Source organism: Myxocyprinus asiaticus, chromosome 26 (assembly GCF_019703515.2).
Source record: "Myxocyprinus asiaticus isolate MX2 ecotype Aquarium Trade chromosome 26, UBuf_Myxa_2, whole genome shotgun sequence".
Classification (NCBI taxonomy): Eukaryota; Metazoa; Chordata; class Actinopteri; order Cypriniformes; family Catostomidae; genus Myxocyprinus; species Myxocyprinus asiaticus.
The window spans coordinates 32,133,752-32,204,048 of NC_059369.1; the positions used below are offsets into that span (position 1 = coordinate 32,133,752).

Consider the following 70,297-nt stretch of genomic DNA (forward strand, 5'->3'; position numbering starts at 1 on the left):
GTTAAATTTACATCCAAAGCTTTAAGTGCCTAATGCCCTTTGACAGCAGGGTTTGCGTTTTAGGCCAGGGTTTTTAACCCTTTGGTCAGGGGACCCCCAGAGAGTGCTATGGGGTCCTTGGAAAATTTCAGTGAAAATTCTTTTTAATTTAAAAAAAGATTTAATTGTTTCATTCGCATCATAAATTCATGAATATTTCTATTGACTGCTGTAATTAAGCAGTAAGATATAAAAACAAATCTGAAAATGGTTGCAGATGCCATTAACCGGCTTCTCTCCACCCACATTCGCGGCCATATTCTCTCCATGAGAGTCACGTCCACCATTTTGTGTGCGTCACTCCTTAGGCACGCACACCCATTCTCACACACCTTCCTCTCGTGTATTCTAGGCTTACTTTGGTTACCATATCTAATCATGTCACCATTTAGTTTATAGTTGTAAGTTGGGAGTTTATTGACCGCATTGTATTGATTTAGTAATTGATATTACTGCATCAAACTTTCATATTTCAAAGAGAAGTGTTTTGGTTTGTTTTGCATACACCTGTGTCAAGGGCTGGCAGGGGATGTCAGTGCTCGGATTCAAGCTTTCATTGTTCTCTTAGGAAAAATCTAATATTGAGACAGTTATACTGTCTGGTTATTAGTCCCTGATTCTAGGGTGGTGCCCTGGCGATATTGACTTTAATAATTATCTTTGAATTTGAAGGATCAATAAGCTAGTGTTAATTCTAATCAATATTTCATTGATTTTAATAATGATTATCTTTTGGTAATTCTGTTGAATTTGATAATTGATGGTTATCTTTGATTTAAAGGATTAAAAAGCTAACATTGATTCTCATGAATGTTCTATTGATTTTAATTCTTTATTGCTAATAAACCTGATCTTGAACGTAGCGCACAACATTAATGGTGCCCCATGTGAGGCTTTAATGAGTTGGCTTCTGTTTAATTTAATAAGAAGTTATTTCTGATGGTAACATTGATCCAAACAACCAGTAGCACCTACAGCTCTTTTAAATTATAAAGAATGTAAGTATTAATCATTTTCCTCTACTGACACACAAATCATGGTGAGTGATAACAGTGATTGTATCTAAATGCACTTCTACCAGTTGATTTTGAAAATTCATTTATTGAACCCCCCCCCCCCCCCCCCCCCACCCATAATCAAAATTAGAAAGTGGTCAAAAGCATACCAAATCTGATGTTTTACTCCACCAGCCTGTTTTGAAGTGACTTAATCACTCAACAAAATGTGGAAAATGACTAGTAGGCTACAAATTAAATCATAACTACACTTGTAAATATACAATAATACAAACACAAAAATAACTGAGAATAAACCATGACCTCTAGAAAGTTTATCACAAATCTCAAAAGTGATTTGTCAGGGGCATTATTTTATGTTCCGTACTTTCAGAATTTTATTACCACCTACTGGTGGAATCTCCAAATGCAAGAACTGAATTTGAACTTGCTGCCGAGTTAAGAGGTGGTATTGAAATGTTTTAGTGCAATGAACAGTTTCTCAGGAAAATAGCAAATTGCGCTATGCGGCACTTAATTTACATAAAATACACCTACAGTTTGCGCGCCTACTCCCACAGTAGCGCAAACATTCCCTCCCACTTCTACTTGTGCTTTGCGCTGGCACAAATATTGCTTTTAGAATTAGCGCTCTCAAGAAAATTGGATAAGACATTGTGCACGGTCGTAGTGCTGCGCTTTGCACTCCCGAAAATAGAGCCCCTAGTCACTTAATGAACATTTACTATAACTAAATTTTTGCAAACTGACTTGCATGCCGGGTTCTACATTTCTTCGCAGTTTCCTGGTAATGTTAACACTAGAGGCGCTACAACAACTGTGTATTTTTTTGACACTCGCATAGATCACGAGTACAAAGCCTGACTATGGCTTTCTAAAATTATTTTGCGCACTCACACCCTGCAATGTTATGATATCGAAAAATGTTTACTATAACATTCATTTCATATTAAAAACTATATACATTTTGAAGCTTTTATTACAGACCCACCTACATTTACACACTTATTCCAATGTGATTGGCTTCCATGGTAGCTCACCTCAAAGTGTTGGATTTGGAAGTCCACAGCTCGAGCCCAGCCAAACACACAAGCTAACACTTGAGACAAAAGTGTCATAGTAGTGACACAATGACAGGATGACTATTCATTTAACATTTTGTTCTGGGACATTATCACGGTTTAGGTTAAAGTTTTAGGTTGGTTACGTTTTTCTTTTTGTATCATTCTACAGTTACTACTGTGTTTTGATGCAGTTTTGATGTCCTTTGTTTTAGAGCTGCAAGAATCCAAAGACGAGCATCACAGTTGCCTTTTTCTGAATGTATAAATTTTTTAGTTATGGCGAAGTTTTCCTCTTATTTCTTGATGTAATTTACAAAGCTGCATGAACTTGTGTTTAGTGCACAAGTTGATGGTATGTTAATCATTTTACATTTATTTAGTTTTTTCCCCCCAATAAAAATTACAAACCACTGCAATGTTAATATAGCTCTGTTTAATTTCTCAATAGGACTTAGAGGACATCTTTACCATCACATGTTTCTTTATTGTTCAGGATTAAACGGGATGATAACATTTTTGGTGCAAAAATGCAGAATAGTAAACCAAAGCTTGAGGCTAAAATGGCAGATATCTCCATGGCTACAGTAAAAATTTCCAGGAGAACTTGCATAAGCTGGAATAAATGTGATCCACACAGCACAGAATGAGCATACTGAATGCGATTAATTTGGCTTCGTTGAAGTTATCAGGCAGCATGCGAGCCAGAATGAAGCACAACAGAACCAGTAGGCCAAAATAACCAAGCACAGCAGAGAAACCTATAGAAGAACCCAGACTGCACTCAAGAATGAACTTTTCCTTTGTAGTATTTTAAAAAATGTAAATCGGGAAAAGGAGATATTAGCCAATGTCACGGTCCTGTCAGTCTGGGTTTTTGTCTGACAGGATTGTGGCATCATCGTCCCATGTCTGTCTTGTGTTTTGGTGTCTGTCTTTGTGTGAGCACACTGTTTCGGTTGTATTCCCTGCCGTGCGCTCTTCGGTCTGTCTTGTTTCATGTATGGTGTCTGGGTCCTGACTTCCTGTCTGGTTCAGTTTTGGTCTGTATCGGGATCCGGACACTCATGCTCCATGTCTGTCTGTTATTGACGTAGGTGCATTGCGCTTCTGTCATCTTGGCAGCATAGTTTGTCTGTCTCTCACGAACACAAATCACATAAGTAGGCATAAAAGTAATCAATAAGATTCCAGTGGTTAAATCAATATATTCAGAAGCGACTATTATAGGTGTGGGTGAGAAACAAATAACTTTTACATTCTTGTGTTTTGGTGATTAACATTTCATGTATACTGCCCCTACTAAGCATGGGAGAAGAATTTCAAGCAAAAATGGACTTAAATATTGATCTGTTTCTCATCCACTTGTCATATTACTTCTGAAGATATGAATTAAAGCATGAGTGGTATGGATTACTTATGATGCCTTTTGTGCTTTTTGGAGCATCAAAAATTTGGCACTCATTCACTTGCATTGTATAGACCTACAGAGCTGAGATTCTTTTAAAAATCACTTGTGTTCTGCAGAAAGAAAGTCATACACATCTGGGATGGCATGAGAGTGACTAAATGATGAGGTTTTTTTTTTTTTTTTTTTTTGTGAACTATCCCTTTTAATGCAGTATTTGGTTTCTGAATGCTTTACAGAGTTGACTATTCATGTTACATAAGAGATATATAATGTTAAGCCTTAATGAGGTTCTATTTGTAGATGAGCATTTGCAATACAAGAAGAATTTACTCATTTCTCACCTTGTTCTTTGCACTTGAAGATTTTGTAATGCAAAAGCTATAGCATACACCGCTTTGTAGATGGTGCTTGCATATCTTTGATCAGGCACATCTTCATTGTAATTGTTTAGCCAAAACAGATCCTGATATCTGCTGCAACTTAATGCATATTGCAAAACATTCTCTGCTCTCTCTGTGCATGGAATATCTGTATCCTAATATGTTTAACTACCCATAACATTCTATTTTCCACACTAAGATTTCAATATCACCATCTTTTAGTAGTAGCTTTTGGTGAAAACGAGAACACTGATACAACCGCACTGGCATATATTCAGGCAAGGGTCCACTACATGTGTATATAATGAAGAGATTTTATCCAAAGTAATTAAATGTTCTCAGGAAAAGGGTATATTTCATAAGTATCAGGATGAGGCAATTTGTCACACATTGTAAATTTCATAAATTTACCTTATTTTACACTTATCTTTAAAATCTTTATGCTTCATAACTGTTACTTTTTGAATTTTGCTGGAAATCCTTTAATAGGTTAACACCGGCGTAGATTTTGTTTTGAATTTTATTTTTTTTCCAAATAACATTGGAAGTGTTCAATAACTATTTTTGCAGCCAATACTGTAAAGTTTTTGCCTATACAGTAGTTGACTTTACCTTTCAAAAAGGTAAAAATGTGACCTAGCCCTGGTTTCCCCAACAGGATGTACAAGGCTCCACTTTCTTGCAAACACCTATACTTTAGATTGCATTTGACTTCAACCATAAATTCTGAATAGTCTGAAATAAGACTAAGTTCATAACATTTGACATTTGTTCTATTGTTACCTGCGGACCATTTATCAAATCCATTGCTGACCTCAAAGAGGCTGATTTTGAACAGCTAACAAATATTTGGAATACAACTGAAATTTTTGGTATGTTTCTTTTGCTGTTAATTTCTTCAGTGGCAAAGATCATGGTCTTGGAAAGTTGTTTTTCACAAATAAAACCAGATTGAGGGCAGAGTAATAGAGGTGACATTTTTCTGTTATGTAAAGGAAATACCATAGGAAACTTTTAATGCCATATTGAAGATATTGGAACATTTTCACACTTAAATGTGTGATAGTAGACAAACAAACCTGTTGGATGTTAAACAGTGTCATGTATTCCCTTTTTTAAATAAATTCTTTAGATCCCCGTTCCTGTTTCCTGTTAGTTTTGTAGTCCTTTTTTGTAGTTTTATTTCATGATTGGTTCTCCCTGATTGTTTCCCAAGGTGTTCCTTGTTTTCCCTTGTGTATTTAAGCCCTTGTTTGCCTGGTTAGTTTGTCTTCACATGTATTATCATGTTCTATACCTTATTCATCTTTTGTTTACATTAAAAGCCACATTTAGACATTCCTCGCCTGCCTTGTTACAAACAAACCTTTAGGTATTAATGGCTTTTCTGAATTTATTTAGCTGGATTGGGAAAAACTCCAGTGGTTTTTTTTTTTCTTCTACGACTCTCCTAACACCACAAATGCCATTTAAAGCTTTTATTTGCCAGAAATTCTTTTTGTTTTTGTTTTTGTTTTTCTGGATATAATTATGAAGTGTTATATTTGTCTAGTATAAAGTTTAATGGTTAGTTTTCAATCAGCTTATGTGAATGGTTTTTGTGAATTTGAAAAATTCAGTTTTGGAAACTCAATAGCCATTTTCTTTTTCATGAAGGCTTAGATGAAGTGACCCTTTATCTTGGATCATGAAGGTTTTTCCCATCACGTGTTGCTTTATTTTGTTCAGACTTAAACTGGATGAATTAATCTTTTGGTGCAAATATGCAGAAGAGTAAAACAAGTCTATAAATATATATATATATATATATATATATATATATATATATATATATAGTAAAAAGTAGGCTAAAATTGCAAGTATTTCCACAGCTACAGTACATTTTCCAGGAGAACTGACGTAAGATGGAATAAATGTGACCCCCAAACAGCACAGAATATGAATTTGTATTGAATGTGGTGATTTTTGGCTTCATTGAAGTGATCAGGCAGTGTGCGAGCCAGAATAAAGCACAAAGCCAGTAGGCCAATATAACCCAGCACAGCAGAAAAACCTATAGTAGAACCCAGACTGCACTCAAGTATGATCTTTTCCTTTTATAGTATTTCATCTTTTTATAGAGAAAAGGAGACATTGTTAGCCAAAGCACACGTGTATGAGTGTAAATGCAAGAACACTGAATCATTGTGCAGGTCCAAACCATTTAATGACATTACTTCCTGGAAGTGTAGCCTTGAAGGCCATTAACACCACAGTTTTCCCCAGAACATAGGAGATACAGAAGACAAAAGTGACCCCAAATGCTGTGTGACCCAACATACAGCACTACTAAGTGGGCCAACCAGTGAAAGTAATTGAACAGTCAGTGAGAGCAGCAGGAAGCATACATCGGAGTTGTTGGCTTTTAACAGGATGGCCACCAGCGCAGTTGATCCTACTCCAAACAGTGAGGAAAAATACAAGCATTATACCCATAACTTCTGTGAGTGAAAGAAACTCTACAGACTTTATTTGAATATGAAAAGGAAGTTGTGTTCACTATAGTTGGAAACAAAAAGTTCATTTATTTCATTTATGAACTCCTTTGATTAGAAACTGCATCTTGAACAGTAGGAGAACACAAAATGAGCAACTAAATTTTCTTTGGAACTTTGAGATGGGCTGAAGATTACCTGTCTCATTACTGATTTCTCCATCTGCACATGGAATGCAGTCATAACAGCAGACAGGTCTTCCTTTCTGGGCATATTTTCGTGTGCCTGGTGGACAGCTCTCACTGCACACAGACCTTGGCTTCTACATTAATAAATGCATTAAATATACAGTTATCTCTACTGACTTCAAAATAATGATGATGATATTATTGTGAAAGGGATATTTCAGCTCATCATGAAAAGATGTAAATGCTGAATGGTAGCTATTTCAGTGAGAAGTTTTTGGGAAAATGCTTGGGATGAAAACTCATTTTAAAGTGCTATCACAGAAACTGATCACCATCAATTATAGTGCTGCCCTTATGTACAAAAACCTCTCGGTAACACCTGCCATTGCTTTTTTCCACTGGATCAAAGTTCAATATCACTTAACCTTTTTGTTCTTTGTGTCATTAGCTTTTTTTTTTTTTAAACAAACAAGATGTCCATGGAAATGGTATTGACTTAAATGGTTTTGTCAGTGAATCAAGAACCACATTTTCTGTCCTGAACTTTGAACAGGTACACTGGTGGAGAGCACTGTTTGAGTTTTTGTACATTTACCCTTATAATGCAGTACCCTTGTATCCTAGAGGTCAATACGTGTGTGTGTGTGTGTGTGTGTGTGTGTGTAATATATATATATATATATTGTGGCAGCGGGGGCGTGGTCAAGCATCTCTCCGGAGAGAGAAAGTGGTAAGGGCGCTTACACCTGAGCTAAATTATGTTTAACACCTGTCTCTAATTTCAGTGAGCACGGGGAGAGCGGCATAAATAGAGTGACATAACACTCAGTGGAGGGAGACTGGATACGACAGAAACCCGGGTTTCGGCACCAGTGTAAAAAATGAGGCGAGGAGCAGTTTTTCCCTTCTTCAGGTCAGGTTTTATTTTCCCCTCTTGGCGACACCAATTTACAGTTTACCTTCACACTAAACTGACACTAACACACACAGCTTTCATAAATAAACTTTCACTACTAGAAAAATCTTTGCTCGGCTCTGTCGTATCCAGTCTCCCTCCACTGAGTGTTGTGTCGCTCTATTTATGCCGCTCTCCCCGTGCTCACTGAAATTAGAGACAGGTGTTAAACATAATTTAGCTCAGGTGTAAGCGCCCTTACCGCTTTCTCTCTCCGGAGAGATGCTTGACCACGCCCCCGCTGCCATATATATATATATATATATATATATCACATTACAGTCAAACTTTGCACAAGTTATTGGTAATTACCTCCAGCTGTCCTGCAGCCCAGATTATGTTTTCAGTGTTAAGATGCAAGCGCTGGTGAGGAGGCAGTGAGGAATCATAATAACCCACTGGTTTAAACTGGATAGATCCATTTGAGTCCTGCTGCCAGTTCACAACTTTATACTGAGCTATTGCAGAACCAGTGCTGTCAAACCACACTTGATCCCCCATCTTTATGCTGAAATTTACATTTTTAGAGCCTCAACCACCTAGTAAAAAAGATGTAATTTTAACACATTGTCAAACAGATATAGGGTTACTTTAGAGGTTTGCTTTTTTATTTTTTATTTTTTTGTTACCTGTTGTGGTTTTATCATCAGGCCTTTCTCACAACCTTCTTGTTCTTTGCACTTGAGGAGACTGTGTAGTGCATAAGCTAAAGCATACACCGCTTTGTAGACATTGCTTGAATATCTTTTGTTCAGGCACATCTTCGTTGTAAATTTCAAGACAAGTATATCCTGATATCTTCTGCAAGTCAGTTCAGCTTGAGAATTCCCATCTCTCTCTCTCTGAGCATTGAAAAGATGTTTCACAGAATTCTTTGACAACATAATCTGTAAACCCTTCAATATCAATTTTCCTACTGCAAACCCCAGTGACCCTCCCAGCACCTGAAATCTGTTTGGAGTGATCAAACTCTTTGCAGTTATCCATCCCTCCACTCCAATCATTTGGAGGCCTGTAATGTTCTGAATACTTAACAGCTCAAATAGATTGCCATGGGAAATCTCAACATGGGAAAGAAATGCAACAATCACTTTTGCAGTGCCTTGTTTTATTATGTCTACTACTTTTTGGAGTTTTTCAGTCTCTGTTCGGTAGAACTTCTTAGAGTACTTTAAACAAATGCTCTCCTCCTGAGCTGTTTTCAGAAATATGGCTATTCCATTGTTTCCGTAGAAACTGTCACCGTTCACACCTCCCACCCAGGACCAACCTAAGTGCTTGACTATGTATGCAAGTGCTCTGCTGTAGTGATGATCACTAGCTATGGTCCTGAAGAAAGAGGGGTACTCTTTTCTGTTGCTGAGACATTCACGTGGCTGAGGGACTTATCTGAAAAAGAAAGCATGGGTATCAGTGACAGTCATCAACATGGTAATTGTGTAAAACTGTTACTGTTATAGCCTTTTACCACTGTGTTGGGTGCTTCGTTCAGGAGCGGGTTTGGTTATTAGCAATAATTAATAATTATCAAGGATAATTATTAATTATTAAAATCAATAGAACATTGATTAGAATCAGCATTAACTTATTAATCCTTCAAATCAACAAAGACAACTATCAATTGTCAAAATAAATAGAATATGAATGGTTATTAATATTGTTGGGCCTCATGTATTCAGATAGAAGACAAAGGCAGGCCTAACACAGTCATAAAAACCTAACTCAGGCCCCCACATTCCAAGTCGTAAATTATACTGATAAAAATCGCGCCAAAATCGAACAAAGGGAGTCCAAAAAAGACTACAAATCCCATGAAGCCTTGCTCACTAAAGGATCGAACTCTCAACTCCTATTGGATGAGGCACACAACAGAACGTCCCTCAAACATGACATCATCAGGAGTTGAAATACCTCTAAAATGCTTTCGGGATTTGCTTCCAGCGACTTTGTTCACCGAATATAGATGTAGTTTATCGCTGCTCTCATGTGCAACCTTGTGGCACAAGGAAGTAACGTCCGACTTGAAACTGTGGCCATACAATCTCCATCTCGCTGGACTAGTTGAGATTACTCTGTGTTCAACCGAACACTCTAACGGATCCGAAGGAGACCGCCGAGCAATTCGCATCTTCATCCGTTTGCCTACAGAAGTGAAGAGATTAAAGATTTCTCTTCCATCTTCAATCAAGTCGACATTTCTGAGTTCTCCGCCAGCCCGCCAAGAATCAACAGCCGTACCACCCGCCGACAGAGCGAGGAAACGGCCTCACGTCATCACCCGAGCCTCAAGGAACCGGGTCAGAGTTAAAGGACGGAGGAAAACACATTCTACCTGTGTCCTCATGCGATTCAAGTAAGAGGTTTAAGTCTGGGCAGAGATAGAATATTATAGTGTTATTCTTGAGTTTCTAGGTTTTTTTTTTTTTTTTGCTTGTACAGTTTACGGACCACCATGTCCGCTCATTATTAATACTCAGGGTATTAATTATCACAAATTTGTTTTGCTGTATTGTGGTCCAACCAAATTGGATTGTTGTGCAATTTCGCCATCGCGGGTGAGACAGCAACTGAGTTCATCCATTAAAGAGTCAAATAACGCGGGACTTTTACGAGCCGGCCACCGCGTCTCTGAGTGATAAACTGACAGCTGCTTTCTCTCCCACTATCGCGAAATCGGCTTTAGGGCCATCATCTCTCTCTCTCTCTCTCTTGTACTAACCACACACACACATTTCCATATCTAATCATATCACTGTTTAGTTTGTAGTTGTAAGTCGGAAGTTTATTGACTGCATTGTATTAATTATTAATTGATATTACTGCATAAATAAACTGTTTATATTACAACGAGAAGTGTTTTGGTTTGTTTTGCATATGCCTGTGTCATGCTGACGGGATGTCAGTGCTCGGATTCAAACCTTCATTCATTTTTTTATTTTATTTTATTTTTTTTCGAAAATCGATATTCTTCGGATGTCTTTGTTTTCTTAGGAGGAAAAAAAAAATCTAATATTGAGACTGTTGTACTATCTGGTTATTAGTCCCTGATTTCAGGGTGGTGCCCCGTCAATGTTAATCCTTATTAATATTCTATTGATTTTTGATAATTGATAATTATCTTTGATGGTTGTTGAATTTGAATGATCAATAAGCTAGTGTTAATTTTAATGTTTCATAGATGTTAACAATTAACGATTATCTTTGATAATTGTTGATTTAAAGGATTAAAAAAAGCTAACATTGATTCTCAATGTTCTATTGATTTTAATAATTAATAATTATCTTTGATAATAATTATTGCTAATAACCAAACTTGCTCCTAAACATAGCACACTACATTTACTGGAGCCCCATATGAGGTTTTAATGAGTTAGATTCAATTAATTAATAACTAAAGAAATAATTATTAATTATTTCTGATAGTAACACTGATCTAAACAACCAGTAAAGCCCTACAATATTGCCGGGGCACCACCCTGGAATTAGTTCCTGGAATCAGGAACAAATAACCAGACAGTATAACAGCCTCAATATAGGATGGAACATAGACATTCAAAAATAAATCAGTGAAGGCTTGAATCTGAGCACTGACATCCCCTGCCAGCCCTTGACACAGGTGCATGCAGAACAATACGAAAACAAAACTTTAAAGTATAACAATTTATTGATGCAGTAATATCAATTAATAATCAATACAATGCAGTCGATAAACTTCCGACATCCAACTACAAACTAAACAGTAATATGGAGTGGTGGTGGCATAGTGGGCTAAAGCACTGAACTGGTAGGGTCGATCCCCACAGCCACCACCATTGTGTCCTTGAGCACGGCACTCCAGGTTGCTCCAGGGGGATTGTCCCTGTAATAAATGCACTGTAAGTCACTTTGGATAAAAGCATCTGCCAAATGCATAAATGTAAACGTGATTAAACCATGGGTGTGGAAGGCACAAAATGGTGGATGTGGCTCTTGTGGAGAGTACGTCACGCGAGGTTTCCGGCCAGTGAATGTGGGTGGAGAGACTAGTTAATGGTGTATGCCCATTTAACGCGTGTCTCTGCTGGTATGATAACGTAAAGCTGGGCTCTATCCCCAAGTTATCTGATTGCCAAACATGCAAGGTATGTTTGTGAGGGGTTGTGTGCGGTTAGTAGTGAGAGAACAGAGTGATGGTACTGGAGCTGGTTTTAGCAATCATGGGAGAGAAGGCAACCGTTAGTTTTATCACTCAGAGACTTACGAAGGGATCGTAATCCATCCGCTGCTGTCGTTGGTTCTTTTAATGGATAAACTCGGTGTGCTGATCTCACCCGCGATGGAGGAAATGCACAAACTGCCCAACGTGGTTGGACGACAACACAGCAAATCTAACAGTAACAGTAAGTTACAATAATACCTTGAGTATTATTAGCAGCAATAAGCGGACTCGGTGGTCTGTAAAATGTACAAGCAACAGCCTTGATACACAAGAATAACACACTATAATAATCTATCTCTGCCCAGATGTAAACCTCTTACTTGAGTCATGTGAGGACACGGGTAGAATGTGTGTTCATCTGTCGTTTGACTCCGACTCAGTTCCTCGAAGCTCGGGTGATGATGGGAGGCCGTTTCCTCGCTCTGTCAGCGGGCGATACAGCGGCTGATTATCGGCGGGTTAGTGGAGAAATCAGTGAAGTTCTTTCTTCACTTCTGCAGGCAAAAGGGGTGAGACGCGGATTGCTCAGCAGTCTCCTTCGGATCCGTTAGCCTGCTCGGTGGAACATGGAGAAATCTCAGTTTGTCCAGCGAGATGGAGATTGTATGGCCAAAGTTCAGGTACTTGCGTTACTTCCTTGGGCAACAAGGCTACACCTGAGAGGAGCAGGGCTGCAACTAGATGCGGCGCATACTGCCACTGGAAGCAAAGCTTAGGAGGAATCTCCAGGGTTTTTTTTTCACTCCATGACATCATGGTTGAGGGACACGTTCTGCAGGGTGTTTCATCCAATAGGAGCTGTGAGTTCGATTCTTCAGAATTTCACACACAGTAGGTGTAAACTGAGCAAGGTTTGATGGGATCTGTAGTCTGTTTTGGACTCCCTTTGTTTGATTTTGGCGCCGTTTGTGTTTATCAGGCTTTGAGTGTTCCTACAGGCTGCAGTCAGGCTTTATGACTGTATGTAGGCCTGCCTTTGTCTCCTATCTGAGTACATGAGGCCCAACAACTGGAATTTTGAAAGGCTCCGTAGTTCTGGAAAGAATCACTGTAGCAGAAGACTCTATTTCCCCTATAATAGCATGTATTGGAGATTGTCCATTGCATCGGTCCTTTGCTAGAAACTCCAGATCATTCATCAGTGCCATTGTTGCACTCATTGAAGACAGTCTTGAACCACAGGTATCATAGATTTTGTAGCCAACTAAAAGATTTGGGAGCAAACTTTCACTTCTGTTAATCCAAAAATCTGTTACATTTACACTGTGAAAACATGAAATCAATAAATACAACAGATAATTTGAGCTCAAAATGATTTGAGCTTAAATTTTATGTATGGTAAACTTCTAAACATCATAATATTCCAGATATTATGGTAGTTATTTGTACAAATGAGTATTTAAATACGTACATTTATTTTTTAAATCATACAACAATTGTATTTTAATTGTATCAAAAGCATCATCTACTCTATTTGTTTATTTTATTTTTGTAATAATTTCCAATGTAACAAACCTGGAGCATGATAGAAATCTTTAGAAAAGGTTTTTGTGTAAACTCAAATGAAGGTAATGTTTCTTTACTGTGGACTGCAAAAAGCATTCCAATAGTTACATCTCAATCCTTGAACAGCAGCGGGTACTTAGGATCTCCCATCATTCAGCAAAGAGTCTTTTCTGCCTCTGTATGAAAGCGGTGAAAAAAGAGGAGTGTGTAAAGAAACATACACATTCTGATTAATCAGCTCAGATGCAGCTTCAAAAAGCCAATGACATAGTAAAGTATTTGCTCTTTATACACATCTGATGAATGCATCAGTGAGAACAAAGCCAATCATACCATGGGACAGGACATGAATGAACCAGGTCATGCAATCGTGTGATAGGGTAAAGATAATTTGTTCAAGTCTGATTGTCTTAAATTATCGGATAGCTAAAATGAATTGCAAACTGAATATTGGAATATAAATTTTGTTGTGCACTCACATTTCGATTACTTGGTATATAATAAAATCTTCCCAATTCAGTACCTCTTTTTGTTTTGCATGTGTGCTCACCTGATTACTTACTTAGCAAATGTCTTTCTTGCTGTATGGGACAGTTTCATTATGTAATCCTTCCAGTGTACAGCATGCATTTATATTTAACCTCTTAACATGAGGGGCCCTATTTTCATACCTGTGTTAGGTGCAAGGCTATGCACTACTGTATGACCGTGCGCTATGTCTTATCCAATTTTTGTGAGAGCGTTAAATCTTAGTGCAATTGTCGTGCCAGAGCAACACGCAACTGGGCCTGGGTGAAAGATGCTTGTGCTATCAGTGGGCATATTCACTAAAACAGAAAATTACGTTGTGTGTATAAGTAATTGCGCTTAAGGTGTCTGAGAACCACGTCTATTCTGTGTGCAAAGTCTAAACTTATTCCGTTCATTTACAGTTTGGAGATTTCACCAGCAGGTGCTGTCAAAGTGCATGTCCGAATTCTGAAATTTCAGAAAAACAATAAAATGATGTCCCTGACGATTACACTTAATACTATCCATGATTTTGTAGTAAATATTGCATACAGCCCATTTATACCTCCAGCTTCTTATGAATGGGCTTATATATATATATATATATATATATATATATATATATATATATATATATATATATATATATTATAGCTAGCTTGTGTTTTGCACACACAGTTTTAACACGTACAAGACTTAACACGTACTTGCACAAATATTCCAAACCCTTTTGGACATTCCTAGTGTCTTTGCACATTTAACATTTCAATTAGCACTGTGCTTAATACATAGCACTCATAAAATAGGGCCTATAGACTTTCCCTTATGTGACCTCCATAACATGTTGACTCAATCTTTGTTTTGTAGATGATTTCAAACAGGTGTGCAATGGATTGTTGGGTTTTATACATTTTATACTTTTTAATTTATTAATATTATTATGTACAACTAATTTTACATCTATAAACACTCAAATTGATTTATTCTAAAAGTGTGCACTCAAACTGTAAATGGCTCATTATACACAGCCTGTCCAAAAAATTAAAACAAATCGCTGTGTGGATTTAAGGCAGTGTTTTGATCTGGGGTTGCTTCAACTGGTCAGGTCTAGGCTCAGCAACGTTATGCAGCAATAAAATGAAGTCAGGTGACTACCTGAATGTACTGAATGACCAGGTTATCCCATCAATTGATTTTTTTTTTTTTTTTTTTCCTTCCCTGCATGATGGCACGGGCATATTCCTGGATGAAAATGTGTAAAGGAAAATGTGTTAAGAACACATTTATAGGCTAGCTCATCAGGCTATAATTGTGAAAGAGTGGTTCAGGGAGCATGAGGAATCATTTTCACACATGAATTGGCCACCACAGAGTCCTGACCTTAGCCCCATTGAAAGTCTCTGGAATGTGATGGAGAAGACCTTACGGAGTGGTTCGACTCTCTCATCATCAATACAAGATCATCAAAAATGTAAGCAAATCTAGACAGAAATAAATGTTGTGACGTTACATAAGGTTGTCGAAACAATGCCACGATAAATGCATGCGGTAATCAAAGCTGAAGGCTGTCCAAAGAAATATTAGAGTATGTTTTGGCCAGGCAGTGTAATTAATACATTTTCTGTCTATTTAAAGCATTTAAAATATTTGGGTTAACAGCATTTCAAACGACAATGTGAACACAAACTTCATAATTTTTGTTACGTTACAAGCACTGGTATTTCATTCAGGAAAAGCAAGTCTATTTTTATGGTCAATGATTATAACGAGGATTGGGGAGTAGTTTAGTTAAATTAGCGATGCTACTTGTGTGACAGTAGCTCAGCAGTTCACACAATAGTGTAGCTTTACCAGTAACAAGCTACATTTTTAGATGAGTAGGGCTGTAGCGTCACATTGCATAGTATTTTGAACGCAGCAGTGGCGCTAAGAAATCAAATGTGCTCACCTAAACGTCCTCGTTCTCATGTAGCGCTAGGAAAACTAAATAATTTAAGTGGATTGATTCTTTCGGACATTTTATGTAAATGAATTGGTTAAAACAATAGATTCCCTTATATTTAGTGTTGGGAACTAATTTATTTTAGGAAGCCATTTCTTTCGGACATTGACATGCCACAGACAAAACATTAAAAAACAAAATTCCAACACATTTTAGTAGACAAAAGAATCCAGAAAACATTTATTCATTTGAAAATTAGATTAATTAGACTCTTGCTTTCTTTTCCTTTCAATATTGTTTTTATTTTAATGCTTGGTAATTTCTTCAGTTATGTTCCATGTTTCATTCATATAATGTTCACCATACCACTGTAATGTGGAAATAAAATAAATAAAATAAAATAAAATAAAAAACTATTTCTGGTGATTTGACTAGAGGAGTTTTATATTCATTTTTATTTTTGGCATTATATGTATTGTTGTTTTTATTATTGTATTTTTGTGTTGACCCCAAGAAGGCTAGCGACCACATTGTGGAAGCTAATGGGGATTGAATAAAATAAAGAATAAGAGACATAGTCTATCCCTCACAGCCTCTTTTTCATTCACGTCAAAAATAAAAAAATGATGCTCCTGTGAATGTTATTTTGCTGCTGTTTATTGCTATATTTCAATTCAGTTATATAAAATAGGGCATTTTCTAGTTTTATTGGTGTATATTAAGTATAAATTTGTTATTTAATGTTGTTACCCTATATGATTAACCCTTATGAAAATAAATTATGGGTTAAACAAATAGCCATTGACCATTTACTATAGTAATATTGTAGTAACCATGACTGTAGTAGCCATGCTTTTTGGCAGAAAATCATGGTTTTGATACAAATAATCATGGTTTTACTACAGTTGTACTGTAGTATCCATATAGTAACCATGGCTTTATTGCAATAATTGTCATGACTGTACTAACCATGTTTTTCTACAAATACCATCATTAAACTATGGTTACTGAGGTAAAACAAATGTTAATTTTAACAAGGGAATGTCAAACTAATTAAACAGCCTAACTATTTGGTGATATTATTGAATTTTAAATTAAATAATATCATCCAATTGTTAAACATCTAAAGGTGTTTTCTCCTTTAAACAGCTGCATGTTAGCTACTTTTTGTCAGTAGCTTGTAGTGTAGCTATTTTAACTACTTTTTTTTTTTAAAGAGTTGCTTGACTGTAGTTTAATTACTTTCATTTATGAGTAGCTTTTGCTTGGGAAGCTACAGGTTTAAAGTACCTCCCCAAACACTGATTATTACAAGGCACTGTAGTTCAGGCCCTAAAGAAGGTATAGATGTTCTGGTATAAGGTTGCATTCTGGGTTTTAAATACCTGCACATATGCCTTCTGTTGCTGATGAAAGCACTCCTCACATTTATGTTCTTTTTTTCAAGTTAAAACGTGTTATATTTATACATTATTTGTACTGATGTGTATTTCAGAGACCAAAAATGTACAGCTCAACAATTAAATTTTCAGTTGCATCACATGTTTGTTCAGAGCTTTTGTTGTTTAGAACAATTTTACAGCTTCCAGCTGTGCTTTAATTAAAGAGTTTCTTAATTGTGTTTTTCATATTTGTGGAGACACCTATCAAATATGCTCCCGGGTGAGTTTATGCCACTGGTGCATTTGCATCATCCTGTTTATCAAGTTTCAACATGTTACAGTTAAAGTCCTCAGGCAGTGTTTTTTGTGCCCTGCCCAAAATCTTTCAAAACTTGCAACCATGTCGTCATGTGTCTATTAAAAGAACATTGTAGTTGAACTTCCTTGCTGTATTGTATTTTTAATTTGTGTTAATGGCCCACTTTTTACGACTATGATAAACAGGGGTGTCCAAACAAGGGCCAAAGATTTCAGGAATACAACATTTCATTACTCGCAACTGAAAATGTATTTTAAATTTAAAGTCTAAACACTTGTTGTCGCTATCACATACCGCCAAATCTCACAGTGAGTTAAGTCCACTAGTGCATTCTCTTGGCAGCCACCAGCTTATTTCAGTGTTCAACAGGAGTTCAGAAATTAGATTTCCAATGATGAAGTGCCACTTAATAAGAATGGTGTGAAACTGTGACAGCATGACTTTGTTAAAAAAAAAAAAAAAAAAAAAAAAAAGAGTAATTCCTTGCATTTCAAGAAAAACGTATAGTTTTTTATGTTTAAGTATAGTGCGTCACACCCCAGCTCTATGTTTGTTTCTGTGACACTGAATGGATATCACGTTTTATTACACGGCTCTCTGGAATACTCAATTCTGATTAGTCAATGGCGCCATCCAGCAGTCAGATATTGCTCTGTAACATGCACATATGGGGATTAAGACGTATCAGACCGCTCATCCAGGTTCTGCAAGCTATCTCTCCTGCTTTTCGGCTCACTGTGTGATCTCTACAAGTAAGCTAATAAAATAATTTCAACTCAAACCAATGTTTCATTGATTGAATTTGTCTGATTTCAGCTGATCAGCTGATTTCTTCTCACATAATTACACAATTTCAGCGCAAATCAATGTTTCATGTGCATGTATTTGTTTGTTTGGCAAGAAGTCTTGTAATAGGCTGAATAATGAGGAGTCAGACGGTCATTTACACAAAATAAACACCAACACAATTGTGACGCAAACCGGAGCTTGATTTCAGCTGTTCAGTGATTTCTTTCTTCTCAGATTACATAATTTAAACGCAAATCAATATTTTATGTATTTATTTGTTTGGTTAGTAGCCGTGTAATAAGCAGGATAATGTACAGTCAGCCAGTTGTTATCGTGTAGATGCAAAGCGGAGGGGTCTTGTATCACCCTGAAGTGGTTTTGTGAGAACACAACTCGGGGGCAGTGAAGGTTACAGAAGCTCTTACCCATTACATTGTGATGCAAGTGGCTAGAGTCTTTCCCATATTTTATACTTTTTGCTTATTGATATTATACTTGAAATCAACTAATCAGAAGCTATGTAATATTCATATATTCACACTTATATACTCAGTTTTATATTCATTTATATCATGTATTACTATCATTATATCCATGCTTGATGCCTTTTGTGTCCAATGTTCCTCTGAGAACTAAATGCATGCGTGAGTATATCAGTTTGTTACCCTTTTGACCTGTTGATTACACTTTTTACCTGATGAGGTTTCGGAGCTGGAACGAGAGAGCATAGTTTGTCTGCTAGTACATAACAGGATATGTTTCGGGACACCTGTCCTCCCATTTCGCTGAGATAAGTACATTTAGAGTCGTTTACATAAATAAATGTATGAGTGGCGCTATAGTCGATCTTTCCACTCAAAAGTTTCACACTTCTATAAGCCCTATACCCACCTGACCTGACACCTAGGGTCATTACATCACTGTGCAGAACATTCTGCACCTAGAAAGGAAATGGCTGCTGGCACAGTCCCAAGAGGGTATAAAGACCTTAATGAATATCTGGGTGTCAGACTAACACCTCAGCTCTCTAGCTCTTCACATCTGATCTCCAAATTTGAGGCCTCATCTCGATTAATCTCTGTACTTTAACTTTTTTCATTTACTTAGTTCATTAGACAAAGACAAGACTTTGTGTTAGGTTTATTCCACGACTTAGTCCTTGGATATATCCTTAAGATATATCTACTTAACATTTATAATCAAATATTTATTTTCTGTATTATTGCATTTATTCAGTATTCATTATTTCATTTTTATTCATTTATTAATTTCTACAAATTAAAATTGTTATTCCTTCTCAAATCATCTGATTTATTTAAGTTATTTCCATCTGCTGGAATCACATTGTATAACAAAGGATAGAACCCACTTCACTGTGCCATTTCAAGTCTTCTTATGGGTGAAATATCCTTTATTTAAACTTGACACAATACAAAGTGTTTAAAACACATATTAGGCATACAGTTAAAGAGTGTAATTGTGGCTTTTTTTTATTTCTTATACAGTAATTATTAAAGCCATGTGGACTGTGGCTCCTTTGTTTCTGTACCTGACCTTCAGTAAAAAATAAATAAATAAAATTCAGACACTCCTGTGGTAAGCAATTGTGGTCAGCATGTGTGATTTGAGTTAATTGTCTTTGGTATCCTGTTACAATCAAGTAATTCAGAAGTAGAGACTTAAATCATTTGGTATATAGATTTTCAAAGGATTGATAAATGTGTGCACATTTCCCATTAAGTTGGTCAGGATTATATGATGGTCACATGTATTAAAATGAATGATGTATTAAATGAATGAAAAATATGGATTATATAGTACCACATATCACTTAGTACAAAAGTACTAAATTATGAAAAAAAAAAAAAAAAAAAAAAAAAAAAAATTCATTCTACTGGTCCAATTAGTACTGTACTTTTAACTGTATTCCCTACAGAATACTAATTCACTGGTACTGCCAATCAGAGTGTCAGCCTTTTGTTGTGGTCTACAGTGCCCTCTACTGATCCTACACCAACACTAATAGAGACTAAATATAACTAGAGGCAAAGATAACACATACTGTATCTTGACCCATTTGCTAGTTTTTATTTTTTGTTTTGTCACTTAGAATGAACACTTTGTCATTTATACTATATAGCATTTTTTAGACTGTAATACATTCACATATTCAGGTTTGACACATTATTAGGCTATTTAAATAGTGTTTTTTATATACACTACTGGTCAAAAGTTTTGAAACACACATTTTTTATAAGTTTTTTTTTTTTTTTTTTTTACATTTTAGAATAATAGTAAAGTCATCAAAACTATGGAATAACATAAATGGAACTATGGGAATTATGTTGTGACTAAATAAAATCCAAAATAAATCAAAACTGTTATATTTTAGCATCTTCAAAGTAGTCACCCTTTGCCTAGAATTTGCAGACATGTACTCTTGACATTTTCTCAACCAAATTCTTGAGGTATCACCCTGGGATGCTTTTTAAACAGTATTGAAGGAGTTCCCATCTATGTTGGGCACTTATTGGCTGCTTTTATTATTTGGTCCAAGTCATCAATTAAAATAATAATTATATATATTATTGTTTTATTAAATTTTAGTTTTATAATGAAATAAATTAATATGGTGGCACAATTATATTTTTGTCTACAAAACTAATTTCAAACATTTAAGCATACGCCTTCAGATCAAAAGAGTTTTAAGATCATGAGAAACATTTCAGTCGTGTTTCAAAAGTTTTGACCGGTAGTGTAAATGGTATTTTATTACAAAATTGTGTTTATTAATAATATACAGGCTGAAACTGTGCCTTTATAATTTATTTTTAACATACTTTTCTTATTATCAGTAATTTATAATGCAATTTTTGACAGAACATCTGCATACTCCCTCATAAATTACTCCCAACAAAAGACATCTAATGCTTTCATCTAAAATCACCATAAACTATGTATGTCTACAAAATATTTAATTCTTTAATATATGTAAATATAAGTAACACAGTGATTAGAATATGAAAAAAAATCTATGAAAATATATGACATCGGATGTGTCTGTTATGGGAAATTATTTTCATAAAGAATTATTTATGTTATTAGAAGTTTTGAGTGTTAAGACTTTATTTGCATTAAGTTACTATGGAATAAATCTTGTTGGTACACAAAGGGGTTGTATATGTTTTAGTCATTAATATACAACTTTACATTGACACCAAAACTGTTCTATCTATCCCTTGCATTTCGTAAGCTTTTAAAAATGCAATCTTTAAACTTAATTATTTGTTGAGAGGAACAGGAAGTTGTTTATGGATCTGTAAAATAAACACTGATGAACTTTGCAAAAGGCTGAAGAGTGGTTTAATGTTTCACAACTTGCTAAGTTTGCTATACTTTAATTACGTTGTTAACTCATGCACTTTAATTGGGAAGTTTTTACCTCTGGGTCCAGCCTCTCATACAGAAGTACATAGTCATTAATTATGTTTTGATTGAAAAGAACAATTCTCAGGATACCTCTTGACAGTATCTGGTTTTGCCTAATCACTCAGCTGCCTAGAATGCTTAGTCAAGCTGTTAATGAATTATGATGTAATGCTGCTACTGCTGTTGTTTTTTTCCATAAGGTTATCCTGGGTTCTTATTTCATCAAGGAATCACTTACTTGTTAGCACATGTCAAGAGGCTGCTCTACACCTGCCCTGTGCCATGAGGCCAATGGTAAATTGGACCGGTGGAGTTAATTTCTCCATACTGATAATCCCTAAACCCTTGGCTGGTTATACCACATCAGTGCTTTACACCTCTCGCCTCCAATTAAATCATCACCTAGGGCAAGCACTGATGAAAATGTGAAACAAAGACCTTATGCTGACTTGCCTGGGCTCACAAACAATACATCGCCACAATCACAACTAATTTGTTTCACCTGTCACAGTTGCTTTACCTTGGAGACTGCAGTAGCTCATGGGTAATTATTTGGTTGGCAGCTTGTCTCTTGATTGCTGTTTTGGTTATTATTATTATTTTTTTTTTATTTTTTTTTTTAACTAGATGTGATCATTTGTAAGAAATGATCAAGAGAAAAGAAAGAGAAGATAATTTTTATTATTGTTATTTAATTGAACATTCATTTTTATGTAAGTTAATCAACATTAATGTCTTGGATGCATTCTGATTATGTACTGTATGTGTATCGAAGGGATTTGCATATGGGCAAATCCATGGACATGTGAACTATATCAATGGAAACTAAAGTTTCAAACAATGGAGCAAATTATTATATATATATATATATATATTTTTTAGGAAATGGCATTGTGAATCCACCTCACATGATGTGTGCACCATTTCTAAATAAAACATTTTAACTAGCCATATTAATGGCTGCAAAAGAGGCATCAAAGGACTTAATAATCTTCCAAAAAGACAAGGAAATGTCTGAAAAACACGTTATAGACTTTGTCATAACAGCGCTTCTTTTTGAAATTAAAAGTGCCACATTTTTTATGTCACTTCGTTTTAGAGCTGTCACATCCATATAATTTTAGAGGTTAAGTCTATACCACTTAAACAGTATTAATTCAATCAAGTTGACACTTTCTTAAGTTAACTTACAGTGGCATGCAAAAGTTTGGGCACCCCTGATCAAAATTTTTGTTGCTGTGAATAGCCAAGTGAGCAAAAGATGGCCTGATTTCCAAAAGGCTTAAAGATGACACATTTCTTTAATATTTTAAGCAATTTTACTTTTTTATATTCATCTTTTACAGTTTCAAAATAACAAAAAAGGAAAAGGGCCTGAAGCAAAAGTTTGGGCACCCTGCATGATTAGTACTTAGTAACACCCCCTGGCAAGTATCACAGCTTGTAAAAGCTTTTTGTAGCCAGCTAAGTGTCTTTCAATTTTTGTTTAGGGGATTTTCACCCATTCTTCCTTGCAAAAGGCTTCTAGTTCTGTGAGATTCTTGGGCCGTCTTGCATGCACTGCTCTTTTGAGGTCTATCCACAGATTTTCGATGATGTTTAGGTCAGGGGACTGTGAGGGCCATGTCAAAACCTTCAGCTTGCACCTCTTGAGGTAGTCCATTGTGGATTCTGAGGTGTGTTTAGGATCATTATCCTGTTGTAGAAGCAATCCTCTTTTCATCTTCAGCTTTTTTACAGATAGTGTGATGTTTGCTTCCAGAATTTGCTGGTATTTAATTAAATCCATTCTTTCCTCTACCAGTGAAATGTTCCCCTGTGCCACTGGCATCAATACAAGCCCAAAGCATGATCGATCCACCCCCGTGCTTAACAGTTGGAGAGGTGTTCTTTTCATGAAATTCTGCACCCTTTTTTCTCCAAACATACCTTTGCTCATTGCGGTCAAAAAGTTATATTTTAACTTCATCAGTCCACAGGACTTGTTTCCAAAATGCATCAGGCTTATTTAGATGTTCATTTGCAAACTTCTGATGCTGAAATTTGTGGTGAGGATGTAGGAAAGGATTTCTTCTCATGACTCTTCCATGAAGGTCATATTTGTGCAGGTGTCTCTGCACAGTAGAACAGTGCACCACTACTCCAGAGTCTGCTAAATCTACTGAAGAGAGCATTTTATTGTAATTTGTTTAATTTAATATTTAGTCCTTTCAGATGAAAAACATGTATACATATAAATGATGCGATCCAAAGTGCATTTGAACAGCAGTGAAACACTTTCTTATGATGTGTTACTTTCATTCGAGCAGACAGAGAAGTAAGTTTGAAGTAAGTTTGGAGCACAAGAAATAGAAATAAACCTTGTGTAAATTGTCAGCTAAGCTAAAATGCTATTTCTAGCCATTTTACATGCACGATCATATTTTTTTATCAAGAAAATTCACGTTGGATCATAATTTCTTTTTTCTAGTAAGACCTTTGATATTAGGGTAAAAATCATATTCTTGATAATTTTTGTTTTGTTTTCCTGTAAAAATATCTAAAAATCATGTAAATAAGATCAATTTGATTTATCTTGTTTTAGAAACAACACTGCATAAGATATTTAGGTTTTTCAGAGAATGTATTTTTAACGTGTATTTTGTCTTACTGTACTGGCAAAGTTTTTATAGTCAAAACAAGTGAAAAAATATACCACTGATGAACAAGTAATCCAAAGTATTTAGAATATGTTACTGACCTTGAGCAATCTAAGGAAATACTTTACAAATTACATTTTACAGCATGTATTCTGTAGTCTGTAGTGGAATACATTCAAAAGTAACCCTCCCAACCCTGCCCACCCTCACGCCATCCCAGATGTGTATGAATTTCTTTCTTCTGCAGAACACAATTAGAGATTTTTAGAAGAATATCTCAGCTCTCGGCCAATTCAGTGCTTTACAACTTCACAAACTCATCAGCTTCACAGGCACGTAGTTACTTAAACACATCAGCTTCACAAATACATCAGAACGAACGTAACAGCTTCTGGAGCACCATAGCCTTCCTTGTGCCAAACTCTCTCTCTCTCTCTGCTGGTGGTGTGGCTGTTTATATGCCACTCTCTGTGAGTCTGGCCCGTCGCAGCGATCTCAGAACCACCCTCAGATGTAGCATGTGCCACTGCCAATCATTGCTGTAAATTATGATGTTATCTAAATAGGCAGCGGTGTAAGCCGAATGCGGTCTGAGGATTCGGTCAATGAGATGCTGAAACGTAGCCGGGACTCCAAACAAACCGAACAGAAGCGTCACAAATTGGTGTAATCCGAACGGTGTGGAGAAAGCTGTTTTTTTCATGGGAAATTGGTGTCAAGGGGATCTGCCAATAACCCTTGGTCAAATCCAGTGTCAAATAAAATTGAGCGGTGCCCAACCGATCGAGCAACTCATCAACGCGAGGCATTGGGTATGCGTCAAATTTAGACACTGCGTTGACTTTTCTATAATCCACACAGAATCATACAGACCCATTACTAATGTAAAAAACAGCACCATCACTTTTTGAAAAAAGTAATTTTTGATCAAATCTAGACAGGCCCAATTTCCAGAAGCCATCACTCCAACACCTTATCTTTGAGTGTTCATGCTAAATTGCTAATTTGGTATTAGAAAATCACTTGCCATTACATCAAACACAGTTGAAAGCTATTTGGTTCGTTAAATGAAGCTTAACATGGTCTTTGCGTTTGTTTTTGAGTTGCCACTGTATGCAATAGACTGGCATGTCTTAAGGTCAATATTAGGTCAAAAATGGCATAAAAGAAACAGCTTTCTCTAGAAACTCATCAGTCAATCATTGTTTTGAGGAATGAAGGCTATACAATGCTTGAAATTGCCAAAAAACTGAAGATTTCATACAAAGGTGTACACTACAGTCTTCAAAGACAAAGGACAACTGGCTCTAAGTACAGAAAGAGATGTGGAAGGCCAGATGTACAACTAAACAAGAGGATAAGTACATCAGAGTCTCTAGTTTGAGAAATAGATGCCTCACATGTTCACAGCTGACAGCTACATTGAATTCTACCCGCTCAACACCAGTTTCATGTACAACAGTAAAGAGAAGGCTCAGGGGTGCAGGCCTTATGGGAAGAATTGCAAAGAAAAAGCCACTTTTGAATCAGAAAAACAAAAAGAAAAGGTTAGAGTGGGCAAAGAAACACAGACATTGGACAATAATTGGAAAAGAGTGTTATGGATCTTAAAGCCCATTGAGCTTTTGTGGAATCAGCTAGACTGTAAGGTGCGTGAGAAATGCCCAACATGACAGCCACATCTATGACAAGTGCTACAGGAAGTGTGGGGTGAAATGTCACCTGAGTATCTGGACAAACTGACAGCTAGAATGCCAAGGATCTGCAAAACTGTCATTGCTGAACGTGGAGGATTTTTGAAGTAGTTTAAGAAGTTCTGTACATTTTGTTCAAATTGTAATAGTAATTTTTCATGTTACCAATGTCCTGACTATACATTGTGATCAGTTGAATGCCACTTTGGTGAATAAAAGTACAAATTTCTTTCTATAAGAGCAAAATCTGTACATTATTCCAAACTTTTGGCTGCCTGTGTGTGTGTGTGTGTGTGTGTGTGTGTGTGTGTGTGTGTATATATATATATATATATATATATATATATATATATATATATATATATATATATATATATATATTATTATTATTATTATTATTATTTTATTTTTTTCAAAGTCAACCCCAAACCATTCAGTTCTGGTGACTTTGAGAGAAGCATTTTTTTCTCAGGTGTGTAGCATTTTTAGAACTATTGGGGAAAGCATTTCTGGTCAGAATAAACAAGTTCTCGCGCTAAAAAAAGCAAGACGCAGTGCAATGAATAGAGCAGAACGCAGCCTACGCAGGTGTTTCGGGAAGTGTTTTTAACAGCTGAAGTTCTTTTTTACTTGTCACACCATTTAAAAATGCAGTGCTCCTGTTAGAAATGTTAAAAACAGTGAGACATGATGCTGTTGTCAAGAGACATCCATATAGCGAATATTTACATGGTAAACAACTGAAAAACAGTGCAATTATAAGCAAAACACATTCAGTGTGAACAGCGCCTTATTCACATGGCACAGCACTTGCTAAATCTTTTCAAAGTTACCTATCATAAGGCAGCCTTTTGTTTCAGTTGATTGTAGGTAAATATCCACTTTATCCAGCATTGTTTGTTCCCTGTGTTTGTAAATATCCCAATACTGTTTTAATGAGTGAGAAACTGCTCCAAAAGATTCTGTGAGAGAGTGGTCAGAAGACTCGGAATGAACAGGTCTGAATCACGTATCGAATCAGACCATTTTGCAAGCCTGTTTGGCCAATTCATTGAAAAGAACTGATTCAAAAGAATGATTAATTCGTGAATTGTGCATCGCTAGTTCTTTTAAACAGCCAAAAGAATGACGGGACACATGTCATTATTGCTCAAATATTCTGAGAGAAACTGTTTCTCAGGTCAGATGGAGCGTTCATGGTACGCATAATGCCTACAGCCGTACAGCTGTAGGCACCACTGCATAAGACTCCAGTGTCATCTGAATCAATCCAATCGTTTTTGGGTGAGAACAGACCAAAATATAACTATAAATCTTGACAGCAGTCTCCTTGGAGATCATGATTTCAAGTTCGAATACACTTCCTATAGCCTCATCTAGTGTTCTGTGTATGCGTAGTATGTGTAATCGAGGTTGAAATCATGATCATGCCTAGAGACTGCAATGGCAATATGCACAGTGACAAAGGAGTTAAATTTTGGTCTGTTCTCACCCAAAACTTATTGGATCAATTCAGAAGACTGCATGTGATAGTGGTGCACTGGCGCAGTGTTGCACTAAGAGCCATTGTAGTTCCCTAGAAAGGCCAAAGAAAATTGGCGAGTGGTATTTGCATGCCACTCCCCTGAACATACGGGTATAAAAGGAGCTGGTGTGCAACCACTCATTCAGAATTTCTCTTCGGAGCCGAACGGTCATGCTCACTGAGCTGAATACTACTGTTCATTCACCTCTGCTGGATCTGACGGCGCATTTCAGCGGCTTCTCCCTCCTCTGCACTGGTGCACTGCAGAGAATGCCCCTGGGCGCTTCGGCAGAAAACTAGAGAGTATATTTTCTGAAAGAGCATTTTTCCCCTCTAAAAGAGTATATATTTCTCTAAAAGAGCACACACACGGAACGTCTTTTTAAAGACGCGTCTTTTTAAAGATGCTTTTCCGATTGTGTGTTATTCCTGGTTGTGCTCGTAATCTCTCGCCTTCTAACGGTCACGATCACTGTCTTTCGTGTCTGGGCACTGCTCACGCGGAGACAGCGTTCGTGGATGGTCATGTTCTCATTGCGAGAATATGTCCATGGCAACGTTGCGGTCGCGGCTCGCCTTTGTAAGAAAGCAAGCCACCCCAGAGGCTCCCGCCTCGGTCCTTTTACCCACGGGTTTGAGGCCAGTGCGGCTAGTACTGGGGGCGATTTGGGGACCCCAATGGGACCGCCTCCGCTGGGTATCCCCCCCGCAGACCTCCCATTCCCCAGCACGCTCGTCTGCCCCGATCGGGCTTCCAGGTGAGTCCACCGGCTCGTCTCACGGCGAGTTCGACCTCTTATTCGGAGCCCGCAAAAGTGATGAGCTCTCGAGCGCAGCATCGGAGAGCGGGCTCGTCCAGTCAGAAGCCTCAGCTGGGCTCCTCCCTTCGGGGTCGATCGCCCAGTCACAGGCTGACGCGGAGATGATGACATGCTTTCCCGGGCAGCCGCAAGCGTGGGTTAGAGTGGATTTCACCGCTCTTCCCTGAACCCTCGCAGCTCGGTGATTGGTTCCTGGGCTCGCGGCGCCGCTCAAAGCCACGCCCCGCCCCGTTCCTTTCTTCCTGGAAGTGCATGAAGAGCTGACAAGGTCACGGGAGGCACTTTTTACTGCCTGGTCCCGATCTTTTCAGCTTCCCTGCTCTCACTACCCTCGATGGTGGGGTGGCCAAGGGTTATTCGGCAATCCCCCAGTGGATAAAGGTGCTCGCGGTGCACCTATGCCCGCAGAGCGCCGCCACCTGGCGCAGGTGCCCAAAGCCCCCATCCAAGGCCTGTAGGTTTACGTCATCTCTGATGGCCAAGGCCTACGGTGCCGCTGGACAAGCCGCCTCCGCCCTGCACGCCATGGCTCTCCTGCAAGTCCGCCAAGGCGCTAAAGGAACTGCACGAGGGTAGTTCCGCCCCGGGATTGATGCAGGAACTGCGCTCGGCGACCGACCTCGCTCTCCGAGCGACGGAGGTCACGGCGCGGTCTCTCAGGTGGACGATGGCCACACTAGTGGTCCAGGAGCGCCACCTTTGGCTCAACCTGGTCGAGATGGGGGAGGCCGACAAGACATGATTCCTTGCTGCCCCCATTTCCCAGGCGGGCCTATTCGGTGACACCGTCGAGGACTTTGCCCAGCAGTTCTCGATGGTAGAGCAGTAGATGGATGCTAGCCAGCATATCCTGCCCCAGAGCGGCTCAAGATCCTGCACCCCATCTACTCATCGCCAAGGGCGTCCCCCTGCGGTGACTGCACCAGCTCCACCGCAGCCCACCACTTCGGCCTGGCCCCGGCGTGGAGCCCACCGCAGGAAGCAGACGCCACCCGTCTCGCGGCCACCCAGAACCCATGAAAGGCTTTAAAGCGCCCTTGAGACGGCGACCCAGGGACAACGAAACCCGCTGCTCTGGAGCTGGTAAGCAGATCTTCATCTTTTTGTTACCTTTTGCATTTAATTGCACTGCATGCCCAAGTGGCTGCAGTACTCAAGAGCTCAGCAAGAGTGGTTTCCTTGTTCCCTGGGTCACGTATCTGGTGTGTATGGCTGGCATCATGATCACCGTCCACCACTCCATTTGGCAGGTTGGCGCTCCAGCGGCAGTCTCCCGCCCTGAGCGCCCAGCTGTGGCACAAATCCGCCCCCGATGTGACAGTCTCCACGGGTCACGAGGACAGGCCCCTTCCGCCCCCATTCCAGGCTGTTCCGGGGGTGGTCACAAGGAGCCAGGTAAGTGCTTCGATGTCCTCGGACTCAGCACGACCACGACGTGGTGTGGCACCTCGAGCTCCGCCCCACCGCAAGGCCCCACCTGCCGGTACATCTGATGACGTTGTCTCTTTCGTCCCCCTTGCGCGGAACTTGGACGCATTCCAGTCCGTCACGAGGGCTGGTCCGGACTGTCCGACTCAGCTGCACGATTCACTTCGCCGGGCATCCGCCCAGGTTCAGCGGTGTCCACTTCACCTTGGTGAAAGATGAAAATGCTGCTACCTTGCTTGGAGATCGCTACCCTCCTACGGAAGGACGCGATAGAAACTATCCCTCCAGCCGAGATGAAGAAAGGGTTTTACAGCCCCTACTTCATTGTACCAAAAAAAGGCGGTGGGTTGCGGCCAATCTTGGACCTGTGAGTACTTTAACCGGGCTTTACACAGACTCCCGTTCAAGATGCTGATGCAAAGATGCATTCTAGCGAGCGTCCGGCATCAAGATGGGTTCGCGGCGGTAGACCCGAAGGATGCGTACTTTCATGTCTCGATCCTTCCTCGACACAGACCCTTCCTGCGGTTCGCGTTCGAGGGTCAGGCGTATCAGTACAAAGTCCTCCCTTTCGGCCTGTCCCTGTCTCCTCGTGTCTTTACGAAGATCTCAGAGGCTGCCCTTGCCCTGTTAAGGGAGGTGGGCATTTGCATTCTCAACTATCTCGATGACTGGCTAATCTTAGCTCACTCTCGAGACATGTTGTGCGCACACAGGGACCTGGTGCTTTTACACCTCAGCCGACTAGGGCTTCGGGTCGACTGGGAAAAGAGCAAGCTCCTCCTGGTTCAGAGCATCTCTTTTCTTGGTTTGGAGTTGGACTCAGTCTCCTTGACGGCGCGCCTTACGAACGATCGCGCCTAGTCGGTGCTGGCCTGTTTGAAGGCGTTCAAACAGAAAACAGCGGTTCCACTGAAACTTTTTCAGAGGCTCCTGGGGCATATGGCATCCTCGGCGGTGGCCACCCCGCTCGGGTTGATGCATATGAGGCCTCTTCAGCACTGGCTCCAGACTCGAGTCCCGAGACGGGCATGGCGCCACGGGATACCGCGTGGCCATTACGTCGGTCTATCACCGTCTTTTCAGCCCTTGGACCGACCTCTCATTTCTACGAGCAGGTGTTCCCCTAGAACTGGTCTCCAGGCACATCGTGGTCACGACAGACACCTCCAAAACGGGCTGGGGCGCTGTTTGCAATGGGCATGCAGCCGCCGGCCTCTGGACGGGTCCGCGGCTGCATTGGCACATCAACTGCCTCGAGTTACTGGCAATTCTGCTCGCCCTGCGGAGGTTCCGGCCGTTGATCCAGGGCAAGCACGTGCTAGTTCGGACGGACAGCACGGCAGCGGTAGCATATGTCAACCTCCAAGGCGGTCTGTGCTCCCGCTGTACGTCACAACTCGCCCGCCGTCTCCTCCAACGGATTCAGCAGCACCTCAAGTCGCTGCGAGCCACTCACATCCCGGGCAACCTCAACACTACGGCGGACGTGCCATCACAACAGGTTACCCTCAAGGGAGAGTGGAGACTCCACCTTCAGGTGGTCCAGCTGATTTGGAGTCAATTCGACAGGCACAGGTGCACCTGTTCGCCTCCCAAGAATCCTCCCCACTGCCCGCTCTGGTACGCCCTGACCAAGGCTTTCCTCGGCATAGACACGCTGGCACACAGCTGGTCCCCTGGCATTCGCAAATATGCATTTTCCCCCAGTGAGCCTGCTTGCACAGACCCTGTGCAAGGTCAGGGAGGACGAGGAGAAGATCATCCTGGTAAGCACCCTACTGGCCCGCCCAGACGTGGTGCTCAGACCTCACACTCCTCACGACAGCTCCCCCCTGGCAAATTCCCCTGAGGAAGGACCTTCTTTCTCAGGGAAGGGGCACCATCCGGCACCCGCACCCAGACCTCTGGAATCTCCATGTCTGGCCCCTGGACGGGACGCAGAAGACCTAAGCTGTCTCCCACCTGCAATGGTAGACACATTCACTCAGGCTAGGGCTCACTCTATGAGGCACCTGTATGCCTTTAAGTGGCGTCTGTTCACTAAGTGGTGTTCTTCCCGTCGGGAAGACCCCCAGAGATGCGCAGTCAGATAAGTGCTTTCCTTCCTGCAAGAGAGGTTGGAAGGGAGGCTGTCCCCTTCCACCTTGAAGGTGTACATTGCTGCCATAGCAGCACACCACGACACAGTCGACGGTAAGTCCTTAGGGAAGCATGATCTGATCATCAGGTTCCTAAGAGGTGCCAGGAGGCTGAATCCCTCCAGGCTGCGCCTCGTTCCCTCATCAGACCTCTGTAGTTCTTCAGGGTCTACAGAGAGCCCCCTTTGAGCTTTGCAGTCAGCCGAGCTTAAGGCACTCTCCTTGAAGACTGCCCTCCTGACTGCGCTCACTTCCATCAAGAGGGTAGGTGACCTGCAAGCGTTCTCTGTCAGCGAAATGTGCCTGGAATTCGGTCCGGGCTATTCTCACGTGATCCTGAGACCCCGACCGGGCTATGTGCCCAAGGTTCCCACCACTCCTTTTAGGGACCAGGTGGTGAACCTGCAAGCGCTGCCCCAGGAGGAGGCAGACCCAGCCCTGTCTTTGCTGTGTCTGGTGTGCGCTTTACGTATCTATTTGGATTGCACGCAGAACTTTAGAGTCTCTGAGCAGCTCTTTGTCTGCTTTGGTGCACAGCGGAAAGGAAGCGCTGTCTCCAAGCAGAGGATTGCCCACTGACTCATTGACACCATAACTATGGCATATCTTGCCCAAAACATGCCGCCCCCGGTAGGGCTACGAGCCCATTCTACCCGTGGTGTAGCGGCTTCTTGGGCCCTGGACAGAGGTGCCTCTCTAACAGACATTTGCAGAGCAGCGGGCTGGGCAACACCCAACACCTTTGCAAGGTTCTACAACCTCCGGGTGGAACCGGTTTCGTCCCAGGTAGTGGCACGCAACACAAGCGGATAAGCCTGGGATAGCCAGCCGGGTGTATCGCTTGCACATAGCGCCTTCCACCTCCTTTTGAGCTGAAGACGTGCGCTGTTAATTCCCAGTAGTGTTCACAAAAGCTGTTCCCTGGTTGACTTCCTCCGAGCCCTGTGGCAGTCGAGTTTTCGGAGAGACTCGCTGCCGGCCCAGTGCACGTGCTAACTAAGAGCCCGGTTCTGGGGTAGGTGCTCCACATGTGGCGGTTCCCTGTAAGGCTAACCCCATGCGATCTATATCTTCCACTAATTCATTCCCTGCTGGCAAACTGCGTCTTCCTTGGGCAGAGTCCCTCTGCCCCAGTCTCCATGTTGTAGTAACTCCTCTCCCATTGGGCAGGATCTACCTTGAAGGCTCTCCACATGGTTGGAAAGACCATGTGATGTATTCTTCCACTTAAATATCCTCCCTCTCTTGGGGCGAGGTGTGGTCTCCACGGTGTCCTCCCCTTGGGAGGGACACCCCCCGACTAGACCTGGCGGCCCAGTCGGATAATCCCCCTTCTTTTTTAGGGAGTGGAAATAGAGAAGGGGGAAAGAGGCCACGACTGGGTTAAGCCTGTCTCTATCTTTGGGTAGTCGACTTGTCCCCAAAAAGGGCCGTTTGACACTCATAACTGTGTTGGGGGAGGTTACATGTCCACCTGGTGTGCTGGCTATGAGGCACACAGCAAGTCTGCCCACCGCACACTGCCAGTTCACGTAACACCATTCAGCCTTGTGGCGTTTTGTATAGGGACCCCTAGTGTCACTACATCGACACCAACGTCGAGTGAGTGACAGATAGGGAACGTCATGGTTACTGGTGTAACCTCCGTTCCCTGATGGAGGGAACGAGACGTTGGTCCCTCCTGCCACAACGCTGAACTACCCGCTGAAATGGCCGGACCTTATATCGGCTCCTCAGCGTAAAACCTGAATGAGTGGTTGCATACCAGCTCCTTTTATATCCGTATGTTCAGGGGAGTGGCATGCAAATACCGCTCGCCAATTTTCATTGGCCTTTTATCAAAGACCAGAGGTGTCTCGGGCTCCCAAGAGTGACCCCTAGTGTCACTACATCGACACCAACGTCTCGTTCCCTCCATCAGGGAACGGAGGTTACACCAGTAACCATGACGTTTAAGGTTCTTTGACAACATATGGGGGTATTTTATCACAGTAAGTGCAGCAGTCTTCTGGTGATATTAAAGGGCTTTTCTACTGCACGGTACAGCTCAACTCGACTCGACTCTGCTCGCTTTTTGGGGGTTTTCCACTGTGGATAGTACCTGGTACCTGATACTTTTTTTTAGTACCACCTCGGTCGAGGTTCCAAGCGAGCCGAGCCAATACTAAATGTGATGTCAAAACCCTGCAGATCACTGATTGGTCAGCGAGAATCGTCACTACCAGCGTCACTGGATTTGCGACACGGGACATCAACCTGCTAGTTTTAAAGTTAGCAACAGCGACAGCAATATCATTTGTTCATGCGACTTTCTAATTGTAAAAAGAAATGGCTGTGTGCAAAACCACGCCGTGCTTCAGGAAGTGTTTCAGCTGTTGGCCACAATGGACCTACCAACAGTGTAGGAAAAAGTTAAAAAAAACTTAAAAGTGACTACAGAACCCTCAAGGACCACAAAAGCCAGAGTGGTTCAAACAGAAGAAAGTGGAAGTGGTTTGACCAAATGGATGCTATCTATGGCAATAGACCGGCGAGTAATGGGAGGGAGAGTGCCCTGGACTCAGTGTTGATGGAGTCCATGATGGAGGATGGTAAATTTTGTTACGTTAACTCTATATTCTGCTTGAAAGCTTCACTTTATTTAGTTGACCAGCTACTGGAAAGTTTGCTTCTAAAACAACCAGGCCAATTTAACTGTTACACTTGTGTAAAATCACCATGCAACAACTGCTTTATGCAGCACAATGAGCTAGTAGCTAACAGCTAGCGGTCGTGTTATTGTTTATGGTCAGTAATGTTTGTGTCACGTTTAAGATGATGTCATGGCAGTAGAGGTGGCGCAACATGACGATCAGCCTATAATCCCACCCACGTTGAGGCGGCATTAAACTGCAGTGGAAAAGCAAGCTCAGAAAAGTAAAGCAAGCAGAGTCGAGTCGAACCGTAACGTGCAGTGGAAAAGTGCCATTAGTGTGAAGACAATGAAAACTATAGCCTGGGGCTACACTTCAGTAAACCTCTGTTCTCTGTGTGTATGTGAGAATATAGCCTGCAGCACTTACTGTGATAAAATACCCCCATATATTGTCAAAGAACCTGCAATGAGCCATTAAACTACAAGTCTAAGTACTCTTTTGTGACGGTAGGCTTTAACAACATGATCACATGGAAGGTCGGCATGTTAGCGCTGATCCGTTCAATACGCTGTCAAACAGTCAATGCAATTGTGCCCACCTCTCATACGCTCATCCTCACAGTGGGTCTCTGCAGATCACTATGAATGGGACGAAATGATGGAAGTGCTGAAATTATTTGCATAGAAAACAACTAACTGACACAGACAAATGCATTTTTGGTCACATCCAAATCAAAATGAACTTAAAATTATTTGAAATCTGAAATGGTATGTGAGTGACACGCTTTTTAGTGAGCATGGGAACCAAAAAGGATGCTTTTTTTCAGATCACAAATGGTTTAAGAACATTTTCCCATTAGTTCCTGCCTTAGTACAATAAATCCTGATTTGTCCTGTCATTTTTTTTGTAACAGTACCAAATCCATGGAATGTAGGATCAGAACTGATTGTATGTGTTTGTACAGTTTTTCTCAATTGTGCTAAAATCCATTATTTTTGCCAAATATTCTAAATCAAAAATCTATTTTCTAAAAGTCTCTTCAATTTAAACAAACTTTAAACACTATTGCTGTGCTTCACACAAGTGGAAAATCTGATTCAACTTTTTTTATTGTCAAAACTCTAAATACAAATTTAACCATTTACACCATGTTCTCATGTAGAAACCACTAGCATTCAATAAAAATGTATCAATGTCATTACAAACTAAAGCACAATAAACACACACAACTCTTGTCAAATGAACACAAAATTGTTCACAAACCAGTCAGAATTGGGATGTATAAAAATTAGTTTATTGGCTTTGCATCCAAACAATACATGAAGTGTTCAAATTGTAAGAAGGGAGAGGAAGGCCAAACAGAACACTGTCTCTAATGAATGCTACTTTAGTTGACCACCAGAATCTGTCTGAACAGGAAAATTTTCCCAAGCCAATGGGTCTTGCATGAAGTTCACAAAGGGACATCCTAGGGCAGTAGGCTAAATTAAACATCACAGTAGTATCACGTAGCAAAGTTCGAATTGTATAAACGCTGCTTTTACTCAAGTGCAAATAGTGTTAGATGCTATTTGCATACCATAGTGCAAATAGTCAATCTGAAATCAAAAACCACTATTCAAAACACATTGGAAATTCCAGGGGGAACCCATGGCAAATTAACCTTCCGAATTTGCCTGCAAATTGATGTCATGACCGAACTCTATTCCTAGATCTCTGCACATGACAGAGCAAATACTCACAAAAATACTTTTGTTAACACAAAACTGGAACTAGACTACGCTGACTTCAGTATAACTCAATATTAACAATACCAGGTTCAATCCGAACCTAGATTCAAATTCAACAGAATCAAAATAAAAAAAAAAGAGGAAATACATAATTACAAGCTTAATTATTTGAATGAATTTGACAAAATAATCATTTTGAATAAAAATATAAAAACAGCATAAACTTACCAATTCCCGCTGTATAACTTGTGAAATTTTTTGCCCTCCACACAGTAATAAGGTTCTCACTCGAATTTTCCTCTTCTGAGATCACCATATCAGGTATTCGGTACTAATTAAGGTAAGTTAACCTCACTTTTTTCAATGTTTTCTTCTTTGTGAGGTTTCTTACTGCCATGTCAAGTTAAAACTAACTTTCATTTTTATGAACGCATCTTGAGACACCTGCATTCTGTTTCATGCGTTGCACTGCGTCTGTTTTGTTTTTAGTTTTTTCGCAGGTGCTGATAAACGAGAGAAAACAATTCAACAAAGTATGTGATGATATATTACAATGAGCTGATTCTTATGTATTACTCTACAATATGCATCTCAGCCACAGTGGCAAATTTAAATTCTAAAAATTAAAGTAAATTAGTATGCTTATTATTGTGCCTAAAATCTTACTCTTGTCTTGCAACACATAAAATATAAAAATGACTCATTTTATTAATATATCAAATCATTCTGTGAATTATTGGTAGGGATTCACATAGGGATTCTTGCGTAGACAACATAGCAAGTTACAACAGGGAAATAAAGCTGAGAAAGACAAGGCAACAGTGAAACTATTTCAAGTGTTGGGCATCTATCAAAAGCGCAGTTATATCAGGTAAACTATGTTTGTGGTCAGGTAAACATGTTGTGCGCTGTTGTTTTGTTACAGAAACCCATGAGAAAGGAGATAATATTGTGATAAAGATACAATCAATCTGTGATTAAATATGTGATTCTGATTAGTTGGATGGGGGTGGGAGGAGGGGTGTACAGAGCAAAAGAAGCAAAGAAGCAATAATCAGCATATTTCTGTGTGACAAGCCTTGTGTTTTGATTTAATTAATAGGCTCTAATGAAACTGATTAATTTTAGGCCCTCTCTATGGATGCTGCAGTGAGTATTCCCCAAAAAATGATGAAGTAACATTTCAAATGAGAGCCACAGGACTTTTGTGCTTTTCATTGATTTATATTTATATTTACAAATGCAAATAAATCCCGCCAAATGAATTCCAAACACTCTGAAAAATGTGTCTATCAAATTGGCAATATCTTTACCAGTGCACAGGTTGCACGTGACATTTATTAAAAAAATAAAATACAAAAAATTGGGAACCACATGACCACTGGCAATACATACGTTTTCCGTGAGTCCTCAACCCCAGATCCCTCAACATACACACGTTATTTCGCTTTTTAAAACTTTATTCTCAGATATAGCTGACACTAGTAGTTGACAATAATTTCCCTCTTAACAATTGATGTTATCTAAGCTGATCCTGGGAGAGCTCATCATGAGTGCTCTTAGTGTACAGCAGCAGTCTCATGGTGATATTAGTGTGAAGACAATGAAAACTATAGCCTGAAGCTACACTTAAGTAAACCTCTGTTCTCTGTGTGTATGTGAGAATATAGCCTGCAGCACTTACTGTGATAAAATACCCCCATATGTTGTCAAAGAACCTGTAATGAGCCATTAAACTACAAGTCTAAGTACTCCTCTGTGACGTTAGGCTTTAACAACATGATCACATGGAAGGTCGGCATGTTGTTTCTCAGAGTTCCAGAACCCTAGGATCAGCTGCATTGTGCCGACTCACTGACAAGTGGCATCTACTATCAGACTACAATCGCTCTTAAATGTAAAGATCTGTGCAATCACAAACCCTGTGTTTGATGACTATAAAAATAAAAGAAGAACAGATGAAATATGCTTGTTGCTGTATTTTTGTAGGTATTGTTTTTGAGGCAATGAAAAATTAATAATTATTAAACAATGCATACACTTGATGAGTCTTTGATTTGATATTTAACAAATAGTGTTAATATCATGCTAGTATTTGCCTGATCATGTTAATATTTCATGCTTATTTACAGTGTAAATTAAAAGGTATTTAATATACCTTCCCATACAGAAATCTGATATATGGCAATTAACATATATAATATTCATTTTTGGGGGCATATATGTACATAGCCTTTATAAATCTGATGATAATAAACTGATTTAAGGAAAATACTGTATATGGTACATATAGAGTACCATACTCATAGTATGACATAAATTATGTTTTGTACTTTATTACAAAACTATATTTGTTATTATGTTGTTGCATTTATAAGCAAAATATGTGACTTTTTATATTTATTTGTATGCAGACCTACTTTTTTTTATAGCATATCTTGTGATAAATCAGATTTCAGAATTGCATGGTTTTAACCTGAAAGCCATTTAAATGTCAACAGGAACTGAAAAAAAAACAAAAAAAAACGAATGCTGAGATGACACTCTGCCTTCACATTTCAAAAGTCCACCACACACCACTGCCAAACGCCCAACAACTATTACTACTTTGGCCACTGGGGGCAGTGTTTTGAATATCAGTAAGCACTCACCGATTTAAGCTCAAGATCAGTCAGGCTTTAATTAATCTTGTAAAGGAAAAGCACTATGACATCTTAAATTTTTTTTTGCCCTTTTCTTGCCACATTTATTATTAAGACTGTACTGTTTTTTTGTTTTGTTTTTTTAAGATTCAGTTAATTAAGTTGCTACAAGTAACAGCCCTGCATTTGTTTTGTTTTTTGTTTTTTTAACCTTTAGATGAATGCAGACGATGATTTTTGCCATAGAGGAGATCAACAGAGATAATGCCTCCTGGCCAACTTAACACTGGGTTATAAGATTTATGACTCATGTAGTACGCATTTCCATGCTCTCTGAACAGCCTTTGCCCTGATGAGCAGGCATGAAGAGGGCACACAGAATCCAGAGTGCCAAGGCAGAGTGCCTGTTGTCATTGGTGACAGAGGATCCACATTATCCCTGGTGGTTACACACTTTCTAGGTGTTTTTCATGTTCTACAGGTGAGTTGTGCATTTTGAATGCAACTGCAAAGGTACATTCGTGTTCTTTAATAATGTGGATTATGCCCACTCCTTCTCTAGGTTTGCTATTTCTCCAGCTGTGCATGTCTTAGCAATAAATTAGAGTTCCCTGGATTTCTAAGGACAATGCCCAGTGACTTTTCCCAATTGGATGCTCTTGCACAGCTGGTGCAACACTTCGGTTGGAGCTGGGATGGGACTGTTGTGGGGGATGATGCTTATGGTACTGGCAGTGCCCAAATCTTCAACGATGAGGTGATCAAACTAGGTGCATGTATTGCTTTTTACTAAATGATCCCCCCAAAAACATGAACAAGCAGACATGTCCAGGATTGTAGAGAGGATTTGTGATTCAGGGGCCCGTGTGGTGCTGGTCTTTGCTCTAGAGCAAGATGCAAGGGCTCTCTTCTGGGAAGCCCTTCATCAAAACCTCACTGGAATCCATTGGCTGGCCAGCAAAGCCTGGATCACAGCAGCTGTCCTCTCCACCCCTGAATTCCATTCCATCTTGCAGGGCTCCATGGGCTTCACCATCCACAGAGCTGATATTCCTGGCCTGCAGCCCTCCAAACACCATCAGGACACATTCGTTCTGCAGATCTGGGAGGAGATGTTTAAGTGCTCTCTAGGTAAAGGCAATGACAGCTTCTCTCTTAGACCCAGCTGTAATGGCTCAGAAGTACTGGCCAGCATGGGTAACATCTACTCAGATGTGTCTCAGCTCAGAATCTCCTATAATGTTTATAAGGCAGTGTCAAGTCAAGTCATTTTTATTTGTATAGCACTTTTCACAACACATATTGTTTCAAAGCAGCTTTACAGGAAATCATGCATTAACAAAACAAAAAATGAAACTGTAATATCTATAATGTCTTAGTTATCTTTGTGTAGTTTGATTAAATATGATTGTAAAATGTGTATAGAAATTAAATAATTAAATAATAATTGTATTTAGAACCCATGTGAGCAAGCTGAAAGCGACTGTGGCAAGGAACACAAAGCTCCATAAGATGTTGGTTAATGGAGAAAAATATCCTTGGGAGAAACCAGGCTCACTGTGGGGGCCAGTTCCCTTCTGGCTAAACAACATGAATGTAATGCAGTATTATTTATTTGTTTGCAGTGAAAGTCATGGTTTTAAATTTGTAAATTAAGCGTTAAGGTCCAGTGTTTTAAAAATAAAAATAAAAGATTTTTTATGAACTTTAAACTAGCCCGACTTGCACCAACAATCATCCATGCGATTATCTAGTCAGCCAATCATGTGGCAGCAGTGAAGTGCATAAAATCATGCATATATGGGTTAGGAGCTTCAGTTAATGTTTACATCAACCATCAGAATGGGGGAAAAAAGTTGATCTCAGTGAATTGGACCATGGCATGATTGTTGGTGCCAGACGGGGTAGTGTGAGTATTTCTGTAATTGCCAATCTCCTGGGATTTTCACGCACAACAGTCTCTAGAATTTACTCAGAATGGTGCCAGAAACAAAAAACATCCAGTGAGTGGCAGTTCTGTGGATGGAAATGCCTTGTTGATGAGAGAGGTCTACAGAGAATGGCCAGACTACGGTAACTCAGATAACTGCTCTGTACAATTGTGGTGAGAAGAATAGCATCTCAGAATGCTATTCTGAGAAGCGGGTTGGCACTATTTTGGCGGCACAAGGGGGACCTACACAATATTAGACAGGTGGTTTTAATGTTGTGGCTGATTGGTGTATAACCATTCAAGTATGATGACTCAATGTAAAATATAACTTGCCACTGTGGACAAGAAAGCATTATAGCAATGTAAAGGATTTGTTTTCTCTTTTGAAATTGTATTTTGCTTTTTTAACTTCATTACACAATTCCATTTACACAAATACTTCTAATGACTGTGGTCTTTTTTTAAATATGATCTTGTTCTTTTAGAGTGTGTAAAATGCCTGCCTGAGTTCTGGTCCAATATTAGATGAGACACCTGCATCCCAAAGCCATTTGAGTTCCTCTCCTACAGTGACACCATGGGCATCACTTTGCTGGGGTCCTGTTTAACACTCTCAGTTGCTCTGATATTTGCCTTCAAACACCACACCCCTTGTCCGAGCCAACAACTCTGAGCTCAGTTTCCTTATTCTCAGCTCACTGTGGCCTTGTTTTCTGTGTGCACTAGCCTTTATTGGGCAGCCCACATCCTGGTCTTGTGGGCTTCGCCACACTGCCTTTGGTATTGCGTTCTCTCTCTACTTATCCTGCATCCTGTGCAAGACTGTGGTGGTACTCATGGCCTTCAGAGCCAATCTACCTGGCAGTAATGTTATGAAATGTTTTGGCCCACTGCAGCAGCGTGGCATTATCTTCTTGTGCGCCACTGTGCAAGTGGTAATTTGCTGCACATGACTGTGTGTGGCACCTCCCGTCCCAACCAAGCTCATGACCCGTGAAACTGCCTGGATTATCCTTTTATGTGATGTGGGTTCCCGTTAGCCTTCTCCCTGGTGTTAGGCTACATCGGCCTGCTTGCAGCTGTTTGCTTTCTACTGGCCTTCTTTGCTTCAGAAGTTCCCAGACAATTACAATGAGGCTAAATTCATTACTTTCAGCATGCTGATCTTCTGTGCTGTGTGGATTGCATTTGTTCCAGCATACGTCAGCTCACCGGGGACGTACACTGTGACAGTGGAGAATTTTTCCATTTTAGCCTCCAGTTATGGCCTGCTGCTTTGTATCTTCTCTCCAAAGTGAGCTGATCTGAGAAAAACACAAAGAGATATTTGATGTCCAAATCCAGTTCAGAAAGGAAACACTGAAATTCTTAAATACATTGTTCTGAAAATTAATAATAACATTTTCACTTTTTGTACTGCAATTAAATGTGTTCTGTCTTTTTCTCCCCAGCACCCACCAATATACAGTTTTTAGATGGCTTCTCATGTTTTAGTAAGTGCTTCATAAAAATAAACAGAAAAAAAAAATATTTACCATCTACCTGTCAGGCCCTATACTTTCTTTGCTCTGTCAGTACTCGAGCAGTACTCAGTGGTGGAAAATGGACAGTTGTATGTCCTCTTAGTGTAATAAATCCCATGTGCCTTAGGCTAATAAAATAGCAAATGCACACTAATGCTTTTTTCCACTTCAGCCACACATGATGGCAGAGACATACAGACATTGCAGTATTTGGAAAAGCATAAAGTGACAACACTCTCTGTCCCCATATTATGAAGGTGCAGAGGTCATAGGTCACATAATAATTGGCATTTTGTGTGATAATAACCTTACAAGACATGTAACAGAGTCATTCTGAGAAAATGGTGCCTTTTGAGTCATACATTTTAGGATTTTCTTTTATTTTTTCTTGACTTTTCTTTCTTGATTGCTTGCTTGCTTTCTTACTCTCTTGCTTTCTTGCTTGACTGCATTTTTTAGACACTGGGGAACTACCATAAGGGACCAACTTTTGTAAATTGTGCTTTCTTGTCCATGAAGGACTGAATATGTATCATTTAATGTCAAAATATAATTTGAAAAATATTACATTTTTAGAATACCATCATCTTGATTGAATGTATTCCATAATGTTTATGTATAAGGTAATAAAATGTCAATGAAAGTGTACCGAGTATCCTTCCCCTTAACTCATCTTTGGCTTGGAGAGCAACAGAATACTTGGAATACTGTCAGTGGTGGCCTTTACAGTTATATAGTTTTTTTATATATATATTTGTGAAATTGTGTTACAGCTTTCCTAGTCATAATATTCAGTGTCTTTATATTGTATATTGTGTATGTACAGTATGTGTATGACTTTGTCCACATAGTGTGAGCTCAAGCATGCATGTCTCTGTATCTTTGTGCACCTCACCTCACCTCATGTCCCTGCAGAGAGCCTCTTCAGTACATTGCCTCTATAAAGTCCCTCACCCAGAGCCTCAGTTTCCAGCTGTTCCCAAGCAAACCACTCTGCAAAGATGGAGATGAAGATGCCATTCCTTGGGGCTGTCCACTTTGTTTTTTCCTTCCTATACCCCATGCAAAGCACTTCAGAAGCAGACTGTAAACTCTGGAAGGACTTAGACTCAACAGTGGTCCATAAGGAGGGCCATGTAGTTCTTGCTGGGATGTTTCCTATCCACTCTAAAGCTGTCGACCAGGAGCTAACATTTAGAAGTCAGCCAGACCAAAGGAAATGTAGGGGGTAAAGAATAAAATGCAGACTGGCAAACTGATTTTTGAGTTGTATTCCAGATCTTTCATGTGTTTCACATCAAGGTTGTGTTGCTGTATGTGGTGATTAACCAACCAGATGTTTACAAAATTTGTTTGGAGGCTCTGTATCACTCTGTGCTTTTATAGTCTTGTGTTTTTGTTAAATCTGTTTTTGAATTTAATTGAAGTCTGATCTGTCCTCCAGGTTTAATATGCGAGTGTTCCGCTGGTCTCAGGCAATGATCTTCTTCATTGAGGAGATCAACCAAAACCCTGCTCTACTGCCAAACATTACACTGGGCTATAGGCTGTATGACACATGTGGGCTGACAGCTCTGTCTCAGAGGACAGTATTGTCTGTAGTCTCTCAACCCATGAAAAGGAACAGTTCAGGGGTGTGCTCCTCCATGAGCATCCCCATCATCATTGGGGATTCTGGATCCACACTGTCCATGGCCAATTCCAGACTACTCAACCTGTTCCGTATCCCGCTGGTGAGAGCAGATTAGCTAGACAAAATTATTTAAATTTAAGGTCAAGGAATTCTATATTTGCAGTCCGTTTGAAAATACAGTGGTGTCCAAAAGTCCACATTGAAAATCTAGGATTCAAAATCTTATTTAAACCTGCTATTTGGTACATGAATCATCAAGTTGTCCAAATTTGGAGCTACTGCAACCTTGTGTGCATATTGTTATTCAAGCAAAAGGGAGACATACCAAATATTGACAGAATTTCTGAAATGCACGGTTAATTTAAAATACATTTTCACTCATATTGTTATACTGATAATATTAAACACGTGTATTAAATTATAAAATGCCAAATACGAGCATTTTTACTGGTGGTCTCAGACATTTGGACACTGTATACTCTTCTCCACTAAACTCTGTGTTCAGTCTTCTTTCAATCTTTGTCCAAATCCTTTTCCCCTTCTCTGTTTTAGGTGAGTTACTTTGCCTCCTGTGCTTGCCTTAGTGACAAACAGCAGTTCCCTTATTTTTTTCGCACAATCCCCAGTGATGTAAATCAGGCCAGCGCTCTTGCTCGTCTAGTGAAGCATTTGGGCTGGACCTGGGTGGGCACAGTCGGTGCTGATGATGCTTACGGCCGCACTGGCATAGACATGTTCACAGTAGAAGTGACCCGCCTAGGTGTGTGCGTGGCTTATCGGGTCATCATACCAAAACTACCCACTCAGCAACAGCTGCAAGACATAGTTAGGACCATTCGAGATTCTACAGCACGTGTTTTGGTGGTTTTTGCCATTGAGGAGGATATCAAGCCAGTAGTGGATGAAATAGTACGGCAGAATGTGACCGGGAAGCAGTGGGTGGCCAGTGAAGCCTGGGTGACCTCCACTCTAATCTCCACTAAAGAGAACTACCTTTCCCTCAGCGGCACCATTGGCTTCGCCATCCGCCGAGCTGAGATACCTGGCCTCAAACTCTTCCTCGAAAGCATACAGCCTCTGGCTGAGCCTTACAATGCATTTGCAAGGGAGTTCTGGGAAATGCAGTTCCAATGCTCTTTAAATACAAGTCTTCCTATTGCCTCTACAACTGATCCGGTCCACTACAGTCACAGCTGCACTGGCATGGAGAGGATCCAGGACACTCAGAGTATCTATTATGATGTGTCTGAGCTCAGGGTGACTTATAACGTGCACAAGGCTGTTTACACTGTGGCTCATGCACTGCATAACCTGCTTCTGTGTCAAAGAGTGAATGGCTCTGTTTTTACACAGCAGTGCCCTGATATCCACAATCTACAGCCCTGGCAGGTACAGCAAAATCTATAAATGCCATTTCAATAAAGGCAGTGTTAATGCAACCTTATAAATGAAACATTTATTTGATGAGAGTGTTGTGATGTTTCTGAGATGTTATTTTACATATGTTATATGTAATGACCGCTGAACTGACAACCAATTTCCTACATTGTACTTGTCCCATGTGTCTTAGCACTAACAAAATCAAATAATTTCAATGAAAATAATATTTATCTCCATTTATTTATTTACTATGGGTAACATATTCTTTATATTCATCTTCTGCAGGTTGTTGAGGTCCTGAGGAAAGTGAATTACACAAACATGTTTGGAGATATGGTTCACTTTGATAAGAATGGAGACCCTGTTGGATCATATGACATAGTGAACTGGCAGAGAGGGACAGATGAGGGTCCGGTACAGTATGTTACAGTTGGTCGCTTTGACTCCTCTCTCCCGACAGCACAGCAATTAGTGCTGAACCAGGACAAAATCATCTGGCATGGGGAAACTGATGAGGTGAAATTATGAATACCCTCAAATTCAGTTACTAGTTATCAGTATTTTTTGCGACTATTTTGTTTGCAACTGTACTATATAAATCGCTAAAGACACTGAGATTGTCATTGTCACGTGTTGTCTTTCTTTTACAGGTACCAGTGTCTGTGTGTTCTGTTAGCTGCCCGCAAGGATACAGGAAGATTACACGAGAGGGTCAGCCTGTGTGCTGCTATGACTGTGTGCTTTGTGCAGAGGGCAGCATCAGCAATACTACTGGTATTATCAGACAAACACACACATACAGTACAATGGCTATTAGTAGTGTCTGTTTGAATCAATTAATGTTTTACATCATTAAATACAAAACATCATCTGACCACTGAGCCTAAAGGTTTGAATCCATTGAATGAATGTTTAAAGGACTCCCCAGGCTTTCCATGACTGTGGAATATTAGGGCATTTTTTCAGTTGCATTTTTCAATCCCGGTAAAGTCAGGCAAAAAACTAAAATCATACAATTCATGGAAAAGTCATTGGAATATGTATAGTAAATATAAATGTTCCTAGTTATGCTCTGCTCTAAAATATTTAAAATTGCTACATTGCTCATATAAAGCATGTGTTAAATAAAACTTGCTTGCAAGCCATTGTTAAATGTATCAAAATGAGTCAGTCTTTATCAAAGTCATAGTCTGTATCAAAAGGATTTTTAAAATCCTTATCCAGCAATCACAAATGACCATCGAAAAGTAATGGAAAATCATAGGTCAAAAACTGTGGGGACACTGATTTTAGAATTTAAGGGTAGTAACAGTAAGTAATAGCCAGAGATGACTTCTACAATGCCAATTGCTGTCTGTGTTTTTTTAGATCAGGCTGAATGCATTCTTTGCCCTGAAGACTTCTGGTCTGACCTGCATCGCAGTCATTGCGTCCCTAAGAATATTGAGTTTCTATCCTACTCAGAAGCTTTTGGCATGGCCCTGGCAGCTACAGCCATTCTGGGTGCTGTTGCTGCAATGACAGTGGCTGCAATCTTCTTCCGTCATCGAGATACGCCCATGGTCCGTGCTAACAATTCAGAACTTAGCTTTCTGTTGCTGCTGTCTCTCACTCTCTGCTTTATGTGTGTGCTAACCTTCCTGGGCCAACCCTCACGCTGGGCCTGCCCTCTCAGACGCACTGCTTTTGGCTTGACCTTTGCCCTCTGCCTCTCCTGTCTCCTCAGTAAGACCCTTGTGGTGCTTATGGCCTTTAAAGCCACGTTGCCTGGTAACAACATGGCTCGCTGGTTTCGCCCCCCTCAGCAGAGACTGGGTGTGTTCTTATGTTCTGTCCTGCAGGGTGGGATTTGCATGGCTTGGCTTACCACAGCACCTCCATATCCAGTGAAGAACACCTGGCTATATCGTGACCGGATCATTTTAGAATGTCACCTAGGTTCAGTGGCACTTTTCTGCTGTGTGTTGGGTTACATTGGCTGCTTAGCCGCCTTCTGCTTCATCTTGGCTTTTCTAGCCCGAAAATTGCCTGATAATTTCAATGAAGCCAAATTCATCACATTCAGTATGCTTATATTCTGTGCTGTCTGGATCACATTCATCCCAGCTTATGTCAGCTCTCCTGGAAAATTCACTGTAGCTGTTGAAATATTTGCCATTTTAGCTTCTAGTTATGGAGTACTTCTGTGCATTTTTGGTCCTAAATGTTATATTATAATTTTCATGCCTGAGAGGAATTCTAAAAAGTATCTCATGTCCCAAAAATGATTAACCACTCTCGGTCATGCCTTTGATTTTAAATTTGAGGCTTTACAAAAAAACAGTTGTTAACATTTTCTGATGTGTATTTATTTTTATGGATGAATATGATAGAAGAAAAAATATGTGTGTGTTGAATCTCTTTATGAGGTGGATGAACTACATAAATCTGATGATCTGTTTTGACTTACTATTCTCAGCCCTTCATCTTGTCAAACATTCCCAAGTATATTGTTTTGCCACTAGAGTGCACTATTGTTCTAGTAAAACTCCTCAGTAAGCCATCAAGCTGCAGTGACACCTGAACCAGACTCTATATGTGCCTCTAAAATAAATGCTGAAATAGAAGCATTTATAATAAACAGTATCATGTGGTGAAGCACAACATATCCCTCTAGCTAGCCTGTTTGAGAAGAGAGCTGAGATTTCTGCCTGAAGGTCTGCATGTATGTATGTAATACATGTCTGTATGTCCTGTAAAAGTTGGCACATGAAACTTAGTGTTTATCCAAAACACTGAGCATGTGTTCAGCAAATGTGCATTGCTTGGGGAAGAATGCACATCCCTTTCTTCTATTTTAAATAAATGAGAAAACCTGACATGGAGAACAGATGCAAGATTGTGCTTGTAGAATATTTTACATTTGCCCTCAGGGTGTTTGATTAAAATATATCCATATAAGACGGGGGTTAAAAGGTTTAAATTTCTTGCAGTTTAAATTAGTTTCTGCTCTCTATATTTGAAGTAATGAAATCTGTGAAAATGACTGTGAAATTTCACTTCTCAGCATAGTAGTTGTATGCTTTGCATAACAGCATATTTGTTTTTAAAATACAGTGCAAGAATACAATGTGCATGCAAACCACAAGATTAACCATATCCTCGTTAAACGTTATATTCTCAAGGAATTCCATTCCATACTTGCAAGGAGATTATTAATGTGATTAAACACAGCGGGTTCTCATATTTTACTTATTTTTTCTACCAACTAAAGCACCAGTGCATTCATAGTCCTCGATCTAAACAATGTTACAGTGATGTGCTCCATGCCCCCGCCCCAGGCATGTTCAAGCATGCACAGGAGGCAGAGCACAGCATCCAGTTCCCCACACCTCTAATGTGCTGGAAAATGACTGTAAATAGCCTCAGGGCTTTGGAGCTCAGTTTGGCTCCACTAATGGCTGGTAATAACACATTTTTACCTCAATCATACTAATACTTGCATCCACTTTGCATCATTTTGCACATCTTTATCCTCTCGCTCTCTAAAAAGAAAATTACCAATGTTCAGGACATCACTGCTGGATTGTGAATCTGTTGTTTACTGGTTTGTAGTTTGCCATCTCATTTTCTCAAATTCAGACCACATGTGAGCAAGATATTTCCTCCTATCTAATAACAAGTACAACTCTTCATGAACTTTTGCTGGAATCTGCAGCTGAAATGGGGACTCCAAAAACAATTCTGTCAACATACTGATATTTGTTTCTGTGGACCACAAAAGGAGACATTGTTAAGAATCTTTATACAGCACTTTTACAAACAAAAAGTTAACAGTCGCAATAAATAACAAATATATACAACCCAAAAATACAACCCATACAACAATTCTTAAATTTAAGTCATTATTCATTGACAGTCTTTCCTTGTGCTGATGCTCAAATCTCATTTGCAATTGCATTCATATAAATAAATAAAAAATGGTGCCTTGATGCATCCTATGTCCTCATGCGAGTTGTAAGGGGATAGAATTAGATTCTCTTTCTCCTTTTCAACAAATTCCCCTTTGTGTTCCATGGGGAAATTTACATGAAATTGCAATGATATAGGGTGAGTAAATAATGAAAGAAATTTCATTTTTGGGTGAACTATTCCGCCAAGACAGAGGTTGGCAACCTATGGCACACGAGCCAGCATTGGCAGGCGGAGGCTTAATCAATCACTGGCACGCCAGCAACAGCGAGAAGTAGACTTTATTTATATAATATATATATATATAAATAAAACACACACGCGCACACACACACACAGAGTTGTGCTCAAAAGTTTGCATACCCTTGCAGAAATTGTGGCATTGATTTTGAAAATATGATTGAGCATGCAAAAAAAAAAAAAAAAAAAAAAAAAACACCTGTCTTTTATTTAAGGATAGTGATCATATGAAGCCATTTATCATCACATAGTTGTTTGGCTCCTTTTTAAATCATAATGATAACAGAAATCACCCAAATGGCTCTGATCAAAAGTTTACATACCCTTGAATATTTGGCATTGTTACAGACACACAAGGTGACACACAGGTTTAAATGGCAATTAAAGGTTAATTTCCCCACACCTGTGGCTTTTTAAATTGCAATTAGTGTCTGTGTATAAATAGTCAATGAGTTTGTTAGCTCTCACATGGATGCACTGAGCAGGCTAGATACTGAACCATGGGGAGCAGAAAAGAACTGTCAAAAGACCTGCGTAACAAGGTAATGGAACTTTATAAAGATGGAAAAGGATATAAAGAGATATCCAAAGCCTTGAAAGCTCTAAAGGTATGGGTAATCTTGTGAAAATTGATGGCAAGATGAATGCAGCATGTTATCAGAAAATACTGGCAGACAATTTGCATTCTTCTGCACGAAAGCTGCGCATGGGACACTCTTGGACTTTCCAGCACGACAATGACCCTAAGCACAAGGCCAAGTTGACTCTCCAGTGGTTACAGCAGAAAAAGGTGAAGGTTCTGGAGTGGCCATCACAGTCTCCTGACCTTAATATCATCGAGCCACACAGGGGAGATCTCAAACGTGCGGTTCATGCAAGATGACCAAAGAATTTTGCATGACCTGGAGGCATTTTGCCAAGACGAATGAGCAGCTATACCACCTGCAAGAATTTGGGGCCTCATAGAAAACTATTACAAAAGACTGCACACTGTCAATGATGCTGAAGGGGGCAATACACAGTATTAAGAACCAAGGGTATGCAGACTTTTGAACAGGGGTCATTTCATTTTTTTTTTTCTTATATTGCCATGTTTTGTTTTATGATTGTGCCATTCTGTTAATCCCATAAAAATAAAAGAAATGTGTTTTGCCTGCTCACTCATGTTTTCTTTAAAAATGGTACATATATTACCAATCCTCCAAGGGTGTGCAAACTTTTGAGCACAACTGATATATATATATATATATACCGTATATAAAACATTCCCTTCCTCATGATCACGCAGCATTTTTTCATAAGCTGAATGGGAGGCTAAACAAAAGTTTAATGTCACGTGACTGCAGTATACCCAACAGACTCGTGCAGTGCGTGTATGCCATTCACGCATCATGAGCCAACAGCGCTTCACGTTCGGTTAATCGGCCTAGAAAACGTGCCCACTTTGCTTCAGTCAGGCTGCGTGGATGACAGCCAACATTCTGTGTTTTATTTGTTTCTTTTTGCTTTCAGAACAACACGTGATGTATTAAGGAAAACACCACTATTAATCCTTGAGATTTCCAACCCAACATACAGGTACACCCTCCTTAAACCATACTGAAAATTACATTAAACGATTAAAAGAGAAAACAAACCGGAGTCTATTCAAAGTTTTCTAAAGTTTTAGGATTTTGCAGGATTTCTTGAAAAGGGCTAAAAAAAAAAAAAAATTATCGGCTTGTGATGCGCGAATGGCTTGCACGTGCAGCGCGAGTCTCATCAGATTAATAGTGTTTAGCCTCCCATTCAGCTGATGAAAACACTGCGTGATCATGAGGATTACATCAAGATGTAGACTGGAATGCAGGTGTGAAAAAAATAAATAAATATATATATAAATAAAATAGCCTCTCCTCTCTCGCTGCTGCTTGTGTACTAGTGATTATCATGATTATATATATATACATATTTATATAATAATAATAATATACATTTTTCACTCAAACTGTTATGCTGATAATATCATTTGTAATGAAAAATAAACGATTAAATTAGAAAAATGCAAAATTGGCACAGCCACTGACCAGGAAAATAAAAATTGGCACTCCATGTAAAAAGGTTGTCGACCCGCTCTAAGATGACTGTTCTACCTGTAAACAATCAGAGTCAAAGGGCTTGCAACCATTATTGTCTCACTAATCAGTGAATGAAAATAATTGTGGACTGTCCTGAAACAAGTTCAGTCCATTTGTGCGTGTGGATAAGCATTTACGTCACCCCATTAGCCAGTGACAGTAAAGAAATTGAGTAATTCTTTTACTGAGAAAAAAAAAAAAAAAACCTGGAGAGAGATACATTAAAGTGAGAAAGAAAGAACTTTGTTTTCCTCATCTTAAAGCCTGACCATCAGTCCTGAGAGAAGTTCAGGTAGTGAAACATTGCCTAGGAAAACAAACTTGAAAATATCTTACTTGTGAATAGGGTGGAGAAGGGTGAATCTCATAAAAACATCCTTAGGTAACGTTTTACTCAAAATAAAAGGATTTAAGCTATATTTTTAAATTAAAAGATATAAATTGTATTTTCAATAAAGAAAAAAAAAAAAAAGAATAAAAAAAAAAAAAACACATTTGAAATTGGTGTTGCAACGTTATTTTTATGACAATCACATGTTCCCTCCAAGGTATCATTACCATAACATGTTTGGACATAGTTTTTCTATATCCTTTGCTCTCAACAACAATTCTCATTAGATTTTCATTACTGTTAATAATACAGTGTTTTTTACATGACAGTAAGGAGATTTAGAATTTTTCATATCACAGTCATGAGACGTGTGTTCCGTATTGCAGAAAAATTTAAATAGGCCTATTTCTTTACTTTGATTTTGGGGTGAAATATGACGAGAATCATGTTCATGACATGTTTCATGAGATCCAGAAACATCCCTAGATAGCTAACATTATGTGCAAAGCTGTATTGAGTAATAATGCAATTTTTTTTATACATTGTTGAAACCCAGACAGCTCTGCTTAAATCTCAGCACTCTTAAAGACACCTCCACTTAAAAAGGGCATCTTTACATTTGTTAAAGGCACCTTTAGATTTGTGAACGAAAGGGGCAGGGGCTTGTGCTCCTGTAGCCCCTGTTCTGTGCATGTCGGTGCTTTGGAGTGAAGATACAAAGCAGCAGGCCGTACCTGGAGGATAGAATGGTGAAAATCTGTATGCTGGAACAAATGCAATCCACACAGCACAGAAGATCAGCATGCTGAAAGTAATGAATTTAGCCTCATTTAAATTTCCGAGCAAGGAAAGCCAGCAAGAAGCAGACCACTGCTAGCAGGCCGATGTAGCCCAGCACCAGTACAAACCCCACTATGGATCCTACCATGCACTGCAGGAACACCCGAGCACCAAGCTCACCTCCTGCACTTTCTGGGAGCAATGGGGGAGCCAGCAAGAGCCACAGCAAACATATGACAACCTGAATTGTGTACAAAGGAAGATGCCTGCCCTCTGCTGGATGAGTCCAAAGTATTGCATCAGATTAGATCCAGGCAGAGTGGCCCAAAAAGCCACCAGCACCACCACAGTCTTATGGAGGACGCAGGTGATTCACTCCAAACAGGGTGTGATAGCATGCAATTCCACAGCGCAGGCAGGACAATGAAAACTAGTGCACACAGGAAGCAGAGTGCGAGTGATACCAACAGCAGGAAGCTCACTCTGAGTTGTTGTCGCACGAAGGGTGTGTCACGGAGATGAAAAAAGGCAGCTAGAACAGTTGTGGTCAATGTTCCCCCAGTGACAGATAAAACTGTAAGCACAATTCCCATAGTATCTTGCAAAGACAGAAAATCCTCAACCTTGTCCTCTCAATGTTTGACCAGAACCGCTAAGGACATTTCATACACTCTGTAGTCTGTAATGTGATGGCACAAGTGGAGATATGGCACATGGGTAGGGTGGGTTTTACATTTGTATTATATATATTACCTTTACTCATTTGTTTTATTTTGTTGACTAGTGCATGAAAATAAAAAAATAAAAAATACATTTTAATTATCTAAGTGCTTTTACTTCCAGTCAGACTTCCTAAGCAACCAGTTGGCCCGGTTACTATAGTGGGTAGAGTCACGTTGGGTTAACCTCCTCGTGGTCCCTATAATGTGGTTCTCACTCTCAGTGGGGCACGTGGCGAGTTGTGCGTGGATGCCGTGGAGAATAGCGTGAGCCTCTATGGTAACGTGCTCAACAAGCCACATGATAAGATGCACGGGTTGACTGTCTCGGATGCAACTGAGATTCGTCCTCCACCACCCGGACTGAGGCGAGTCACTATGCCACCATGAGGACTTAGAGCACATTGGGAATTGGGCATGCTGAATTGGGGAGAAAAGGATGTTTTAATACCCGTCACATTCCTAATTTCCCCTGCTGCACAAGGGAGGCAGTTGAAACAGCAGACTGGTTTTCCAGTCTAAGTGCCTGTGGGAAAGCTTGTACTGCATACAGACACAGGCACCTGAATTATAGTGGAAGAAAATTCCATCAACCTCACAGCAACCCTTTAACAACACAATATCTGTCAGTACAACAAGAAAATAGAGCAGAAAGAATGAAATTGCTTCCTTACACACATGCTTGATGTGGTGAGCCATTTCTTTCTTTAATGCTATTTTTATGCACACTCATACACAATCTTAGACTCATCCCTGTGGCATATCTCTCCCCTGTCAGCAGGGGTCTTCCTATTAAAGGATTTTTTTCTGTGGCCCATACCAAGACACCAACGCCCACATGTTTATACAACCACATTTAATGGGATGTGTACTGAAATTATTCAGTACAAAAGTAGAGTCAATGCACATGGTAACAAACATATACACACAAATTTACAGATTCACATTTTCATTCAGAGTACAGAATACAAGAGTGGGCACAAAGCAAGTAACACCACACAGTGTTTTCATTTGGAAAGAAATGATTGCCATTGAAATTCTGTTCTTTTATTTCTCGCCTGCAGTGTGTCTAAATAAATATTTAAGGTTTGTATTTTGTGCAATGTTACATGTTAATGTTAAAAAAAAAAATGAAATACTGTCTGATTAAGACCCTTAATCTCTGTTTGTATATGCATTTCAAAAGCAAGATATGAAACAAACAATTTTGAACTGAAAAATGAACCAAAACTGGACTCTTACCTGGTCAGTCCAACCCCCTCCCCAAACCAATCATTCAAGGTATATGTTCAGCTGCTGGCCTGCTCCTTTGGCTGCATCAAACTGTCCCATCTGGACAAAATTCACTGCTCCAAATCTCATCTACATGCCAGTTCATAATGTCATAAGAGGCAGATGGCTCTCCGTTATCTTCAAAATAGACCAGCTCACCCAAAAAAACATTTTCCATCTTCAAATGGCCCTCTTCCAGACTGACAGGCCATCTGTAACATGTTTGTGTGTTCTTGTTTCATGTTTATATTCATGTTTTCAGGTCATTTATTTTAAAATGAGTTCACTTCCTTGTCTAGTCATGCGATATCCTGTTTCCTTCATGTTTATGTGTCTTGTTCTCATTGGTTTATTGTCTTGTTAACTTGTTATCAATCTTGTATTTTCATTGATTCATGTTTTAGTAGTCTGGTTATCTTGTTATTAGTTTAATCTTGTTATTGTTGTCATTGGTATGTGTTTGCCCATTTCCTTGTATTTAAGCCCTCATGTTTGCTATAGTCCTTTGTTGAGTATTGTTGGTGTAATGTTTGTGGCAATTCAAGTCAACTCCTTCTGTGGACTTTGTCAGTTGATGGATTTGGGTCAAGTCTTCACGTTTGGATACCAGCACTGCAATCACTTCATCTTCGTTTTGTCCTGCCTTGAGTCAGCCTTAGATTTTGGTGAGGTTTCTTTGAAACACTTTTTTCATGGTGGCTTGGATGAACCACTATATTCTTTGTTGCCTGGAGGCTTTATTAATTTTTTTTGCTCTGATTCAATACATTGATTTTGCTCTACAATTGAGCGGATCGTCTTTCACTGTGGGAGCAGCTAGTGAGGAACCCTGCGTTCCTACAGTGGCCACCTCAAAGTTACCCGTCATGGCCACTACAGTCAACGAGCCATTTTCTGAAGCCTCGACCATCCCAGTGCCAGCGTCCTTGGACACGGAGGTCATTCCCATGCCACTGCCAGTGCCCACGGCCATGGAGGTCATTCCCCTGTTACTGCCTGTGCTCACGACCATGGAGGTTGTTACCCAGTTGCTGCCATCGCTCCTGACCACAGTGGTCATCGACGAGCCTGTCCTGTTCCCCGAGGCTGTCCAGTTCCTAGAAATCTCTGCCCCTTGAGCCAAGTCCCTTGGCTCTGCCCCTCGAGTCTTCCAGGCTACCCAGTGCCATGCTCCCTGACTCCCTTTGTACCTTGCCCTCTAGTGCCACTCTCCCTGAGATCCATGTTACCTTGTTGCTTGAGCTACCAGCTGCATTGAACCCTAGTGCCTTGCTCTCTGATTCCCTAGCTGCTCTGATCTCTGAGCCCTCTGAATTCCTAGATGCCATAACTCCATCTCCTGAACCTCCTGGGGCTCCGCCTACTGCGGCACTGCCCCCTGTGCCTCCACCTCCTGAGACTCCAATGGACCCTGCCCCCTTCCTGGAGCCACCACCCAAACTGCTGGACCCCGCTCCCTTCCTGGAGCCACTTCGTAAGTGACTCTCAGCTGTGAAACATCTGTGTAGATGCACCCATGCTTCACCACATCCTCTGAGCCTGTGCATTTTGGTCTTTTAATGAAGGCTGCTAGTCCTGTGCCAGCGAGCTCAAAAAATTTCTTCCCATGCATCTTTTACGAATGGCTCATTAGGCTGCTTCTCAGGGCTCAGCTGGGCATGAAAAGCCCCAAGACCCTGAATATCAGCCTTGCACAGGGTAAAGCTGATGGTACCAGCTAGGAAAGGAATGCTTGTTGAGTTGAAGGGCTGAGTGGATGTGCTCCAAGCCTCTCTAGCTCTACAATGCCTGTTGGTCACATTCTGCATAACAATTTCTTTGAATATGACTTCTAAGTCTGGGCCGATGGCAAAGGTTGCCACCACACGAGCTGTGGAGGTCTGAATTCTCTGCACAATCCGCCTGATTCTGCTCTGTGAATGTGACTTTGGAATGACTTCAAGGTAGTCCACACAGACCCCTGAAACCTCCAGCTCTTTTAAGAGCAGCTGCATGCCGCTTTTGCCATATTCATCATCTCCTGCAACCACACCCACCCAGGTCCAGTCCAGTAGGCGCAGCAGGTGGGCTATGGCCATGGCCTGGAAGGCATCACTGGGTACAGTACGCAAGAATGTGTGAAATCTGTGACTATCACTGAGACAGGCACAAGAGGCGAAGTAACTCACCTGAAAAGACAAGAGTTGGGGGAAAATGTGAAAAAGGGAAGCATTTTACTGTAATTGGAAATTCTTGAATATCTGATGTAATCTGTTGAATATCTGTTTCATAGAAAAAAATACATACAATTCAAAAGGCCCTATTTCCGCTGTAAAGTACAGAACACTATAAACCCTCTGGGGACCCACTCTAGACCTAAACATCAAAATTATCATATTTAGTGATTGAAAATGCCACATTCCAAAAAATATATAAACTTGTGTAAATATGAGACAATGTCTCTGAAAGTTTTGTGGGTTTTAGCAGGCAACCATTTTTAATGTTGTTGATACAACACAGCCCATTCAGCAAAATGCAGATAAACTAACCCAAATTACGTTATAAATTACACCAGTAATACAATTTTAAAAGCCTTTGAAAACCTTAAAAGCCTATTGTTGCAATGTTGCAAAACTTTTCTAAAATTCCCAAAATTAAATATACATCAAAACCAGTGGCTTCCTAAAAACACATTATTGGAGAAAATTCAGGGGTTAATTCATTATACCATTGGAATATCAGACACTCCCAGCTTGTCAGCCGGCACTATTGAGGCCAAGAAATGGGCATCTCTGATAATGACAGGCACCATTGGCACCCCGTTGCACTCTGTCTCCTCTAGCCCTGTTACCAAAGCAGCACTCAGGTTTGTGCCCTCAGCCAGGCAGGTGTCGGCTACCAGATACCCCAGGGTAACATTTGGAAGTAGGAAAGGTCACAATTAATCTCCTCCACTGTGAAGATCATAGCTTTGAGCCAGCGGTATGAATGAAGGTCAACACTGAAAGAGAATGTACAATTTAGAGAGAGCTGTTCCATTAATTTCAGAATGAATTAGATACTTGATGCACTTCAGTAATAACCCATTGTATAAAGATAGACTTTATCTCAAACTGATAAGCCTGTGATGTTGGAGAATACACTGTAATCTTTGTCAGGTAATCTAAAAATATGCTCCATGTGAAAACATTTAATTGATTTTATTCAAGTACTTTTATTCAAAATACTATTTGTTAAGACTGATTCAACCTGAATAAATTAGTTTGCAATGAATAAAATAATGTTCTAAAAGTTGAGTAGAAATAGCTCCATAACAACTGGACAGTTTTGGTTTAAATCGTATCATAAGAAAGAAATGGCTTACACAACCACATGGCATTTTAAATGTCTAAACAGTTGCCCTACAACTGTCTTTTTGTACATTTTAAATGCTCACACTATACTCACCCCTGGCAGTGAGCTCCATGCTGCATTTGAGTGAAAGCATGTTCAGACTCTGATGTGTTATTGAGTACTGGAAACAGACTACCAGTTGTCACATCTCCCTCTTCATACAGGCTCTCTGAGACAGATCTGGCCTGCAGACCACAGGACAGACCTGTATGAAGGTAAATCTGTTGCAAAACTTGAAAGCTTGTAGATTTGAATTTGAGAACTTGTACGATAAATATTTGTATTTATAACATGAAATTTACACTCACAGCCCCGATGTGAAAACTTGTCAAATAAAAATCTGAAGCTGAATGCTGCAATCTGCATGCACAGACAATAATCCAAAACCTGTTTTGAATTCAAAGTTGCAGACAAATAGTCTCAAATGTGTAAAATTACATTCATATAAATACAACGACAGACACAAACTTGTATTACATATTTACTTTTGTACTTTATTTCACTTTCACAATACAACCACAAATCAGCAGTTTTACAACCTCTCCAATCTGCCACTGCAACTTCAAATATTCCCGCCTTGACTATTGCAACAACTTTTGCGAAAAACCTGTAGCAAAACTCACTTGTAAGAGTGAAATAAGAAAATCTCAATTATCACCAGAGAACTGTTCCAACAGATAAAATACGATGAATTATTGATAATACCAGAGACATGATAGCTGGCATATCCTTAAATTGTCAGAGTGCAGCGTTCTGTTATATTTCAGTAATGTTCTGACATTTATTTATCTTTTGTATTATATAAACATTTTGTTAAAATGTAAAATTTAAATGTGTGTGTGTGTGTTTGTGTGTTAAACACACTTTGAGTGTTATTCTTTCCAAAAAATTATCCTCTTTTCACATGAATGGGTAACTATATTAATCACTCTTGCTGACTATCTATGGAAGATTAAAAATCATGCATTTATTATTCGTTCCCCTTTAAATTTCTACTTCAGTGTTGTAACTGATTGTTGTAAATTAGCAAGTAAATGTTAAATCTAAAGAAGTCATACAGTACTTGCTTAGATGAATTGCAATGCAACTGTAATTATTGTAAGAAACCCATTTGTGAAATAAAGATAATATTGTGCACAGTGTGCATTCTTGTTTGAAATGAGACTCCGTATATATTTATCCATTCAGAATAAATTTCTTAAATTTAATTTCTTAGTTTTAGTTAAAAGTCTGTTTAAACTGTTTTATCAGCCTGTCCATGCTTATCAATCCTTAAAATCAAGAACTAAGAAAGTACACCTTGACACCTTAAGAATAAGATACATAATTTAGAACTTATTAAGATATATAATTGCCTGACCACGATGGCTTGCTTTAATCATGATTATTTGAGATTACCATGGTAATGTGCACTTTAATTTAAATCACATATTGACAACGAATACTAAAAACACCAGAAAATGCACATTTCTATATTTCTTATGTAGGTGCAGCTGGAAAATAGATTCATTATAACTTACACTGAATTCTATATAAAGTAAATAGCTATCAAGTAAGTACTGTGATCCATTTTGATTGGTCCAGCATCAGTTGTTCCAGCTCCTGTGATTGGTCACGGATTCATTGGCCCCGCCCCCGCCCAGCACTGGTAGTCTGTTCTCTCACATCTTGATTTAAAAGTGCACAAGTGAGTTTTGCTACAGGTTTTTTGCAAAAATAGTTGCAATAGTCAAGATGGGAAGATTTGAAGTAGGAGTGGCAGATTTGAGAGGTTGTATAACTGCTGATTTGTGGTTGTACTATGAAGTGAATTAAAGTACAAAAGTAACTATGTAATATACATTTGTGTCTGTCGTTGTATTTATATGAATGTCATTTTACACAACAGGTTTTGGATTATTTTCTGTGAGTGCTGATTGCAACATTCAACTTCAGATTTTTATTTTAAAAGATTTCACATCGGGCTGTGAGTGTAAATTTAAACTTACAAGTACAAATATTCATTGTACGAGTTCTCAAATTCAAATCTATAAGCTTTCAAGTTTTGCAACAGATTTACCTTCATAGACCTGCACCCCACACCCTGACTGTCTCAGATAATACAAACTCATCACCTTACAAACACAGAGAGAGAGAGAGAGAGAGAGAGAGAGAGAGAGAGACCGACCTTTCCTGCAAAGAAGAGTTGAATGACCCCCTTTTTGTTGACTTTAATTTGCCTGGGGCAAAAGAATGTGCAACAAGTGAGTGGGGAGATAATCCTTGTGGAAGGTGATTTTCCTGGAGCCCAAAAAAAAAAAAAACTACTTTAAGGATCATTAACAAAGTTCTGTTTAATGCCTATTCATGCAGACGAGAGCATTTGAGCAGAAAACGACATATTTTAACCCCTTCTCATCATAAAGATTTATATTTATTCACCATGAATAAAAAAGATTACAACAACATAAAATTATACAGATAACAGGTTAGCATAAAATACAGTTATTTTGCATTGTCAGTGAATATGTGATTGTGTGCTCTCAGAGCCATTTTTGTGTATATGTTCCACTGAGGGTGCTATTCAGTCTACATGGGGGGATTATGAGTTCATTATAGCAAATTAAGCAATCACTATGACACCAGGGGTAATCCTTCTGATTCCTAGAGCTCTGAGAGAGTGATCTGCTCTCAGATTCTCTTTCTTCAGATTTGTTTTCTCTCATGAACACAAATGGTCTTCAGTGCTCATAATATCAACAAATGAGCAGATCAGATTGCTAAGGTCATAAGTTGACAGGAAAAACAAACCTCTAATAACTAAGTTAGTGGTGCAAAAAAAAAAAAAAAAAAAGATGTTGAGGCAAAGCTGACAGATCACTTGAGAGTTTGCAAGTCAGGACAGGCCCTGACACAAGGTTAGCTGCACCCTGTGTTCGCCCCAACCATGTACAGTCAACTCTGCCCTCTTCTGGCAAACATCTGACTATGTAAAAAAAAATAAAAAAAAATAAAAAAAAGAGCCAAAAGTCAATGAATTTTCAGTGTTTGAGTCATCACATATTCAATGGGGTTTGCATTGCTTTGCATGCTGAATCAATATTTAAGTTAGCCTACATCAGGGACCTGGGTAGCTCAGTGGTAAAGATGCTGGCTACCACCCCTGGAGTTCGCTAGTTTGCTATTTTGATTCCCAGGGCATGCTGAGTGACTCCAACCAGGTCTCCTAAGCAACCAAATTGGCCCGGTTGCTAGGGAGGGTAGAGTCACATGGGGTAACCTCCTCGTGATCGCTATAATGTGGCTCGTTCTCAGTGGTGCGCGTGGTGAGTTGAGCGTGGTTGCGTGGTGGATGGCGTAAAGCCTCCACACGTGCTATGTCTCTGTGGCAACGCGCTCAACAAGCCATGTGATAAGATGTGCGGGTTGACGATCTCAGACACGGAGGCAACTGGGATTCGTCCTCCGCCACTCGGACTGAGGCAAATCACTATGTGACCATGAGGACTTAAAAGCACATTGGGAATTGGGTATTCCAAATTGGGAGAAAAAATAAAAAATTAGCCTACATCAACTACAATATTCAACACCAGTGCATCAGTATCAATACGTGATAATTAATGTATTTTAAGACACTTTTTAGAAGTTTTTATTTTGTTTATTTTTTTTGGACATAAGCCTGAATTTGAGCACTTTTTTTTTTTTTTCAGTAAACATTGTGGCCTTTAGCGAGACACTTTGAGGGGGCCCGTCTCTTCAATTGATGTACTGTAAATAACTGTCAATGACAAGTAATCACACAGTGGGGACTAAAATCTACCACATACAATACCAGAAAAGCAAGACACAATGTGACTTTTTGAGTGTAAACTGTTGTCATCATTATCCATGTTATTGAAGTTGCATTGATAAATCTATTAATCCAGAGAAAAATACATCTCTACGTGCCTTGTGAAAAGAATGTGAAAGAATGCTTGTCAAAAAAAGAATAGTATACTGTAAATAAAATGGAAACACAGTAGCTGGGTGGAAGTATTTAGAATCCATATTCCATTTTGCAATAACCTGTTGCTCTTTTCTGAGGGGTAAATGAGTCATATTTATAAGAAGAAGCATTTATTTTTGTCACACATTATACATTCTGCACATGTACAGTGAAATTCTTTTTTTTTTTCACATATCCCAGCTTAGCTGGGGTCAGACATGATATGGCACCCCTGGAGAAGATAGGGTTAAGGGCCTTGCTCAAGGGCCAAATGGTGGCATCTTGGTGGTGCTGGAGCCCCTGACCTTCTGGTCAGTAACCCAGAGCCTTAACCCACTGAGCCATCACTGCCCCCCATTTATTAAATAAAAGGTTCTCTGACAAAAAGTATATGTAACGGGAGCCAGCTGGTACGTGCTGTGCAGTGTGTAAAACCTCACTCCCCTGGCCTCAAGACGCGCACTAGCGACTAACACTAGAGGCTGTAGCCTTTAGCCTCCTCGTAAGCACATCTGCCTCCCATGCTGAAGATGCCGATTTGAATCCCGTTTGGAGCAGGTCGAACAGGACCAGTTACATAAACTATATTTCTTTCAAACTTTTGTGTAATATTACAACAGACTGCTCTTCAGGGACACACTGTTTGTGTAATACAGAAAGCATTGGATAGGATGTAGATATGCAAAAAGGAAGTTTATTGATTTACACCCTTCAGTTACATATAATTTAAACAATTGTATAATGGGATATCCTGTGTTTGACATGTGGTTCAACTGAAGTCATTTCTGTTTGTGAATGAGTATGTTGCACTTTTGAAACCCTCCCTGCCTTATCACAGTTTAACCCACGGTTCCTATGAGAACTTCATTTTGTTTTATTGATTTCACCACAACAGTAGTTTAAGTTAGGGGTTAATCATTCCCAAGTTTCATATGTGTGTTTCTATGTTTGTGTGTATGACTGTGCTACCTTTGAGCACAGTCATACACCTTTGAGAAGCAATATTTTTAGTATTTCTGAGAATTTTCATTAGTATTTCCCAGTGGAGATCAACCCCAGCTGTTAGAGGCTGAGACCCCATTGATGCCCCTCCCTCAGGAAAAGTTCCTCCAGCTGGTCTTCTTGCAGGCCCTTGGGGAAACTCTGTCTATTCAGTCCACAATGTATAACATTTATATTTACAGTAAACCGATGACTGAGGTTACAGTTAAATTCATAATCTCATCAATTATTTGATTCCAAATGGATGGTAGAAATGAAAGAAGACGATTTTCATAATACAATCACACTCATTTAGCTTTAAACAGGTAAATTATCAGACAACATAAGTGGATTACAAAAGCAGCTTTTCAGGGTCACGTAAGGAGGCATTGAGTGTGTAATTGCCTAGATATATGCTAATCAGGAGCATAATCTGCAGGAAAAGGGCAAGAGAAAGAGGTTAACACTGTTCCTCTCTTCTCTTCTCCTTTCCTCTGCTCCGCTCAACCCATAACTATCAATAGGAATTTTAAAGTGGCTCTTCTAAGGCAACATTTTAAGTGTGTTTAAACAATGGTTCTATTGCTTCTGTTCACTTTTGCACAGAGCAATTATTAACATGGCTGATCTATTACTAAACATCAATTATATGTGTGTGTGTGTGTGTGTGTGTGTGTGTGTGTGTGTGTGTGTGTGTGTGTGTGTGTGTGTGTGTGTGTGTGTGTGTGTGTGTGTGTGTGTGTGTGTGTGTGTGTACAGGTTGGACCAAATGTCCCCACATGGATAGTAAAACCTGAGATCGCCTACATTGTGGGGACTAGCCAGCGGTCCCCGCAAGGGAAATGGCTTAGTAAACATACTAAACGATGTTTTTTTGAAAATGTAAAAATGCAAAAAGGTTTCTGTGAGGGTTAAGTTTAGGGGTAGGGGATAGAAATTATCATTACATCTGTATGAAATCCATAGAAGTCTATGGAAATTCCCCACAATGATATAAAACAAAACATGTGTGTGTGTGTGTGTGTGTGTGTGTGTGTGAGAGAGAGAGAGAGAGAGAGAGAGAGAGAGAGAGAGAGAGAGAGAGAGTCAAAAAGGGGGAAAAAAAACTGTGTGACAAATCACTCTCTCCAACTCCAGATAACAAAATCATTACCCCTGGTGTCAAAATGGTTGCTTAATTTGCTGTAATTACCTCCATTTCCTTGTAGGCTAAACAGCACCCTCAATGACACATACAGTATACACAAAACATTTATTTGAGGTCACACAACTACATTGGCTGACAACATAAAATAAAGGTTTTCAGTAACAGATTCCATTGTAGAAATTCACTATTCACAGTCTGCCATGATTACTTTAATCCTTGAGGAAAGAGTTAAAAGTAGAAGTGTCTAATAACAGGACGGTTACTGAGATTAAGCAAATAGCATTCGATTGGTCATGTGATCCTAACATGTCAGCCTCCACAAGGAGACCCTCAAATAAAACATCTTTTAAAAGGTTACTGATATGACTGGGGTCTTTATCTCATGTGAGTACTCATGACTTTATACATGTGTTTCAAAATTACAATTCATTTCTTTAGGAGTAAAACTTTTTTTAATGAGGAAAAAAACACCTTTAATAGTGCACCTTTAATAACTGTCCTCTATAACACTACTTTGCTTAGCCCATTTGAATGTGTTCATTCACTCAATGCAAAATGTCCCGTTCAACCAATACATTCTTGTCAAGGGAAGTACCAATTTCTTGTGCAGCCAATTATCAACTACTGATACAAGAAATTTAAATTTGCCACCATTTTATTCTAGCATATGCTTTTATATGGCACTTATATGAAGTCTTCATCTCTGCTGCTATCTTTGCTTATGAAGAAGAGAACATCTTCCAAAGTAAAGGCAATACTTATAATAGTTTTACAGTATATATGTAGATGCACATACTGTAGACTAACGCAACTGTAACAATCTACTAATGACTTTAAATAATAATTAGAGCTATTAACATCACAAAACAACAAATAACTAACTTTGACAAAAAACAAAAAAAAGTAAAAACAGCACAATATAGACAGAAAACAGCTAAATAAAAAGCCTATAATGCTAACCGAAAAATGTATTCATGCAGCAATGCATACTAAACTCGCAAATCAGCAACATTTTTCAAAACGAAATAGTTTGTTCAGACAACTTTAATAGGCTAGTTGGACAAGATTAGGGGGAATATTGTTGGTCTGACATAGTGTATTATATGTAGATGTATTGTAATACATTTCTTTGTATCCATGTTTTTTTTTTTTTTACTCTCCACAAGGGCTTTCTGCAATTATCTCCCCACTCACCTGTTTTCATGTTGCATGTTCTTTTGCCCCAGGCAAATTAAAGGCTACATAAGGGAGGTTATCATCTAACCCTTCGCTCTTTGCTGGAAAAGTTTGAGCCTGCACTTCCTGACTCTTTCCTCAGTCTCTCTGTCTCTCTGTCACTATAAAGTGATGGGTTTGATTATGTGGTTGTGGGTGGTGGGATTCATTGCTGAGACAGTCAGGGTGTTGAGTGCAGGTCTGTCCTGTGGTCTACGGGCCAGATCTGTCTCAGAGAGCCTGTATAAAGAGGGAGATGTGATAATTGGCGGTCTGTTTCCTGTACACACTGAAGCACCAGAGCCTGAACATGCTTTCACTCAAATGCAGCATGGAGATCGCTGCCAGGGGTGAGCATATAGAGTGAGTTTTTAAAATGTACAAAAAGGCATGGCTGTACAGTGACTGTTTAGACAATTGAAATGCCATGGTTATATATACCTGGAAATATCTGGGAAATGTAAAATTGTGATGTCCAGACCAAGTTATGGATATTAATACAATTTTAAAAAGTCATGTAAATTTCTATTGTCGGTATAATGTTATACTTACATTTTTAAGATCAGCTACAAAATTGTTCTACAGCTTGTTTCTCTTTGTGAGTGCAATCTTTCATCTGAAATCATCTTTAAAAATGTAGTGACCTGTATGTATATATTGCTTTCTCAAGTTTATTATATTTCAATATAAACTATACTCTAAAACATATGTTGAACTGTGAAGTTGTTACCTTAAAGAGCTACTGTATTTGTTTCTGACCTTTAGATGTTTCCACATAGATCATGATTTTTAGGTTACCAGACAAAACATGTTTACATAGTATATTCTAATATGTTAAGGTTTATCATATTGAGAAACTGTCTATATTCCCGCCATGTGCATCAGTAATCCAGTTCCGCCTCACATTAAAGTGCTCACATTTATTTATTTATTTTTCTCAATTTGAGATAAAATCTATCTTTATCAGTGGGTTATTTCTGAAGTTCATCAAGGATCTAATTCCTTCTGAAATTAATGCAACATTGTACATTCTCTTTCAGTGTTGACCTTCGTTCATACCGCTGGCTCAAAGCTATGATCTTCACTGTGGAGGAGATTAATCGTGACCCTGTCCTGCTTCCAAATGTTACCCTGGGGTATCTGGTAGCCGACACCTGCCTGGCTGAGGGCACGACCCTCAGTGCTGCTTTAGCTTTGGTAACGGGGCAGGAGGAGACAGTGTTGGGAACAGAGTGCAACGGGGCCCCAGTGGTGCCTGTCATTATCGGAGACGCCCGTTCCTCTGCCTCAATAGTGGTGGCTGACACGCTGGGAGTGTTTGATATCCCCATGGTATAATGTTATACAGTAATCTGTTTTTGACAGCTTATATTTGTACCTCTGTATTGTACGTTTTTATATTCAGAGCAACAAATAACATTAGAAATTCAAGAATTTCCCATTTCAGTGAAATGCATCCTTTTTTAACACAATTACCCCTTATGCAACTCTTGTCTCTGGGGTTTGTCTTTTCAGGTGAGTTACTTCGCCTCTTGTGCCTGTCTCAGTGACAGTCGCAGATTTCACACATTCTTGCGTACTGTACCCAGTGATGCCTTCCAGGCCATGGCCATAGCCCACCTGCTGCGCCTACTGGACTGGACCTGGGTGGGTGTGGTTGCAGGAGATGATGAATATGGCAAAAGCGGCGTGCAGCTGCTCTTAAAAGAGCTGGAGGTTTCAGGGGTCTGTGTGGACTACCTTGAAGTCATTCCAAAGTCACATTCACAGAGCAGAATCAGGCGGATTGTGCAGAGAATTCAGACCTCTACAGCTCGTGTGGTGGTAACCTTTGCCATCGGCCCAGACTTAGAAGTCATATTCAAAGAAATTGTTATGCAGAATGTGACCAACAGGCAGTGGATAGCCACAGAGGCTTGGAGCACTTCCACTCAGTACTCTGACCCAGCGAGCATTCCTCTCCTAGATGGAACCATCGGCTTTGCCCTGCGCAGGGCTGATATTCAGGGTCTTTTGGCTTTTCTTGCCCAGCTGAGCCCTGAGATGCAGCCAAATGAACCATTCGTAAAAGATGTATGGGAAGAAATTTTTGGGTGCTCGCTGGCACAGGACTGGCAGCCTTCATTTAAAAGACCAAAGTGCACAGGCTCAGAGGATGTGGTGAAGCATGGGCGCATCTACACAGATGTCTCACAGCTGAGAGTCACTTACAATGTGTATAAGGCTGTATATGCTATTGCCAATGCTATTCAGAACATGATGGCCTGTCAGCCTGGTAGAGGGCCATTTGAAAATGGAAAATGTCCTGATGTGACCCGAATAAAGCCCAGAGAGGTACAGATGCGAGATCTTAGAACATTAATTAAAAAATGTATATCCATTTATTTGTTTTATTTATTTATTTGTTTTTATTTATTTATTTGTGTTCATTAAACCAACTTTTGCTGGAAGTCATAAATAGGCATATATCTGCAAAATTAACAGTCTTTGTTTTGAACAGCTACTGCACTACTTATATGCAGTAAACTTCACAACACCAGTGGGTGAGCTGGTCTATTTTGAAGATAACGGAGAGCCATCTGCCTCTTATGACATTATGAACTGGCATGTAGATGAAAGCAGAGCAGTGAATTTTGTCCAGGTGGGACAGTTTGATGCAGCCAAAGGACCAGGCCAGGAGCTGAACATAAACCTTGAACGAGTGGTTTGGGGTGGGGGCTGGACTGACCAGGTTAAAGTTCAGTCTTATTTATTTATTTGTTTATTTTTCATTTTATATTTTATAGAAAATATCTTGCTACATAAATGCAAATACAATCAGAGATCAAGGTGCTCAATCACACAATCATAATTTTTTTAATTGTAACATTTCTCAAAATAAGTGTAAAATATGTAAAATATTTATATAGACACAATGTTGCTCTGTTATTGTTTATTATTATTATTATTATTATTGTTGTGTTCTCTGAGGTGCCAACAGGGCTCTCTTTCCATGTAGAGATAGAGGGGGTGAAATCAGAAGGCGAGCAATAAAAGAACAATTTCAATAGCATAAATTTCCTCCCATATGAAAACAGTCTATGTGTGGTGTTACTTGCTTTGGACTCACTCTTAGATTATGTACTCTGACTGAAAGTGTAAGTTTGTGAGTATATATTTATCACATGCATTGACCTTGTTTTGTAATCAAAATTTCAGTACACATGCACTAAAATGTGGATGCATAAACATGTGGGTGTAGGTTGTAATGTCTCAGTATGGGTCACAGATAAAATCTTTTAATAGGCAGACTCCTGCTGACAGGGGAGAGATATGCCACAGGGACAAGTCTATGATTGTGTATGAGTGTGCATGTGTCTTTGATAGAAAAAGAGAAACGACTCACCACATCCATCATGTGTGTAATAAAGCAATTTCATTCTTTCTGTTCTCCTTTAGGTACTTGTTGTACTGACAGATATTGTGTTGTTAGAGGGTTGCTGTGAGGTTGATGGAGTTTTCTTCCTCTATAATTCAGGTGCCTGTGTCTGTGTGCAGTGCAAGCTGTCCCGCAGGCACCAGGAAGGCTGTAAAGAAAGGAAAACCAGTCTGTTGTTTCGACTGCCTCCCTTGTGCAGTAGGGGAAATCAGTAATGTGACAGGTATTAAAAACCCTTGATAAATTTTGTTAGTAAATAAGACATGATTGCATGATCATTTTCAACCATTTCAACCTTTTACATGGTGCAAGTCACCAAACACATTACACATACAGTTTACTAGATTTCATTTAAATTTATAATTAATATTAATAATATTATTATTAATAACTGACAACACTTACACATATACAAGTCATAATTAATACTTTATAGGTTTATAAGCAAAGAAAGCAAAGTCAAAATGTTTTCACATTTTTCTGGAAGGTGCTCACTGATCTAGATGAAAAAAAAATGTTTAAAACGTAAAACCCACCATTATCATGTGTCACATCTCCATCTGTGCCATAATATTCCTTAGACTCTACAGAGTGTATGAAATGTCCGGAGCGGTTCTGGTCAAACATTGAGAGGACAAGGTGCATCCCAAAGGTTGTGGAGTTTCTGTCCTTGCAAGATACTATGGGAATTGTGCTTACAGTTTTATCTGTCACTGGGGCAACACTGACTACAACTGTTCTAGCTGCCTTTTTTCATCACCGTGACTCACCCCTCGTGCGAGCCAACAACTCAGAGCTGAGCTTCCTGCTGTTGGTATCACTCACACTCTGTTTCCTGTGTGCATTAGTTTTCATTGGCCGGCCTGCGCCGTGGAATTGCATGCTACGTCACACCCTGTTTGGAGTAAGCTTTGTGATTTGCATCGCCTGCGTCCTCAGTAAGACTGTGGTGGTGCTGGTGGCTTTTCGGGCCACTCTGCCTGGATCGAACCTGATGCAATACTTTGGGCCTATCCAGCAGAGGGCAGGCATCTTCCTTTGCACACTGATTCAGTTTGTCATTTGTTTGCTGTGGCTCTTGCTGGCTCCTCCCCTGCCCACAGAAAGTGCAGGAGGTGAGCTTGGTGCTCAGGTGATCCTCCAGTGCACGGTAGGATCTGTAGTGGGGTTTGTACTGGTGCTGGGTTATATCGGCCTGCTAGCAGTGGTCTGCTTCTTGCTGGCTTTCTTTGCTCGGAAGCTCCCAGACAATTTCAATGAGGCAAAATTCATTACTTTCAGCATGTTGATCTTCTGTGCTGTGTGGATTGCATTTGTTCCAGCATATGTCAGCTCACCAGGGAAGTACACAGTGGCTGTGGAGATTTTTGCCATTCTAGCCTCCAGTTACGGCCTGCTGCTTTGTATTTTCACTCCAAAGTGTTATATAATTATGCTTAGACCTGAAAAAAATACGAAAAAGAACA

General features: G+C 39.7%; 2 protein-coding genes and 3 pseudogenes across 2 annotated transcripts in view; 3 read left to right on the top strand and 2 right to left on the bottom strand.

Annotated features, from left to right (window-relative positions):
- Positions 1 to 6,088: 6,088 nt before the first annotated feature.
- LOC127417105 (extracellular calcium-sensing receptor-like) lies at positions 6,089 to 35,027 on the bottom strand (annotated as a pseudogene).
- Positions 35,026 to 42,151, top strand: LOC127417106 (extracellular calcium-sensing receptor-like; annotated as a pseudogene).
- Positions 42,152 to 43,462: 1,311 nt separating this feature from the next.
- On the top strand, positions 43,463 to 47,591 carry LOC127416651 (extracellular calcium-sensing receptor). Its single transcript, XM_051656095.1, has 6 exons — positions 43,463 to 43,539; positions 43,756 to 44,044; positions 44,497 to 45,333; positions 45,610 to 45,840; positions 45,975 to 46,098; positions 46,693 to 47,591. The coding sequence occupies exons 1-6, from the start codon at positions 43,463 to 43,465 to the stop codon at positions 47,589 to 47,591; spliced, it is 2,457 nt and encodes an 818-aa protein (XP_051512055.1).
- A 4,557-nt stretch (positions 47,592 to 52,148) lies between these two features.
- Positions 52,149 to 60,217, bottom strand: LOC127417107 (extracellular calcium-sensing receptor-like; annotated as a pseudogene).
- Positions 60,218 to 65,255: 5,038 nt separating this feature from the next.
- Positions 65,256 to 70,297, top strand: part of LOC127416998 (extracellular calcium-sensing receptor-like) — a 5,062-nt gene continuing 20 nt past the window's right edge. The window contains exons 1-6 of the mRNA XM_051656665.1: positions 65,256 to 65,763; positions 66,454 to 66,745; positions 66,929 to 67,747; positions 67,914 to 68,144; positions 68,931 to 69,054; positions 69,413 to 70,297. The exon at positions 69,413 to 70,297 is cut by the window's right edge and continues 20 nt beyond it. Coding sequence (XP_051512625.1) covers positions 65,546 to 65,763; positions 66,454 to 66,745; positions 66,929 to 67,747; positions 67,914 to 68,144; positions 68,931 to 69,054; positions 69,413 to 70,297 — 2,569 coding nt within the window. The 5' untranslated portion in view covers positions 65,256 to 65,545. The remainder of the gene's footprint in view (positions 65,764 to 66,453; positions 66,746 to 66,928; positions 67,748 to 67,913; positions 68,145 to 68,930; positions 69,055 to 69,412) is intronic.

Excerpts from the sequence above, each read along its gene's own strand:
- LOC127416651 (XM_051656095.1), top strand. The coding sequence starts at position 43,463 with ATGTTTCCTATCCACTCTAAAGCTGTCGACCAGGAGCTAACATTTAGA. Across the intron at positions 45,334-45,609 it reads ACAATCTACAGCCCTGGCAG|GTTGTTGAGGTCCTGAGGAA; the intron begins GTACAGCAAAAT and ends CATCTTCTGCAG. Across the intron at positions 45,841-45,974 it reads GGCATGGGGAAACTGATGAG|GTACCAGTGTCTGTGTGTTC; the intron begins GTGAAATTATGA and ends TTTCTTTTACAG.